This window comes from Hevea brasiliensis, chromosome 3, assembly GCF_030052815.1.
Source record: "Hevea brasiliensis isolate MT/VB/25A 57/8 chromosome 3, ASM3005281v1, whole genome shotgun sequence".
In the NCBI taxonomy this organism is placed as follows: Eukaryota; Viridiplantae; Streptophyta; class Magnoliopsida; order Malpighiales; family Euphorbiaceae; genus Hevea; species Hevea brasiliensis.
Window position 1 is genome coordinate 112,754,356 of NC_079495.1, and position 60,948 is coordinate 112,815,303.

Below are 60,948 nucleotides of genomic sequence, written 5' to 3' on the forward strand. Positions count from 1 at the left end.
CCAAAACCTAAAAATTAAGAGAACTAGGTCAATTGGCTAGGTAAAATTAGCATACAAATCCTGAAAATTGTCTAAGTGACCACTTGACCCCAAAATAGTTTTTAGACCATGTCTTTCACTAGGAAATCACAAATGGGATGAGCCAAAATTTTCTAGAAACCTAAGAGATAGGGCTCCAACTTTGATTTAGGAACCTCCTTCAAATTATGAGTGTAAGGATCCTGAAATTGGAGTCAAAGCCACTGACCTGAGCTGGAATCCTGTTGGCACAGGGTATCTAAGTCCAAGCCAGTTAATTGGCTAGAATTAATTCTACAAACTTTAAAAAATTGTGATTCAAAATTCTGAGTGACCACAAGACATTGGGCAACAATTTGTATGAAGAACACTAGGCCTAAATGTGACTGAAACATATTCAATTAATTAGGTAAAATGTAACTCTAAAATCTGCCTACTTAAAGAACCAGAATTAGGAAATGAACCAGTTATGGTTATTTGACCATAACTTGAGTTCTAAAACTTCAAATGACATTATTCAAAAGGGAAAAAAAAGACAAGACATAGAAGAACAACTTCCATGAAGAAAGTGTAGCCAAATAAGGGCCACATCTTGGCCAAATTGCTAGGTGAATCTAAGATACAAAAACTAGACCTTGAGAAAGGTTCCTAATATGATTTGGCATATGAGATGAAATAAATTACAATAACTTGCTAAGCATGAAAATGACATGAATCAATGAAACTATGAGTATTAAATAACATTATTTTGCCCAGAGTACACCTAGACTCATTTATATAGCTTGGATAGATTGGTATACCAATTAGGGACTACAGATTGTAGTACTGCCCACATGAATGATCATTGACAGGCAACATATGTCTAAGATGATTGTTCTATTGGCTTTATGCCTGCCCGTTAGCCATAGTGTCTATTATTATTACCGGCTTATGCCTGCCCGCTGGCTTTATGCCTGACATGACCATTGTATATTGGGGAGACATACAGATGTCTAACTAGTATGCTTCCGTGTATCCAGTCTCTATAGTCTGTCATAGGTTACTTGGGCACAGACATGAATAATAAATCTCAATCTTAAATAAATACATGAGACAACCGAATATAATATACATGCATAGAAAAGATCTTGATTAACTTAATTACTTCCAAAATTTTATAAACATGTAAAAGACTGAGATTTCATAATATTTTATATTTTATTATACTGTTATCCACAGAATAATTATTTTAATTATTTAGTTATTTTTTCTTTATTTTATGCACCACTAAGCATTATGCTTAGCGCGTTAGTTTTTCTATCGCGTAGGTACAGGAGACCCTCAGCAACAGCAGTAGAGCTTAGTCTGGACTTGATCAGATCTGCTACTGGATAGATTGTCACCTCAGCAATCTTTTTGGTAGGGCTTAAGTATATGTTAGATGTTGCATTTTGATCATTGTATATAAGTACATGTGTAAATTATTTTAAGACATGTAATTAAATTTTAGATTGTATATAAATTGTAAATATTGTACTTAATTTTGTATGAATGAAATGTAGTATTTTATTTACTTGAAATGAGTATAAGCATTATGATGACATGACATGATTTATGAAAAATGATATGGATGTGTATTTTTAACAGGTAAAATAAGTAAACCCGCCATGCACTAGTAAAATAGAAGAGACTCTATCCGAGTTTCCATCAAAATGAAATGGGATAAAAAAAAAATTTCTACACGTAAGATAATACGATTAAATAGAAAGTAAAATAATATTGTACCTGATAAGACAGGATAGGGTGCTCCAAAACCCAATGTAGCACACCTTGTTCGATTACACTGTAGACGGGTGAGGGGTGTTACAACTAAGACATCTATATGTTTTCCTAGGCCCATGCTAGGAAAAAACTTCATTCCTTTCTTCACAATAGTCACTTTTGAATCCATCCAGTTTTCATAGATCCCAGCAACTTAAAAACCAGACATTGGTGGAGCTAAACCATCTACTTGTAATACAACTACCTCCTCATCAAAGTCAGTCCAAACATCCAAAGGACCCTCATCATAGCTAGAATTATCACAAATGTCAACAACCATTATAGACTGAGATTCATTGGGCTTTTAAATCGATTGGATAAAGTCAATAATTCAGCCAAGGTTATTTAGGGTGGTGGAGATCATGTAGAAACCTAGTGAAGGTGGAAAATTTGATTAGGCATAGGGCTAGAGTAGGTGTTTAGTCAGTTTTCTGGGTTGATTATCTTTTTAGCATCAATTATATCTTAGATATCATGCTTAAGTTGGAAGCATCGGTCGGTGTTATGACTGTGGGTTTGATGGAACTGGCAATATTGGTTGATATCATGGCTAGGTGAGAGTGGATTTGGTGATGGTTTGAGTGCTAAGAGTTGTAGGAGGTTTTGAGATTTGAGACACTTGAAAACTTTGGATAAGGTTTGGTTAAATTGGGAAAATCTCTTTGGGGTGTGAGATACAATTTGAACCTCAATAACTTTAATGTCACTTAATTGGCCTACCTCAGGGCCTCTTTCTAAGGTTGACAATAATTTTCTCTTCCAATTCAAACATCTTGGCATTCAAGATTTTATTAAGCATGGCCATAGTTTCTTCCATCTTAAGTAGTATAGGTGAAATCCTTACTAGTCTCTTCCCTTCCCTAACCCAAGTGTCCTAATCGAAAGTCTTTTTAGTGTGTTTCAAGGCTATATTTGCTAAAATAAAAAAATAGGATTTAAGGGTTAACCTAAACATGCTATGTTTATGAATGAAATGCATGAATGGACTTTTTTTTTTTTTTTACCTTTACCTTTACAAAACCAAAATTGAACCATACCAATAGAACCAAAACCAAACCATATAAGCTGAACTAAAGTCAAAGCAAAGACTAAATCAAAATTGAAAAGAACATATCCAGAACTGAATCTTCGTCCCTTTATACCTACAACTCTCATGTGTAGTGCAGGGAAAAAAAAATCTATCCTAGGTTATGATACACTAGACACACCAATATGGGGTGGTCCAAGACAATCCTCCCCTCATAAACAAAGGACTTATATCCTTAAAGTTTAATCATAAGTGAGCATCCTCTTACTTAACATGGGTTTTGAAATGGACTTGGGCCTATATACACATTAAGTTTATGCATAAGCCTAGGTTCTTCTCAACTATCACTAGAACTTATGGTTTGAACAGTAAGGCTATAATCTAGCACAACAAAAATCTACGGGGTACCTAGGGCTAAAATCTATGGCCCATGGGCTTTATTGGGCAGAAAAACAGTTACTCATGTGAGAGCTTATCCATTTAGCACAACGGCCAGAGCTGTGGCTCTTTTATATACTTAAAGGTATGGGCATGGAGTGCTAACATTCACCAATTTATCACTATGGTCTCTTAGTGTAATGCAATGTACAAAGTTTAAAAGCGGAGTAATATTAGACTAACAGAAACATATTGAAGTTACTATTCATTTAGTCCCCAGTGGAGTTGCCAAACTATAGGGGGGTCGTAAGAAGACGTGAAGCAAAATATCATCTACTAGAATTACATAAAATGAGCCAAGAAATGCCCAGGAAAGATGGTGGAGTCAAAGTGGTCTCACTTAAGTACCATCTCCTTAAATAGTATTTCCTAGACATGCACTTCATACAATCCTTGTAGAATTGAACCACTGGCAAGTACCGTCTTCCCATAACACTACCATGGTACTAAGAATTTATGCCATGAAGGCAAAGATAGACAGGAGTTCTGTTTATTGGTTTTACTACCACCGCAAGTACACTGATCTCTAATAAGTAATAAAGTAGTGAGTGAAGTATTGTCCCACAAGGAATTTAGTTAGCAAGTACCAAGCTACACAACAATTCTAACTATTTAGGCTACCGAATATGGGTGAAGAGTGAATTAAATCTAATTTGGATACTGAAAATAAACTTTGAATAAAACTATCTATTAAAGCAATTCCAGAATTAAGATTTCACACTATAACCTTATTATGGATTTTAATCTTGTCTATTCATTGGATTGAGATCGTCACTTTAATGGAAATTAATCTTAAGATATCCTAGATCCTCTCTCAAGGTACCTAAGGTGTGTTTCGATTAGAGCAAAACCCTACTTTCGTTGGTGATTAGTCCTAATAAAAACCCTTTAAGATCTTTGATTAATTATAGAACTTCACAAAGGTCATCAGCCTATCTCTAGGTTAGATTACCTAAGTTCAAAATCCTGATTTTCTAATATTAATCTTCACCTTTCAGTCCTTTAATTAATATCAGTAATCAATACTAAGTGGGTACCAACACATAGCATGCATTAAGATCGTAAGAAACTGAATCAAAGAAAAAAACTCAAATCCAATAAATAAAACTCAATATTTGTCCATAATAACAATCACAAGTGTTACTCTCCTAATTTCATAATAAAGAGATTACTCACTCATGGTGAGTTTAACAAACACAATAAAAGCAAAATGAAAAAAGATGAATAGTCCACTTAAAGAAATAGAACAAAAGAACCGATGAGGATTTTCTATAGCCTTGAACTTGTGGAACTTTATGAAGAATATCCACGTGAAAATGAGATTACGTCTAGATTGAGATTTTTTTCGAACTCCCTTCTTGCTTTTTGCTGCCTCTATTTATATTTAAAGTCTAGGGTTAGGTTTTTAGAGTCCCAAAAGCATTATAAGTCTTTCCTCCATGTGTCACCCATGTAACTTACTAGTGCTTAAATGATTGCCTCAGAAATCTTTCTTCATAGTTTAGTTTCTTCCTTGGCTCTTTGGCTTTCACATGACCCAACATTTCTCTATCCTTTGGTCTTTCCAAGCTTTCTTCTTTGCTCTTATTCCTTGAAACTTCTTCAAAACACCTGGAAACATACAAAAAACATAGAATTCAGAGCTTGACAATGGAATTTACAAAAGTTGATGAAATTGATGATTATGTATGGTTTTACTTATCTAAATGCTATGAAATATTATACAAATGTACTTAAGAATATTTATATAATACAAGTATATCAAATACCCCCAAATTCAAACTTTTGCTTGTCCTCAAGCAAATTGAAAAGAATACATTTCATAACCATAAATTCAATATGCATATAATTGAACTCCTTCAACCTTCATACCAATTCCCTTCCTTCAAGGCATAAAGGTTTTAAAAGCTACCTGCTTAAAACCTCACCCCCTTTTGTGGTGTTTCAACTAATTGCTCCTCTATATAAGGCTATTAACAAGTCATAAATAACTTGTTTTATCATGATAGACTTATAAAATACTTACTCCTCTCAAATTTAGCCTCTAATATGGAAATTGTTGATATTGATTTAATTTCAACTCCATAGGCACATCTCAATTTTCTATCTCATATTTTCAAGATCAAAAGTTTAGAAAGGTTTGTATGGGGTTAAGGGAAGGGATGATAATTTGGTTACCAAAGAAGGGTTTAAAGGAATGTAAATTTGAGGTTAGCTTTCATGCACAAGGTTCTAAGTATACCAAGTTTATCATGATGTTTAATTTTGGGACCCCTTTTTTTTATGTCCCTTTTAGCGTCTCCCCCAAACTCATTGCTTTTGTTGAGCTGGAAAGACAAATTTTTCCTTGATTTTAATTGTACACTTGCACTCTCCTTGGTATTCTCATTTTCTCCTCATGTTTTCTTTTACATTTGATATACTTATCCTTTATACACTAGACTTCTTCAAAAGGGTGAGGTGAGTGTTTAAGCTAGGGGTTAGGTAAATATGTGTGGGTAAATAAGGAAAATTATACGGGTGAAAATATAGGCTTAAGTTGGCTACAAGGGATATATTGTAACTAAGGGTGGCTTAAGACTTAATGGGGCTAAATGAAAGAATACCTTAATCATCTCTTTTTCAAACATATACTAGGATTTTGCCTCGATAGGTCCAAGAAATATGTTCTAGAGATGGTGAGGCATTTTTAGGTTTGTTTGTATTTCAAAGATTTTCTCCCAATTTTGCAAGTTCAATGTGACAAATTAATAGCTATGAAAGGGTTTAACTAGTCTAGCTTCACTAAGGTAATTAAGTCTTTCACAGATAACATATTAAAGCCTTTTTGCCTATTCAGATACATTCATTCCTCAATCCCATAGAGTTTAATTATTAGCTTATTAATATTTGTGGTTATAATTCTAAGTAAAAAAAAAAACAGTTCAAAAGTTCAAAGTTTGCAAAATTTCCTAGATTTTTGATACACAAGTATAATACGAATATAATTAAGCAATGTAATGAAATGCAATGATATATAGTGTATGAAATGCATCTGTACTCTCAAACTTAAAGCTGACATTGTCCTCAAAGGCAACACAATATGCAAAATTAAGGTATATCACACAAAATTATAAAAAAGCATATTATGTATTAAAAATTAAAAGTTTGGACAAAAAGCTAGTAATAGAGACCTATGAGCACTGAGTAGGACTAAGGCATATAAGTTTTTACATGAAGGAGCCAGTCCTATAGTCCTAACTCTAAAAAGCCTCTGATAGGGATGATGGTCCCTCTCCATCGAGTTTCTCCATGATTATGTCATGCTTGTTGTGGGCCTCCCGGAGACTGTCCTTAAGCGCTTGCATCCTATTGTTTATGGTGATCTCCATTCGTTGAAGGTATACAAGGACGGGGTCTATCGGTGGTGGAGTGTAGGGAGGCACTCGAGCTGGGGACTCATGGTGGAGTGGCTCTTGAGCTTCCTCCTGTGGCTGTGATGGTTCACCAGGCTCTACTTGTGCTTTGTCTCTCCTGGGGATGACATTCCCATGAGCGTCTATCGGGAAGCAGATGTTCCCAACCTTCTTATATATCCCCATGAATATGCAGATGGTTTAATCAATTTTGGCAATCCCAGGGATGGAGTGCAGCCTGTGATGCCCCAGGACAAATTCGAAGTGGCTATGGCGGTGATAAGCCTGCCAAGCACTATGTGGCCTATCGACTGGTGAGAGATGCGGTGAAGGTGGTTGCATAGGAAAAAACCCTGTGATGGTGTGGGCAGTGAGCCAGTGCGTGTACCTCAAACCAGGGCTAGTAATGCCAAGGGATTTGGATTTGTTGGAGTTATAAATATCGGTGTTCGATGCTATAGAGCACCAAAAGTCCACGCTGTTGTAGATCATCCTATTTTGTGGGATCTCTTAGAATCCAGCACTGTTAAAGCTGAAGATTGCATTGAACTCATCCATGTTTAGCACCCTGTCGACACTAAGTAGTTAAAATTCAACCCTCCCCCTGTCTTCTCAATCTGTGGGACATAAGGTGGCCTTGAATCTGTCAAGGAACTCTAGAGTGTGTCTTGGTTGGTGAAAAATTGGAGTTGGGTGAATCTGGTCCACTTAATGCTGTTAAGCAGCCCATCAATTTCCTCACGTAGGCCGAGTTGCTCCAACAACTCGAAATCCATATACTTGGTGGAGATAATCCTCCTGTTGTTAAGTCACGCACATAAGTCTTGATGAGTGGAATAGCAAAATGTCCAGGCAATGGAGAACTCGGGTTATGCTGGCTGTGGAGGTTGTGGTTGAGGTGCGGGTTGTGGTTAGGGTTGAGGTGGTGGAGGTGGGGCTAGCCTTGTTCGTGGGCACTAGGGCAATGGCTAAAGAGGTGAGGGTGAGGAGTCTCCTCCTTGCCTTGAGGAAGAGCTCGTTCTTCTTGCTGGTCTCTTAGGAGGTGCCATTGGTGATTATGGGAGGAGAGAAGGCTAGGGTTTTGTGAGGGAAGAGGAGATTCGAGAGGTTTTTAAGGAGGAGGCTTGGAGAGGAAGAGTCTGAGTGGGAGGGAGTTTAAGGGTGTTACGAGCATTTAAAGGGCCATTGTAACCTTTCGTTTCGCGCATTTCTCGCCCTAAGTATCGCGTCTGCGATATGATACACAGAGCATGTATCACTATATGGGTCTCGACCTGCGGACCCGTGTAACTTTCTATTTTGAATTTTCCTTTTTTCTGCTAAATTACACGGCCCGTGTAAATTTGTTACGAAACCCGTGTAACATTGTGCCGCTAAGTTACTTTGCTAGCCAAGTTACACGACCCATGTAAATTGGATTTGGGACTCGTGTAACTTCCTGTCTCTCTCAAACTTAAAATTTCTCTCTCCATTATCGAAGCATGCACCATGTAATATTGCACGGGGTTAACCCATGTAAGTTTCTGGAGGTTATGCAAGTGTGATTCCGGGGTTCCAGAAGGTTACACGAGGTGTGCAAAACTTTTACACGACCCGTGTAATTTTCTAGCTATCCAATTCTCCCTGTATTAAAATTTTATGCTACCACTATAAATGAAATAAATGTAAAAATTAGCAACAGAGCTACTTCCCCGGTTTTATACAATCTCCTCTTGCATGGTTTTAACTTGATGTCCCCTTTTGTCCCTTGCCTTCGGCTCCTTGCTTTTGCAGAATTATGATTTGGGGTACCTACGAAACACAAACAAACATAAAACAAGAATAAAATAAGAAATAAAATAAAGGAAATTTAGAAATTTTGGGTTGCCTCTTAAAGAGCGCTTGTTTATAGTCTTTAGCTAGACTTTGCCTTCGTTTTTCACTGTCTGTCTGGAGGTTTATCGAAGGTGTAGTCGGCTCCCTTCTCTATGGGTTCTCCCTGAAAGTATGACTTCAGCCTTTGCCCGTTCACTTTGAATGCTCTTGAGGTTTCACTCCAAATCTCTACAGCTCCATGCGGGAAAACTTGCATAACCTTAAAGGGCCGGGACCATCTTGACCTCAGCTTCCCTAGAAAAAGTTTTAACCTAGATTTGAAGAACAGAACAAGGTCTCCTTCTTTTATTTCTTTTCTTGCTATGCATCTGTCATGCCATCTTTTGGTTTTGTCATTAAAGATTTTGGCATTCTTATACGCATCCTGCTTGATTTCATCTAACTCATTGAGCTGTAGGAGTCTTTTTTCACCAGCAGCTTTGAGGTCAAAATTCAGGGTCTGAATTGCCCAGTAGGCCTTGTGCTCAAGTTCGACAGGGAGGTGGCATGATTTCCCATGGATCAGCCGAAAGGGTGTGGTTCCAATTGGAGTTTTATATGCAGTGCGGTATGCCCACAGTGTATTATCTAATTTCATAGACTAATCCTTTCTTGAGCGGTTTACTATTTTCTCTAGTATACGTTTCAGCTCCCTGTTTGAAATTTCTACTTGACCACTGGTTTGAGGATGATAAGGTGTGGCCACCTTGTGAGTGACTCCATACTTCTTCAATAGTATTTCAAATTGTAGATTGCAGAAGTGACTTCCGCCATCACTGATTATTGCTCGTGGTGTGCCAAATCTCATGAAAATGTTCTTCTTAAGGAATTTTGCGACCACCCTGGCACCGTTGGTTGGTGTGACTATTACTTCTACCCATTTTGACACATAATCAACAGCAACCAGAATATACTTGTTTCCTAAGGAAGAGGGGAATGTTCCCATGAAGTCTATCCCCCACACTTCAAACAGCTCTATTTCAAGTATACTGTGTAGTGGCATTTCATTCCTTTTGGAAATGTTACTTATTCTTTGGCATTGATCACAAGCTAGCACGAAGGATCCCACATCCTTAAATAGATTAGGCCAGTAGAATCCCACTTACAAAATCTTGGCTGCTGTTTTTGTGTTGCCAACGTGTCCTCCATATGGCGATGAATGGCAATGCTGAAGAATGCTCTTTATATCCTCCTCTGGTATGCATCATCTTATCAGCCCGTCATTATATCTCTTATACAGCAGAGGTTCCTCCCATGTGTAGTATCACACATCATGCAGGAATTTCTTCCTTTGCTGGTAAGACACGTTGGGTGACAATACCCTGCATATAAGAAAATTCGCAAAATCAGCATACCATGGGGTTTGGGATAAGGCTAATAGGTGTTCATCTGAGAATGAGTCATTTATTGGCAACTCTTCAGGTTCTTCTAAGTCCTCTTGTCTCACTCTTGAAAGGTGATCAGTTATCACATTCTCGATCCCCCTCTTATCTTTGATTTCAAGGTCAAACTCTTGTAGGAGTGTAATCCTTCAAATCAACCTTGGCTTTGCCTCCTTCTTGTTCAAAAGGTACCTGATAGCAATATGGTCTGTGTATATAATGACTTTTGATCCAAGAAGATAGGATCTGAATTTTTCAATTTGCAAACACTACTGCTAGGAATTTCTTTTCTGTGATAGCATAGTTGATTTGCATATCATCAAGTATTCTGTTGGCGTAGTAAATGGCATGGAGCTTCTTATCCTTCGTTTGTCCGAGTACTGCTCCAACAGTGTAGTCACTTGCATCGCACATGATTTCAAATGGTAGCTCCCAATCAGGTGGTTGCATAAGAGGTGCTAAGATTAAGGCCTCTTTTATCTTATTGAAAGAAGCAAAGCAATTTTCATCAAAATCAAAGGAAGCATCTTGAGTTAATAAATTAGTCAATAGCTTAGCTATTTTGGAAAAATCTTTGATGAATCTTTTGTAAAAGCCTATATGTCCCAAAAAGCTTCACACTTCTTTGACTAATGTTAGTGGTGGTATTTTTTCGATGATCTCAACTTTCGCTTTGCCAAATTCAATCCCTCTTTCTGATATTAGATGGCCAAGAGCTATGCCCTCCCTTAACATGAAGTGACATTTTTCCCAATTCAGAACTAGGTTTGATTCTTTACATCTTTGCAACACCTTGGATAAGTTCGCTAGGTAATCATCAAAAGTAGTTCCACAGACAGAAAAATCATTCATAAAAACTTTCATGATATTTTCAATATAATAGGAAAAAATGGCCATCATGCATCTTTGAAAAGTAGCAGGGGCATTACAAAGACCAAAAGACATTCTTCTATATGCAAAGATTCCATAAGGGCATATGAATGTGGTCTTTTCTTGGTCTTTCGGGTGAATAGGAATTTGAAAAAATCCTGAATATCCATCTAGATAACAAAAGCGGGAATATTTTACTAGCCTTTCTAGCATTTGGTCTATGAAAGAGAGAGAAAAATAGTCTTTTCTAGTGGCACTATTCAATTTCCTATAATCCATGCACATGCTCCAACCAGTGACTACTCTAGTAGGGATCAGTTCATTATTTACATTTTGAACGATAGTTGTCCCACCCTTCTTAGGTACTACATGTACTGGACTAACCCATTTACTATCAGAAATTGGGTATATAATACTAGCATTTAATAGTTTCAGAATTTCTTTTTTAACTACTTCTTTCATATTTGGGTTAAGCCTTCTTTAGTGTTCTTTCTAGCATTTGGTCTATGAAAAGGGAGAGGAAAATAGTCTTTTCTAGTGGCACTATTCAATTTTCTATAATCTATGCACATGCACCAATTAGTGATTACTCTAGTAGGGATCAGTTCATTATTTGTATTTTGAACGACAGTTGTCCCACCTTATTAGGTACTACATGTACTGGACTAACCCATTTACTATCAGAAATTGGGTATATAATACTGGCATCTAATAGTTTCAGAATTTCTTTCTTAACTACTTCTTTCATATTTGGGTTAAGCCTTCTTTAGTGTTCAATAGTGGGTTTACTATTTTCCTCCATAGGTATCTTATGCATGCAAATCGAGGGATTAATCCCTTTCAAGTCTTCTATTTTATACCCTATAACCTTGCTATGAGTCCTAAGCACCTTTAACAATTTTTCCTCTTATATTTCAGATAGGCTAGCATTGATAATAACATGATATTTAGAGTTTGAGTCTAAAAATGCATACCTTAGTGAGGAGGGTAGAGGTTTAAGTTCTACCTGATTAGTGTTGTCCTCTGGCTTGAGCTAAGGGTAGGGGTGGATTAGTTGCTAAAGATTGTGCACAAGCTGCAATTTCTGTGTTTTCATTATTAGCTGTGTAGCTGTGCACTACACTATGCATGCTTCAAGAGGATCTTTAGGATGAGCTTTATGAAATTCCTCTTCCACTTGCTTGTCAACTATATCAATCTTAAAGCATTCATCGGGTTCAAGTTTGTACTTCATCGTGCTGAACAGGTTGAATTTCACCTCTTTATCTCCCACTTTAAGAGTTAACCGCCCATTCTTAGCTCCGGCAGTTGCCAAGAAAGGTCTTTCTAAGATGATAGGGATTTGGACATCCTCTTCCATCTCCAAGATAACAAAGTCAACAGGGATGAAGAACTTGCCCACCTTAATAGGGATATTCTCTAGGATGCCCACAGGATATTTAATAGATTCATCAGCCAATTATAGCGATATTTTTGTGGGTTTCAGTTCTCCGACTTCCAGCTTTTGACATATTAATAGAGGCATTAAACTTACACTTGTCCCAAGATCACAGAGGGCCTTATCTATTTTCATATCGCCGATGAGACAAGGTATGGAAAAGCTTCCTAGATCTTTCAGCTTTAGTGGCAGTTTATTTTGTAGTATGGCACTGCATTCCTCTGTGAGAGCAACAGTCTTATAGTTTTCGTGTTTTTTTTCTTTAAATTTCCTTAAGAAATTTGGTGTAGGATGGCATCTGAGAAAGTGCTTTAGTAAAGGGAATGTTGATGTAGAGTTCTGTAAAACTTCTAAAAACTTCCCAAACTGCTTGTCCAATTTGACTTTCTGGAATCTCTGAGGAAAAGGTAAAGGAGGCTGATATGGCTCTGGTAGCTTCTTTTTCTTCATTGCTTCCTCTTCCTGGTCCTTTTTGGCTTTTTTTCTCTTTCTCCTTTGCTTGGCTTTCAGATTTATCAGAGGTTTTCTTGATTGGTTCTTCCTCTGATTGTCGCAAAACTCTTCCACTCCTCAATGTAATTGCCTTACAATGCTCCTTTGAGTTCATCTCTGGTTGACTAGGTAGTTTACCGGTAGCCTTGCTTGAAAAACTTGCCTGCTGATCAATTTAATTTTCAAGCATCTTATTGTGGATGGCAAGTTGGTTCATTTTGGAAGCTAGCTGCTTGATCATTTCATTCTGCTGTTGTTGAGCTACTAAGAAACCTTCCATCATGGATTCCATGGTCAACTTTGGTTTAGGCTGTTGAGGTTGAGGAGGTGGTGGTGGCTGTGTAAAGTTTTATCTTCTGTTCTGAAATTCAGGCGGTGCTGGTGGTCTGTACCCTTGCTGTTTGTTTATTGGCTAATTCTATGAATTTGACCATGAGAAATTTAGGTGGTTCCTCCATCCAGGGTTATAAGTATTTGAGTATGGATTGTTGAGTTGCCTCTGGTTGAAGTTTCCTCCGTTATTCACATAGTTCATCTGTTATGTGGAGGGTTCATTGAAGTTGTTGCATTCTCTAGTCATATAACCTCCTCCACAGCTGTCGTAGTGCTGGTTGCTCATTCCCACAGCGTTGGCTTGCATTCTGTCGAGCCTCTTCATGAGTTGGTCAAATTGAGCATTTATCATGCTTAAGGCATCCACTTTCAGGATCCCTACTGTCCTCTTTGTATTTCTCCTTTCATTTGACCATTTGTAGTTGTGATACGTGACCCTTTCCAGAAGTTCAAGTGCTTGTGTTATCGTTTTCTCCATTAGATCACCTTCTACAGCTGAATCTACTGTACTCTTTATGGAGGGCAGTAGCCCATTATAAAAATTCTGAACTAGGAGCCAATCCTCTATGCTATGGTGTGGACATTCCCTCGGCAGGTCTTTATACCTCTCCCTTGCGTTATAGAGTGATTCACCTTCCTTCTGTCTGAAGGTGTTGAGTTCAACCCTTAATTTTATAGTCTTTGCAAGTAGGAAATACCTTGCTAGAAAAGCTTGTGAGAGGTCTTCCCAAGTGGTGAATGTTCCAGCTGGTTGAGAAAGTAATCATTTCCTTGCTTTGTCTTGAAGGGAGAATGGAAATGCTCAGAGTTTTATAGCTTAATTAGAGACTCCATTCATCTTGAATGTGTCACATAGGGCAAGAAGGCATTGGAAGTGGTAGTATGGATCTTCTGTAGGTGAACCTCTAAACTGGGTCTATTGAATCATTTGGAGCCATGCTGGTTTTAATTCAAAATTATTGGCCTCCACTGTGGGTCTTATAACACTGGGCTGGAATCCTTGTATAGATGGAGCTCCATAGTCTCTCAAGAGTCTTGGCCTGTTATTATTGTCGACCATGATTAGAGTTTCTAGATTTCCTTGATCTTGTTCTTGGTGTCTCCTTTCTCTCTTGATGGCTCTTAGAGTCCTATCTATCTCGGGATCCAAGTCCAAAACTTCTTTTTCTGGTTTTGCTCTGATCATGCACCAGACCAAATACCTAAGAGAAAATAAGAGAAATAAAACAAATTAAATAAAACCAAATAGTAAATAGAAATGCCTAAATCAGCTAAATTGCCTATTGCTTAATATTACTAAAACTAAACTCTCTGGCAATGGCGCCAAAAACTTGTTTAACGGTTTTACAACCACCAAAAGTGCATGGATCGCTAACAAGTAATAAAGTAATGAGTGAAGTATCGTCCCATGAGGAATTTAGTTAGCAAATACTAAGCTACACAACAATTCTGACTGTTTAGGCTACCGAATATGGGTGAAGAGTGAATTAAATCTAATTTGGATACTGAAAATAAACTTTGAATAAAATTATCTATTAAAGCAATTTTAGAATTAAGATTTCACACTGCAACCTTATTATGTATTTTAATCTTGTTTATTCATTGGATTGAGGATCGTCACTTTGATAGACATTAATCCTAAGATATCCTAGGTCCTCTCTCAAGGTACCTAAGGTGTGTTTTGATTAGAGCTAAACCCTACTTTTATTGGTGATTAGTCCTAATAAAAACCCTTTAAGATCTTTGATTAATTACAGAACTCCACAGAGGTCTTCAGCCTATCTTTAAGTTAGATTTCCTAGGTTCAAAATTCTGATTTTCTAACATTAATCTTTACCTTTCAATCCTTCAATTAATATCTGTAATCAATACTAAGTAGATACCAACACATAGCATGCATTAAGATCGCAAGAAACTGAATCAAAGAACAAAACTCAAATCCAATAAATAAAAATCAATATTTGTCCATAATAACAATTACAAGTGTTACTCTCCTAATTTTAGAATAAAGGGATTACTCTTTCATAGTGAGTTTAACAAACACAATAAAAGTAAAAGGAAAGAACATGAATAGTCCACTTAAAATTTTCTGCAGCCTTGAACTTGTGAAACTTCAGCTGAAGGTTTCCTTTTGTGCTGATGCTCTCCTCGTTAAGACGACTATGAAGAATATCTATGTGAAAATGAGATTAGGTCTGGATTGAGATTTTTTTCGAACTCCCTTCTTACTTTCTGCTGCCTCTATTTATATTCCAAGTCTAGGGTTAGGTTTTTAGATTCCCAAAAGCATTAGAAGCCTCTCCTTTCTGTAGAAACTGGAGCTAGAATCAATTCAGGGAATTGGCTATCACGTGATACACGGCCCAAGGCCATGTAACTTACTGGAGCTTGAATGGTTGCCTTTTGTATCGGGACAGGAGTTTACACAGACCTCAGGAAGTTACACGGGCCTAAATACACGGTCCGTGTACTTTTGTTCTTCAGAGAAATCTTCAAGCCTGGCCCGGCAGAGACTTACACGGGTATTCATAGTTTACACGGGTCATGGTACACAGCCCGTGTACTTTATTTCTTCTTTGGCTCTTTGTCTTTCTCCTGGCAGTAGGTTACACGGGTCTGTAGCTTTGCTAACACGACCTGTGTAAGATGTATCAGCAACACTTCTCTATCATTTAGTCTTTCCAAGCTTTCTTCTTTGCTCCTATACCTTGGAACTTCTTCAAAACACTTGGAAACATACAAAAAACATAGAATTCAAAGCTTGGCAATGGAATTTATAAAGGTTGATGAAATTGATGATTATGCATGGTTTTACTTATCTAAATGCTATAAAATATTATACAAATGTACTTAAGAATATCTATATAATACAAGTGTATCAAGTCACTATCCAGGTAATAATCGAGACATATTCAGTATTTCTTCTGAGGGTCATAGATGGCAACTTACTCTTTGTAGAGTTTCCACAACTGTCATTACCATAGCCCAATATCTAGGTTCGTGTAACGCCCTCACTTTAGGTAGTCCGTACATTCTACTGTTCTGACGACTAACGTCTGTTCAGACAGCTAGGATGTTTGGAACTACACTCAAACTAGAGTGAGAAGTCATAAAATGACTGAATAAAGACCAAGAAAAATTAAGAAAAAATAAAAAAAATAAATTGCAAATGAGTTAAATGAGCCTGGGGTCACAAATGATGGTAATCAGGCAGGAAGCGATCGTGAAGACAGCCATAACCCTGCACGAGGAACCCTAGGGAAATAATTTTTGGGACTCCAATGAATAGTTATTGAGGTCTTAATAATATTAAAAATGTCAAAGAAAATCTAGGAGAATTTAATTAATCGGTACAAAAAATTTTAGCTCGGTAAGCGAAATGAAGGGCATTTTGGTCAATTCACCCTCAGTTATGAATTTTGACCTAAATGCTAAGTGAAATGAGAGAGAAAAAATATTAAAAATAAATTAAAACATGAATTATGATATGGAAAAAAATGAGAAAAGAAAAGGAAAAGAAAATGAAATAAAAAATACAATTATGAGGTGAGCATGACATAAGTAATGACATAATTAAAAAGTTTGACCAATAAAATGTTAACAAATAATTACTAAGGGATAAGAAACAAATAAAATGAAGACAAAATTGACTAAGTCTATCATCATCTTCCTTTCTTTTAGCCATGGCTGAAACTCCCATGTCCATTCTCCCTTCCATATATATTTTTTTTATCTTGATTTCCTTGCTTTCCTCACTCCAAAACCCTAGGTCACCTTCACAAAAATTCATCTTCCCATCTTGAAGAGTTCATTAGCAGCAAAAAGAAGTAGGAAATTTGAAGTTTTGAGAGCTTGGAATTTGCTTGATTAAGATTAGTGCACTAATCCATCTTTCTTTCTTCATTAAATATGAAAAGTATGTTTAGCTAAGTATAAATTTCATGAAATTAAAAAGAAAACCTTGAGGAAAGAAACCCTAGAATTTCGGTAGCCCTAGATGAAGTATGAAATTGATGTTGTTGAGACTATTGTTGCCTAATTGAAGTGCTATGAATGATAAATTGTAGTTTGGGAGTAAGGAAGAATGAATATTGGGAGTGCTTCTCTTATGCAGGAATTTGGACCTATGAGTCCAGTATACTATTTGAGCTATAACTGAAGTTGTGTGGCTCCAATTAGTATGAAGCCAATTGAAGGTGAAACTAGACTCAAAATGCCCCATTTTTCATGAGGAAACCCTGCTCAAATTCTATCAAAATCTTGGTCAATTTACTGTCTCAATCTGGATATCCAAATACTAAACCTAGAAAAATGACCAAATGAACAATATAATAACTCCCTCTAGACAGGTCCAAATGACCTCAATTTTATACCATTAGAAAGATTAGATATAGGACTACAACTTTCATTGAAAACACCAAGCTCAGAAATGCCTCTAACCAAATGAAATTACTGACCCAATTTAGGTCACCAAACTGACCAGAATCAATTCAACCTAGAATTTCCTGGACATAGACCACTCGACCAGTTTTGGCAAAATGACCATAACTTGGTCTATAAAAATCCAAATGAAATGAACCTAATGGAAAAATTTTTATAAGATATAGATCTACAATATTGGTCTTTTGACCAAAACCCAGAACCCAAAGGAACTAGGTCAAATGGTTAGAAGAAGTTAACACATCAAAATTTGGAGTTTGACCAAATTACACTTGACCCCAGAATAGTGTTTATAGTATATCTTCTACTAGGAAACTCCAATTAGGATGAGCCATACTGATCTATAACCCTAAGAAATAGGGCTCCAACTTTGTTTTAGACATGGTCTTCAAACTAGGAATATAAGAACCCTAAAATGAAGGTCAAAGTTACTGACCTAGACCTGAAGCTTGAGGACACAGGGTACCTGAGTCCAGGTCAGTGATTTGGCCATAACTAATTCTACAAAATTTGGAAAATTGTAATTAAAATTTTTGAGGGACCATAAGACATAGGGTAATAACTTTTATGAAGAATATTAGGCCTAAAAATGACTGTAACATGTCCAATTAATTAGACAAATATAAACTCAAGAATCTACCTAATTCTGGATCCAGAAAGAGACAGTGAGCTAGTTATGATTATTTAACCATAACTTGAGTTCTAAAACTCCAATTAATATGATTCAAAAAGGAAAACAAAGACAAGACATAGAGGAACAAATTCTATGAGGGGAGTGTGGACAAACAGTGGCCACATCCTGGTCAATTTGCCATGTAAAAATAATGCACCAAATCTGGACCTAAAGAAAGGTCTATAAAATAACTGGGCATATGAGATTAAATGAATTATAATAAATTTTTAAGCTTAAAAATAACATAAATTAATGAAATTATAAATACTTAATAATACTATTCTACCCAAAGTATGCCTAGACTCATTTATATAGTATGGATCGATTGGTATACTAATTAGGGACTACAGATTGCAGTACTGCTCACATGAATGATCATTGACAGACAACATATATCCAAGGTGATTGTTCTACTGGCTTTATACTTGTCCAATGGCCATAGTGCCTATTATTATTATTACTGGCTTACATCTGCCCGCTTGCCTAGTGCCTGACATGACCGTTGTATACTGGGTAGACATACGGATGTCTAACTAGTATACTTCCGTGTATCCAGTCTTTATAGTCTGTCATAGGTTACTTTGGCACAGATAAAAGCAATAAGCCTTAAATATAAATAAGTACATGAGAAAATCATTAATATGAATTTTATAAGACTGAATATAAGGTATATGCACAGAAAAGATCCCTATTATCTTATTAACTTCCAAAGTTCTAAAAAATATGTAAAAGATTTTAAATAGATGAAAATTGATATTTATTTATAAGGTTATATGTGAAATAATTATTTTAAATTATTTAATTATTTTTCCTTATTTATGCACCACTAAGCATTATGCTTAGCGCGTTGGTTCTTACCACGCGTAGGTACTGGAGAGCAGCAGCAGCAGTAGGGCCTAGACCAGACTTGGACCAGATCTGCTACAGTGTGGGTTGTCACCTCATCAGTTATTTGTGGTAGGGCTCATGTACATATTAGATTTTGCATTTTGGTATTGTATGTAATTAAATGATGTAAATAATTTTGGATTGTATATAAATTATAAATATTGTACTTTTCACACCTTACCCCTTTGTAAGGCATAACATGATCCCGTAGAATACCTAATGAACTACCGCATTTCACCTACCGATAACTCATTAAGTACCCTACAAGGGATTTTAAAGCAATTTTCTTACTTTTGTTAAGTGGTGAACATTTTCTAATAGGTATTTAAAACATATGATTAAAAGTAAATCTAGTTAATATTTTTAGTCCATTTTATTTTTTCGCAAATTTTATAAAAATTTGGACAGAGTTCCCTCTGTATTTTGAGAAAACAGTTCTTCAAATACCTGTAAAAAGCACTTCTAAAAATTTTTCTCAACAACTGCTTCAATTCCATATTCAATTTCAATCAATTTCTCAACACATTTATCAACTTTCAAATTTCAAATCCACTATCCAATTATCATCAAAATACTAGCAATCTATTTCATTCAAATTAAATAAAATAGTTCCATTCATATTTCATTAGAAACAAAACAATTTAGATACATTATTACAAAATTTACATTAAGAGAATTTCAAACTACAATATATATTACAACTTTATACAATTTTTATACAAACTGCTCAAGACCCATTTTTACATGTCCATACATTTATGTGCAATATATATACATCAAAAGAAATATTTACAGTTAGGGTATAAATTATACCCGAAGACTTCAAGCTGAATGATCCTCAATCTTCAGCAGCTCAGTCTGCTGCTCCTCTAGTCTCTAAATCTGCGACAGCAATAAAAGCTATCGCTGAGTACTAGGACTCAGTGGTGCACAACATACTAAAATAATCTTTATGCAAAATATAAATCACATTTATTCAAAAATTTGACTAAACATGAACATTAAACACAAAACATGAATTATGAGGTTTTAATGCAAACCAAGTTCATTTCGAAGTATCAAAACACATTTCATAAAACCCACAGTTAGATCATGCCATTCGAAACAAATAGAATCTCAATAGCCAGAGGCTAAAGAGAAATCACATCACAAGGCTAGCTAGCTCAAATATATGGATATCCATTCACATCCTCTTCTACTGGCACACCTCAACACTTCTCCAGAGAAGGAATCAAAATTCGAAACTAATTACCCCCACTAGTCGTGCTAGTGAGGTGTTCAAATATATGGTCATGACACTGTGGTTTCAAAACTTATCTTAACAATTTGCTAAACATTGTCATTTCAATATACATAATAAATTTCAACAATTTAAATCAAAACATTATAAGAATGCCATAATCCAATATTTCACATTATTCAAAACAGTATGCAAAAGATGATTACAAAAAGTATACGTTGTGCACAAACCTCAAACGAGTCGCCTCTTGGCCTTGACTCGGTTCCTCGGGTTCTTTCTCGGTATTCCATTCAATTGAAACACACAATTTTACAGTGTTTCAGTACCATAATTTAACATAAATACAAAAATAAATTTAAATTCACTTTTACCTAGCTCTAACGTGCTAAATTCAACGTTCTCGAAATTTTTGTGTTTCGGGTTACTATTCACTACACTATTCAAGTCAAATAGTTGACTTTCTAAGGCTTAATAGGTATGGGAACTCCAACTTCACCCACATACCACATTTTGGTCACTAAACTTGTTGGTTTTGGTTGTTTACTCAAATCCTAAGTCTTTTAGGCAAATTTGGTAAATTTCAGTTTTGGAGTCCTAAGTTGCACTGTTCCATTGGTCACTTTATTGTTGGAATTTGGCAAAACTTTCTTCATAGAAAATGTTCCCCATTGTCTTGAGTTTATTCTCCTTTTTGAATCACCCCAATTAGAGTTTTGTAGCTCAAGTTATAGCCAAAATACAGTTACTGTTTACGTGCACTGTTCATGCTGCAAATTTTGGTTCTGACAGATTTTTGATCCAATTTCGTTCAATAATTTGATCAAGTTAAGTCCATAATTTGGTCTAATTTCCTTCATACGAAATGTTCTACTATGTCTTAGGTTTCCATCGGTTCAAGATTCACCTAAATCGGAGTTTTCTAGAGAGAGTTATAGCCATTGAAACTTTACTGTTCAAATGGCAATTCTGCAGTTTTGCAGGTTCAGTAACTCAACTTTGCTCAATAATTTGATTAGGTTAATGGCATAATTTGGGTTGGTGTTCTTCATAAAAGTTTTAGATTTATATCTTATCTAATTACTAGTAAAATTTCAGGTCATTTTGACCTTCCTAGCTCGAGTTATGACCAAATGAACAAATACTGTTCATTTGGTCAGTTTGTGCAGTAGCAGCCTGCACTTATCCAACTTTGGTCAATTTGTTCACTAAGTTTTGGTCACTTTTTGGGCATGGTTCCTAAATGAAAATTGTGTCATTTTATGTCTATTTTCATCCCCAATTGGTACCATATCAATTGGACTTGTAAAATTTCAGTTTTAGTCCTTCAAAGTTGACTTGGTCATGCTGCCAGCAGCATGACCACACTCCCTCCGAATTTAACTTTAATTCCAATCACTCCAACACAACTCATTTGGTCATAAATGACCATTTTTCACTTCACAATAAGTCCAAGACACCATTTACTCATTTCTTACATTTTTGGTTCATAAACCCTAAGTCCCAAAACCCTAACTTTGTCCAATCTTCACAATTCATGTAATCTAATTATACAATCACATATATAACATCTATTCACCAATATTTCATGTTTAACCTAACTAAATACCATTAAAACCTTAGGGTTCTATGGCTGACACATTCTTTCTTCTCTTATTTAAGCATGATTTCCTTTATTTCAAATGTACTTTCATCACACATAAACTCAAATTCATGAATTCCATAAGAATCCAAACTTGAAATTGCACTTACCTCAATTTGTAGATTTCCTAATTCTTCACTTCTCCAAGTTTTCTTTTCCTTCTTGCACCCAAAGTGTTAATCTAGATCTAGGAATAAGATTTTATGTTGGGATTTAGAGGATTTATGGAAAGAAACCAAAGAATTCCAAGCTTTTCTTGCTTAAAAATGGTGGAACAAAATAAGAAGAGAGGGAGAGGAGAGAGCTACGGGAATAAGCAAAAGAAAAAGTGAAAAAAAATCTTTTTGAATTTTTGTTTTTATGCCCATAATTGACTTGGTCAAAAAAGGTTGGAAAGTTAAAATTAATTTTGACATCTTATATGATGTCATCATCATGATGTAATAAGTATCATTTTTATTCTTTTTCTTTTTCTTTTTCTTTAATTCTTCAATAGTTCTTTAATTTAATTCTTGATCCCAAAATTTTCTTTTCTCCGATTTTATTTGACAGTTAGGTCAGGAGTCAGCTCTCGGGGTCCATTGACCAAATTGCCCCTCGCCGGTTCATCCCGGTTTGCAATTAATTCCATATTTCTTCCGGCTCCCTGACCTAATTATTTGACTGGCTTAACAGTTTTTTTTCGTGATTTTCTCTTTTCCACTGTGTTCATAAGGGTCCTAAGGACCGCAGCGTCACTTTTTACGGTTCGAAATTTGAGTTTAAAATGACTTCGCAGTCGTTCCCGAGAAGGTCACCCATCGCTGTGACTCTCGGCTCGTTTAACCTCTTATGTTCTGTTTTTCTTATTTATACTTAACTAATTGAACATTACTAATTATTTGTGTTTATGGCTTCTCTAATTGACTTAAGTGTGGTTCTAATCCCCTTAATTGTCCGGACCGACACCGGTCACCGGAACAGTGAAATATACCAGGCTATGCAATTAGGGGTGTTACAGTACTTGACTCTATATGAATGAAATGAGTTATTCTATTTTCTTTAAAAATTGATATGAGCATGAGGAATAATATAATGAATGAATAGATGTAAAAGATATGAATTGTTTTAATAGGTAACATGAAACCCACCATGCACTAATAGAACAGAGGAGACTCTATCTGGGTCTCCATAAAAATGAAATGGGAGAAAAAAAAAAGGTTATACATGAAATATTATAAATAAAAGAGACATTAAAATTAATATTATATACGACAAGACAGGATAGGGTGCTCCGACACCGAATGTAGCACACCTTGCTCGACTACACTGTAGATCGGGTAATGGATACGTAAGGGGAACCAGTCCTTTACTAATGTTTCTAGAAGTCTTTTTTATTATTCCTCTATTAAACTTTATCCTAAAAGTGTAATTCTAATCCTACACATGCTAGTAATTCACAAAATGGTTATTGTTTACAAACAGTTTTCATGTACAAGTAATTCCAATCTATGGGGTTGCTAATTATTTAAATGATATTAACCAGATGACTAAAATTAATTTATTATTGAGAATTTAATTTATAAACAAATTAAATTTCAAACAATCATAAGTTTTTATTTAACCTAATTAATTAATTTACACCAAGTTACCCTAAGGATAATTAAACTAAATTAATTATGTACATGTGTAATTTATTCTAATATCACATAAGGCTCAAACAATCACAACCTAATAAAGATTTCTAACATACTAATTCATTTTACAATTACCAAGTATTAAATTAAATTTATTTTATATGCCAAGATTAGTTTAATTTACAAATAAGATTAATTTTAATTTGCCAAGTATTTATTTAAATTAATTACGTGCAAAAGTCGGTTAAATTAAAAACAAAGTTAATTTTAATTTACTAAATAAAAATACTATTATTACTACAATTTCATGCTAATAGTTATTCTAGAAATTTAGGGCTACTTACTTGTCAGTAATTGCAATTGCCATTGGGGCAAGCTACCCCTTAAAAAATGGCATTCTCTTTTAGTATGGCAATGATATCCCTGGCTTACACCTTGTTTAGTTCCACGTAAGCTCCATGCAAATTTTCTCTTTGGTACTTACCTTAGGGCTATTTACCAATTTTGTTTGTAATAAAAAAAATAAAGAAAACTAAAGAAAATAAAGGAAGTAAAAAAAAAAAAGAAAATACTAATAACAATTCATATTGAATTCTAACTCTAGTCACCTAAGGGGTTAAAATTCCTAATTAGTTACAACTACCTAAGGGTCCATGTCTTATAACATAATCCAAACACTTCATAACACTTCTTATTAAAAGAACACAAAAAAAAAAAAAAAGATCAAATATCAATTGGAACCCAAGAACACACAAGAACATGCATTAACATATAATTTCCAGATTTTGGCAGATTGATAGTTATAAGAAATTTGATTTTTGAAAAATAGTTAGACATGCCTAAAAATCATAAAAAAAATTACATAAGACAGCAGAAACATCATATAAGATCATAAAATTTATAGACCAAGCAAAACCCTAGCCAAATGGTTTACACAAATCGTAACTTTTTCCAGTGATAAAATCTCACTACTTTTTGGTAAATTTTATAACTCACAGACCACAACACATATGAATGAGAAACTAATTGAAAAAGATTCACAAGATTCTAAACTTAATTTTAGACACTAGATTCGCATAAGAATATTAAGAAAAAAGGGAGATATAGGCTTCATAAATCGAGTATCCTGCAAATCAGATTTTGTAGGAACCCTAAATTTCAAATAGACATAGCTTATAAAATACAAAAGCTTTTCCAGTGATTCATTGAGCTTGAAATTAATAAAATTTCGTGTAGAATATAAATATAATTTTTCTAAAATTTTTACAGGTTTAAAGAATAATGAAAAGTTATAAAAACATGAGAGACATAAAACTAAATATGTGCAAAGTTATTATCATTCTCAAATTTTTCACATATCCATGAATGTTATGAACATATAAGACCATCTAAAAGCACATAAACATGAAAGCATAGATGTATGGTATATTTCTTGAATATTTATAATTTAGAACACATACTTTAAAGAAATTTTAAAGGTTCTTTGAAGAAAAAGGAAGACAAAAAGAAGAAGAAAGAAAGATAGAGATAGGGAAAGCTTACTGAATTGGAGAGATGGAGTGAGAGTTTTTTATGTGTTATGTTGTTCTCTCCTCCCCTCCCTCTCTCTTCCTTTTTTTTTCTTCTTTTCTGTGAGGTATTTATAGGGTTTAGGTCAAAATACTATATAGAAAGTTTATGTAATCCCTAAATAAGAAGATTTAAGGAGCCTTAAATAGGAAACCTTCTATTTAATTTTTTTTATTTTCCTCTAAAAAAAATTGTGAGCCTTTATTTATTTAATCAAAATGTCACACCTTACTCCCCCGTAAGATGTAACATGATCCCATAGTAAACCGAATGAATTACCATACTTCGCCTATCGATAACCCATTAGATATACTACAAGGGATTTTAAAACCATTTTCGTGAAATTTAAATCATCGATTAAAATCTGGTGTTATAAAAAAAATTTTCAAAATTTCAGTAAAGTACCGACTGTGTTTTGAGAAAACAGTTCTTCAAACCTGAAAAGGAAAACACTCCCAATATGTTTTCTCAAATAAAACTCTAATAACTTTATTTCAACTCACAATTCAAATCTCAATAATCAAATCAATTCATTTTCAAACCAATCTCATCATAAAGAACATTTCATTGATTACAAGACTCAACATTTATATCACAATAATTTACATTTAATTACATACCAAAATATTTTACAAGAGTTTTTATACAACTGCTCAAATAATTTACATACATATTATTACATGCATACATCAAAACCTGTGTACATGGGTATACTTGGAGCTGATCTGAATGTCTCTTCAAAGAAGCTTACTCAATTGCTCTATGCTCTTTTCACCTGCGACAGCATACAAACCTATCGCTGAGTGGTGAACTGAGTGGTGCACAACTATAATTTAAAACATAGTACAATATACCTTAATAAAAATTATAGCAAATAATTTGGAAATCCGGATACTCATCAAATTCCGAAACTCAAAATATTCATTACCAATAATATAAATCATTTGTATAAAATGACTTTGATCACGAAATTCAATTTATCAAATCATAACTAACCATTTAAGGTAATTCCAACAATTTATTAGAAATAAAGATTAATTCCTATAAAATCAATTATACATAAATCCCATTTGAAATCGAAATTCTTTACTATTCAATAACCATTCTTTATCTCGAAAATCATTCTTTTTCTCGAAAACCATTCTTTATCTCAAAAGCCATTCTTTATCTAAAAACCATTATTTATCTCAAAAACCATTCTTTATCTCACTAACTATACAAGACTAATCCGAAAGGGTCATCTTCGGGGTGATTCTAACTCCCTATGGTCGGGGAGGTCGAATCAGATTCTAACTCCCTATGGTCGGGGAGGTCGAATCATCGTGCACAGTACACATTACAATAATGAATCTTCTGAAAGGGCCATCACATAAAACTTAGATCTAACCTCTAATAAGAGGAGAATCTAAGTCTATGCACGTACCATGGTAATCAAAACACAACTAACTCCATTGTCTTCTCAACAAATGAGAGAGATAGGCAATAACCTAGTCAAGCATCTATAGTGAGATATAAAACAATATCACAATCCTTTTAGTGAGCATAAATCACAATACAATTCGATTTAAAGTCAATTCCAATATCCAATAATTTTTATGCTCATCACAATTCAAATCATAAATTTACATTTTTCCATGCAAATTGCCCATCACAATTCAAAACATGTTCTATCATAATTTTTCAAAATATAATTTATTCAATCCACAACAATGCTTAATACTTGTGGAAATACCATTTCACAAAGCTAAATTCATACATACTATAACAATTTCAATAATCATTGAATTAAATCCAATGCTTGTTAAACATAATACACAAAAAAATATGTCATTTAATCATATGAAATATTCAGAACAAAATCAGTTAAAAACTAGTTGTGCACAAACCTGATTTGAGTCGCCCCTAGGCCTTGACTCAATGTTCCTTATGCTTCCCAATATCATTTTCAACTGAAACACACAATTTAAAGTGTTTCAGTACTCAGTTAAATTGTTTCTAACAATAAAATCCAATATCTAAATTTTCTTGATACTATTCCCTTCAATTCATTTCATTAGTCAACCTATAATGTTGACCTTTAATGCACTCTAGGTGAATTAATTTTAATGTTCCAAATATGTCACATTTTAGAGCCCTTTAGTGTTGGTATATGTTACCAATTTCATTTTCAAGTGTATTTCATTTTATTGCAATTTACCGGATTTCAGTGTACTATTTTGACCTAGCCGGACGACCTAGTTTCCTCGGTTTTCAGGTTTCGGTCCAAACTACAAACTTGTTGGTCTATGTCTTATTACACGCGGGGTAAAATTTCAGGTCATTCTGAGTTGTGTAGTCCAAGATATGGTCAATTTACCAATGCTGGACAGAATGCACTAAAATGTAAGCTTAGGTCATTTTTAGGTCATTTTCACTTCGGCCAGTTTTGGTACCTGAACTTTTGCAAGCTATTTGGCTTAGTTCTGGCCATTTCTGGACTTTAGTGTCTTCATAAGAATTGTATATCTATGTCTAACTAGTCATGGTAAAAATTTCAGGTCAATTGGACCTGTTTTGAGTGAGTTATGGTCATGCTAATGACTACTGTTTATATGGTCAAAAATTCTGGCCTGCACTTACCTATTCCGGATTTGGTCAATTCTCATGTCACTTTGTGGACAGAATTTAGGTAAGCTTCCTTCATGAAAGTTGACACTTTTTGTGCCTAGTTTCACCTCCAATTGGTTTCATACCAATTGGAGTCACACACTTAAGGTTCTAAGCTAAAGTGTACACTGCCCTGTTACACATTATTCAACACTTACCAATTACACATTCAATACTTACCAAGTTTACCTTTCATGCCAATTTTGATTTGGTACCATAACATTAACACACTTTACATCACATTTTGGTCATTTTGGGCAGCTTGTAACTATTCTCAACATACACATTATAACTCAGAATTTTCAAAGTCCAATTACAACAATTTAACCACATGAACATACCTCATTTACATGTCCAAATCCAAACAATTATTCACATACACATGCTGCCACCATAAGCAACATAATTCAACAACCCATACCATGAAACAATACATTTCTAACCACACTTTAAAGTTGCCGATTCACCTCATGGAAAATATCTCCTTCAAATTGCTTTCAAGCTTCCAAAACCAAGTGCACCATTACACATACTCTTAATATACATTATCTAAATCATTTCTATACACATAAACACTTACATCAACATCTTAAACAACCATTTACAAGTGAAAACAAGCTACAAATGGTGAGTTCCCATGGCTGCCGAAATGGTGTACCACCATTAAAACATCAAACTTCAAAACTTCTTCCACAAAACCACTCACCACAACATCCACTCAAAGTTTAATGAAACAAGAATGGAGAATACTCACTTAGCACTTTTGAAACTTGACCAAAACCTCACCAAACCTCCTTAAAATTGCTACCAAAATCTTCCTTGCAAGGTGAGGATTAACTTTAAAGAAAGAACTTAGGGGAAAGGATGGCTCCAAAGGGTTTGCATGGAGCTCAACCAAAATGGCAATGGAGTTTCTCTCCCAAATGATTTTCGACTGGTTTGCCAAATGAAGATGATGGAATATTCTGCCCAAAATCTGCTTAATGGTGCACTTTTAAAATGTTAGTGGAGCACTAAAATCATTTATAATATTTGTTTAATCAAATTTCCCATAATTCCCACATTTAACCCCTTTTCTTTCACTATTTAAATTATGGACCACCATTTTAATTTTCATGGTATTTCAAAATTTTAATATCATTTATTTTTAATGTACATTTAGGTCAAAAGGCAACTCGGGGTGTCAATTGACCACAATGCCCATATTCGGGTTGCTTTTCGGCTTTTTCGGTAACACCGATTTTTATCGGTTTCTCGATTTTTTGCTTTTCTCTGTACTAATTTATTAATTTTTCTTGGACATTTCTAATATTATTTATTTTTCAATAGATGTTTATTTAAGTCCCAAAAATATTTTCTAGGGTTCCCCGCTGTCCAAGGCTAGTCTACGGCCCACACTGTAACTTCCCGGTACGGTCACCCATCGGTACGGTTTTGTCCGTTTAGCTTAGTTCCATTTTCTGTCTTTTATTTTTTTTTTCTTTATTTTTTTTCTTATATTTTCCTCTATTGTATTTCACTATCTTATATCTCCACACTAATATTTAAATATAATTCCAAGCATCCTAGCTGTCCAGACAGACACTGTCATCGGAACAGTAGAACGCACTACCGAACATAGAGGTGTTACACAAAATTCCCAAATGGGCTTTATTGGCCTTAGAAAGTCCAATTAAGTCTAATTAGATTTTTTCTTAATAAAATAAATTTTCAAAATTAAATTTAAACAAAAAATAAATTTTATTTAAATTTAATTAAACACTTTTTTTTTTACTCTTCAAAATTATTTTCTTCAAAAAACATGCCATACATATTATTATCCATTTTAATGCCTCTAAATATATCTCATAGTCATACAATTTTTTCATCATCGAGTTCCTCACGGCCTCAATGCACATACCCACAAGGTTACCAAAATAGGGTCTACAATGATGAAAAAGAAAATAGATGAGAAAGAAAAAGATAATGAAGAAAAAAATATATAAGAAAGAAAATGATGAAGAAGAAAATAGATGAGAAAAAATGATAAGGAAAAGAGATAAGAAAAAATGATCAGGAAAAGAGATAAGAAAGAAAATATGATGAAGAGAATTGTAATGACCAAAGCTAGGGACCGTTATCGGCGCTATGGATCTAAACAACTCAAGGCTGTCGGAATTCTTAGCAAGCCTAAAACCTGCAAAATATACATATATTCCTACATCACCATCTTAACATAAATCAAACCATTACACCTTAGTCTTTTCATCCATACATAAACATTCACAACATAATAATAGTTCATAATTTGAACCTTAACATACATAAGATCCAAAATGTAATAGTTTAACATGTGTACCCTGACAAGGGTTAACACAACATATACATCATCATACTTAAGTAATTATTACATTTTTTTCCAGTTTTCTTTTAATCACCAACACAGTACTATCCATTCATAAATTATATGTCCATCTACCCATACATCATACATAGAGAAAAGCTAAGACGACTCTTGATGCTCTCTCTTTCAGGAACTCTTCTAGTCCTGTAACCCTGCACTTGAGGGTTAGGGGAATGAGGTAAGCTTACACAAGCTCAGTGAGTAAAGTAACCATCATTAATTGCATCATTCATTCATACATGTGCAATGCATCATTCACATGGATTTTCACATCACAAACATTTCACGTAAGATGGACATTATCACTAATAACTTTATAAACTTTCCTTTTAAATATGACCTGTTTCATGTACCTAGGGGCAACTATTAGATCTCTCTTGAAGGGCAACATCAAGATCTCCCCTTAGGATTTACTAATAGATCCATAACATATATACATTACATAAACATAACATGGGGGAGTAATGGGTCATCCAATATCCATTAATGCACTAACAGCAATTTATGAAATTATGCAACATCTTCGTATTCTAAACACATACATCTTAAATAAATATAACATGATGTATGAGGATACTCATTAATTACCTGTAATAGTTTTCATTTTATTAAGGTTAGAGTTACTCACCTCTTGTAGTCTATTAACCTCCTTACTCGAACGGGAGCTATTCTTGGATCTTTACCTTTTTGAGTCCCTCAAGCCCGATTCTATAAAATTGGACCCTAGAGTGTTATACAAGGCTCTAAAACTCTGTACATAACATAAACATCCAATTCTAGGTCCTTAGGAACTATGAAATTGGGTTTTGAAATCTTGAAATTAAAGGAAAAAATAAATGGACAGAACCAAGTTTGGTTGCAGAACCTTAGAATATTAGGTGTCCAAGTTTGGGCAATAGCCACTGTGGCTGACAAAGTCTGGGACTTCAGCTACCGAACCTGAAAAATTTCTAGATTTTTTGAGAAAATACAAGCTTTGGCTATTGAACCTTTGGCTTTCGGCAATTGAACTTAGAAATTTTCAGAATTTTCAAGTCGAAAACCTGCAAATCCCTTCTCCTATTAACACCTAGGGTCATTTTAAAGTTTCAAAACACAACCTCATCACATATACACATCTCTAGGGCCTATAACAACTAGAAAACATGCTTAATACCCACATACATTCACCAAAACTTAAATTCTAGGTTTTCCCTAAACTCAACATAGCATAAACTTTCAAAAACTTAACTTGAAATAACTTTTCATAAAATTAAAGCTTTAGAAACCTAATTCCTTATCAACTCTCTTATATTAAAAAAAAAAAAGAATGTTATCTCTTTTCTTGGAGCTTAGAGGCAAGAGAACCAAAACTTGAATCTACTCTTCCACACTTCTAAATGGAAGAATCCACCTCCAAATCTTCAAAAACTCAAAGGAATCTCTTTAAAGAGTTCTATGTATGCCCCAGTAGTTGAGAGAGAGAGAGAAAAGAAGGAAAACCCAAGTGTTTTGGGCAGGAAATGAGCTGAGGTCCCTTTTATACCCTCTTTGTCGAAGGACTTTCATCTGTCACAAAATTCAACTTTCGGTTGTCGGAGTCGATTCTTCCCAAATAGGCATTTGAACTATAAAAAGGACTTCAACTGCTAAAAGTCTGTCCTTCGACTGTCGAAACTCCTTCTGCCCAAAACCACCACTTTAAAACTTTTAAAAAATAAAACAATTACAACATTTTTCATTTTTTAAATATATTTTGAATATTTTAAGCACACATACATGAATATATTTTCACATCTTACCGCCACTCTCTTGTCAGTGAAGTCTTAGTCTTCACCAGAATATTCTATAAAGGACAAATAGTCTGACATCAAAAAATGGCGAGTATTACAAAAATATATTAGAAAAGAAAAAATGATGAATAAAATAGATGAGAATGAAAAAGTTGATGAATAAAATGAGAAAAAAAAAAGAAGAAAGAGAGAAAAAATGGTTAGTATGAAAAGAAAATGAGTAGTAGTTTATATAAGTGAATTAGCAGTCGATTTTAGCAACTGATTGTCAGTTGTTAATTTCTTTTAAAAATTGGGCATGAATTTTTGGGGAAAAAATTTTATAACCGATTCGTAGTTGGTTGTAAAATCGTTAACTAATAGCAATCGATTTGCAAATCGGTTACAAATTAAAATAAAAAAATAAAATAAAAATAGGTAAAAATTTTTGAGGGAGAAAAAAAATCAATTGCTAATAGTAATTGATTTTAATCAGTTTCAAAAATTGATTACTGTTAGCAACCGATTTCCAAATTTGTTACAAATAAAAAAAAGAAAAGAAAAAATTGGATGGGAATTTTTAGAGGAAAAAAATCAGTTGCTATTAGCAACTGATTTTAATCTGTTGCAAAAATCGATTGTTGCTAGCAACCGATTCGCAAATCCGAGGCTAATAAAAAACAATTAGATGAGAGTTTTTGGGGCAAAAAATATGTTACAAAATTGGTTGTAAAAGTTGATTGCTATTAATAACCAATTCGCAAATCGATTGCAAAAAAAAAAAAAAGGTGAAAATTTTTGGGGGAAGTATTTGGCAATCGATTTACAATTGATTGCAAAAATCAGTTGCTATTAACAACCGACAAGGAATCGGTCGTAAATAACAACCGATTTTAGCAACTTTTGCAAATCAAATGCTAATTTTTGCAACAGATTACAAATCTGTTACTAATTGAAATAATTCTTTAATTTAACAACCGATTCCCTAAATCGATTGCTTTTAGCAACCTATTTTAAAATCGATTGCTATTAGCAACAGATTTTAACAACTGATTTCTTAATTGATTGCTAATAGCAACCAATTTTAAAATCGATTGCTAATCGTATATTTAAGATTTTTCTAATATCAATTAGCAATCGATTTTAACAGCTAATTATAGATCAGTTGCTATTAGCAACCGATTTTGGCAATCAATTATGAATCGGTTGCTAATAACAACCGATTCTTAAATCAGTTGTTAAATTTTTTTAAAATTAATCATTTTACTAAAAAAAATCGAAATCACAAATTGATTACAAAATTAGTTGCTAATAACAACCAATTTTTAGTCAGTTGCAATAATCAGTTGCAAAAATAAATTTTTTTTTGTAGTGGTTTGGGTAATATATAATTGGATTTGAGTTTGAGTAATAATACCCATGATGGGTATGGGTCGATTCAAGTTTTATATATTGAGTACCCGTTACCCGAATCCGTTTACATAAAATAACAAATTAAATATAAAATTTATGTTTTTTATAATAATTTTTATACATTTTATTTTAAAAAATAGAATTTAATTATTTTATGGAATTATTAAATTTTAAAATATAAATTATTAATAACAAAATATTTTTTATATAGATTATTAATTAAAATATGTAAAATTAAATGGGTTCGGTATTTTTTAGGTAATAATAATCAAATTTGGGATGGGTAATGATTTAGAATAAATTTTAATCTAGTTTGGGATAGGTTTGAATTTTGAAAATATTAATTGGGTTCGGGTTTAGATAGGATGATTTTTGTCGATATCATATCCTTTGCCATCCTTATTAATTATCTTATTAATACGATATTAAATTTTGCACTTGATAAATTATATACTTACAAAATATTGTACAAACCTTATATATATATATATATATATATATATATATATATATATATATATATATATATATATATATATATATAGTTTAAAAGTTAAAATTATGTATAATTATATTATTTAATGTATAAATTAATCAATATTACACTTAAATTTTTATATATAATTGAAGCATGAAAACTGATGTTGTTATTTTATTCGTCAGGTAATAGATGTTGGATAGGATCTGTAAGAAAGGAGAGCATTAGGTGGGTTAGATAATCACCGCTCCAGTGCCTAAGTCAATAATGAGAAATAAAAAATAAGATAAATAGAAAATTGGATATTATGCATCCCTGATGACCCTTATATAGGTTTTTTAGATAGTCTTCTATTAGGATTAGGAATTTTGTAGTTGAGTGGAATTAGAAGTCTACTTTACCAGTTGAATTCTTTAACGAGTACAATTCTGATTATGGTGAATATCTCAGGATCCTTATATTTGAAAGTGGTCCGAGTATCACTGAAATAGTTGGGCGAGTAACTTATTGAGAGTATTTGGCTATCAGGGTCACTCGCCCTTTATGACTATTTTAGTTACTGTAATATTAAGAATATATTATTCCCTTGGCTACTCTAGCAGATCCAAGTTTCCACTTATAAAAAGATGGAGAAAGCAGTCTTTAGATATTTTAGGAGAAAACGGATGAATATTTTTGTTTAAGGTGTGTTCTCTTCAATATATACAAGAAAATAAAAATGTGTTAAAAAAAGTTGGAAATGAAAATATGATAATGATGTTGTTTGCTCTAAAACCTGATCTCAGGTCAATTTTGGAGAACACAGCTGCACCCCTCAACTGATCAAACAAGTCATCAATACAGGGCAATGGATATCTGTTCTTTATTGTCACCTTATTCAACTACCGATAATCAATACACAAGCGGAGAGTGCCATCCTTCTTCTTTACAAACAATACTGGCGCTCCCCAAGGTGACACACTAGGGTGAATAAAGCCCTTGTCAAGCAACTCTTGTAATTGTATTTTCAACTCTTTCAATTCTGCAGGTGCCATTCTATATGGCGTTATGGAAATTGGGTCCACACCAGGCATAACATCAATCTCAAACTGCACCTCTCTTTCTGGAGGTAATCCTGGTAATTCATCAGGAAACACATCCGGAAAATCACATACAGTAGGGATGTCCCTTAGTGCTGAACTCCCCACTTGGTTATCTATAACATGTGCTAAGTATGCTTCACACCCCTTTCTGATCATTCTTCTGGCTAGTGCAGCCGAAATGATGTTTGATGGCAGTAAATGCCTCTCCCCATGTATTACCACATCACCGTATAAAGGGAGACCAAAAGTGACTGTCTTCAGTCTACAGTCAATCATGGCATGATGCCTGGCTAACCAATCCATGCCCAAGATGATATCATACTCTCTGAAGGGCATTTCAATCAAGTCTGACGGGAAAACATGTCCTTGGATCACCAAAGGACAGTCTCTATAAATTCTGTTGACCCGAACTTCTTGTCCTAACGGACTAGTTACTAGCACTTCAAAATCCATTTGCACACATGGAACAGCAAGTGAACTAACTATGCTAGCACTAACATATGAATGGGTTGAACCCGGATCAAATAACACAAACACATCTTGATCAGAGATAGAGAATGTACAAGCTACCACATCAGAAGTCTCAGCCTCTTCCCGCTGTCTCATAGTGTAGATTCTGGTCGAAGCACTTCCTTGTCCTGACCAACCAACTGTGCCTTGACTGCCTGAAGCAGTGCTTCTACCTCTGCCTCTTCCTCTGCCAACTGACTGTGAACCTCTGAGAGCAGGACTCTGAATAGATCCCTCGGCAGGAGTAGGAACTGGACTATATCTCGGAGCACTAGTACAGTCTTTAGCTATATGGCCCTTGCCTCCGCAGTTAAAGCAGGCTCCAGTGGCCCAGTAGCACTCCCCCCCATGAATCATGCCACAAGTCTCACAGGGGCGGGCAGAATGTGAACCCGCTGATCGGCGACTGACTCCTAGGGGTCTCTGTCTGGAGAATCTGCCCCTACCAATTCTTCCACCTCGACCCCTGCTGGGTCCGCTAAATTTCTTCTTTTTTCCAGAAGTCCCACCAGAACTCGGCTCTACAGACTTTTCACCCTTGTCTTTCTCTGATTTCTCAGCTTTTTCTGATTTTTCTTTCACTAGGGTTGCTTTCGATTCTATTCTTTCCAACTCAAGTGCTTGAGACATGAGCCACAACTTGCATCCTTATCTGGGCTTCAAACCCGTCTTAAATCTCTTGCATCTTGCCTTTGGTAGTAAGGAGACTCATAGTGACTGGAGAACTCCTCTCATACCGGTTCCCTTGTTTCAGCTCAAAAATTCTTGCAACTTCGATCAACATATGGGATGTATTAACTCTCGATGAAGTCATCGTGGTTGTGGGGATGGTCCTCCACCATACGCATCCAGTACTCAAACTTCACTCATCTTGGGCAACTTCTTAAATACTCATTCTTTCAAGCCATTGGCCTCTAAAGGGTCCCATACTTTAATAACTTGTCATGTGGTTGTGGTGGAGTTTGACCATTTGCTAAAACATCGCGCGGCATTTGGACCCACTAACATTGGGCTTCTTGTGCCTGCGATCCTTTCTTCCATAGTAGGGTATCTCTTGAACAAGTAACACATGGAGATTTCTCCGTTAGTTCATATTCATGATGTAATGCATCAGTATGTAACAATTATGGACATTTGTACTTAACAAGAAAGACACAAATTTATAGGTTAAAACATACTTCAAAAATTTGCTCTGATACCACTAAAACATGTCACACCTTACCCTTCTGTAAGGCATAACATGATCCCATAGAATACCTAATGAACTAACGAACTTCACCTACCGATAACTCATTAAGTACCCTACAAGGGATTTTAAAACAATTTTCTTATTTTTGACAAGTGGTGAGCATTTTCTAGTAAGTACTTAAAACATTTAGTTGAAATTAAAACTAGTTAATATTTTGGTCCATTTTAGTTTTCCGCAAATTCTATAAAAATTTTGAGAGAGTTTCATCTGTATTTTGAGAAAACCATTTTTCAAATACCTGTAAAAAGCACTTCTAAAAGTTTTCTCAACCACTACTTCAATTTTCACAATCAAACTCAATAAATTTCTCAAGTTCAAAATTCAATAATTCTCAGCATACTAGCAATACATTTCATTAGTGACAACACAATTTATATACATTCTTACAAAATTTACATAAAAAAAAAATACAACTAAACTTTATTACAAACTTCATACAAATTTTTGTACAAGCTGCTCAAGACCCATTTTTACATGTCCATACATTTATGTGCAGTATATACATCAAAAGAAATATTTACAATTGGGGTATAAATTATACTCGAAAACTTTAAGCTAATGCTCCTCACACTCCTCTAGTCTAGTACTAGGACTCAGTGGTGCACAACATACTAAAATAATCTTTATGCAAAACTTAAATCATATTTATTCAAAAATTTGACTAAACATGAGCATTAAACACAAAACATAAATTATGAGATTTTAATGCAAACCATGTTCATTTCAAAGTATCAAAACACATTTCATAAAACCCACAGTTAGATCATGCCATTTGAAACAAATAGAATCTCTAAAGAGAAATCACATCACAAGGCTAGCTAGCTCAAATATATGGATATCCATTCACATCCTCTTCGCACACCTCAACACTTCTCCAGAGAAGGAATCAAAATTCGAAACTAATTACCCTCACTAGTCGTGCTAGTGAGGTGTTCAAATATATGGTCATGACACTGTGGTTTCAAAACTTATCTTAACAATTTGCTAAACATTGTCATTTAAAATATACACAATAACTTCCAACAATTTAAGTCAAAACATCATAACTATTGTCACAAATAAATTCTCAATAAGTCAAAGCAAATGTAAAATACATATTTCATTCACTTTATCAACACATTTTAAAGCATAGTGATATTGTGCACAAACCTCAAACGAGTCGTCCCTTAGCCTCGACTCGGCTCATCGGGTTCCTTCCCGATATTCTTTTCAACTGAAATACATATTTTTACAATGTTTCAGTACTAGAACTTAACACAGATCCAAAATAAATTTAGCTTCACAATTACCTAGCTCTAACGTGCTAAATTCGATGTTCTTTATATTTTGTGTTTCGGGTTACTATTCACTGCACTATTCAAGTCAAATAGTTGACTCTCTAAGACTTAATAGGTATGGGAACTCCAACTTCACCCACATACCACATTTTGGTCACTAAACTTGTTGGTTTTGGTCATTTTCTCAAAGCTTAGGTCATTTTGGCAAAATTGCCAATTTTCGGTTTCGGTGCTCTGAAGTTGCACTGTTTGATTGGTCGGTCTACTGTTGGAATTTGACAAAATTTCCTTCATAGAAAATGTTCCTTATTGTCTTAAGTGTATTCTCATTTTTTGATCACCTCAATCGGAGTTTTGTAGCTCAAGTTATGGCCAAAATAATTTTACTGTTTACGTATACTGTTCATACTGGTATTTTGGGTTCTGGCAGATTTTGATCCAACTTTGGTCAGTAATTTGATTAAGTTAAGTTCATAATTTGATCTGACTTTCTTCATATGAAATGTTCTACTATGTCTTAGGTTTCCATCAGTTCAAGAATCGCCTAAATCCGAATTTTCTAGAGAAAGTTATAGCCATCCAAACATTACTGTTCAACTGAAAATCTACGGAGTTGCAGGTTTGGTAACTCAACTTTGCTCAATTATTTGAATGGGTTAATGGCATAATTTGGGGTGATGTTATTCATGAAAGTTTTAGGTCTATATGCTCTCTAACCCCTGGCCAAATTTCAGGTCAATTTGACCTGTCTAACTCGAGTTATGACCAAATGAACAGTTACTGTTCATTTGGTCGATTTAATCTTGATGGCAGCCTGCTATCATGTCACTTTGGACAATAGTTTCACCAAGTTTTGGTCAGTTTTTGGGCATGGTTCCTTAATGAAAATTGTGATCTTTTATGTATATTTTCATCTCCAATTGGTGGCATATCAATTGGACTTGTAAAATTTGAGTTTTGGTCCTTCAGTGGGTTTGGTCATCTGCCGCAGCATGACCATTAACCTACGAATTTGGTTTAATTTCCTAACATTCCCACACAATCCATTTGGTCATAATTGACCATTATTTCACTTCACAATAAGTCAAACATGCCATTTATGCATTTCTCCAAATTTTGGTTCACTAACCCTAACATTCAAACCCTAATCTCACTAATTCATTGTGTTTAACTACTTTCAAAGCCTTAAACCATAATAACTCAACTACTTAAGGTTCATATACTCATTTAAGTCAATCAAACCATGAAACAATACCCTCATACCCATGTTGGCTGAAATCTTTATGATCCCTTATCTTAACATTTTGTTTTAACTTTCATCAAATTCCAACTTAATACAAATAGTTAATCATTAATATAAAGAAAAATTTAAGGGATAAACACTAACCTTGCTTGGAGGGTTTCTAGGCTTTACTTCCTTCAAGTGTTTCTTCTTCTTTTTACTCTCTAATGCTTCCTCAACATGTAAAGAGAATTTTTTAATGTTGGGACTTTGTGAATTTATGGAAGTAAGTAAGGAAATTCAAGCTTTCTAGTCCTTAAAAATGGTGGAACAAGTGAGTGAGAATGAAAGGGAGAGATGGGGCGGCACAAGGGTGAGGAAGATGACTTTTTCTCTTTTTTTTTTCTTTTCCTTTATCTAATTTAATTTATGGAATACCACAAAAAAATCCCAATTAAATAATTCAATTTATTAATTTAGTTATGGCATCATCCATGATGTCATAACTTTTGACTTTTTCATTTTCATCTCTTTTTCTTTTTTTTTTTTTTTTAGTTCTTTAATTTAATTCTCAATTTTGAAATTTTTTTTTCTCCGATTTTATTTGACAGTTAGGTCAGGAGTCAGCTCTCGGGGTCAATTGACCAAATTGCCCCTCGCCGGTTCATCCCGGTTTGCAAATAATTCCATTTTTCTTCTGGCTCCCTGACCTAATTATTTGGTAACTTGATTCTTTTCGTGATTTTCTCTTTTCCACTGTGTTCATAATGGTCCTAAGGACAGCGTCACTTTTACGGTTGAAATTTGAGTTTAAAATGACTTCAGATCGTTCAGAAAGGTCACTCATCGCTGTGACTCTCGGCTTGTTTAACTTCTTATGTTCTGTTTTTATTATTTATAGTTAACTAATTAAACATTACTAATTATTTGTGTTTATGGCTTCTCAAGTTGTCTTAAATGTGAATCTAATCTCCTTAATTGTCCGGACCGACACCGGTCACTGGAACAGTGAAATCTACCAGGCTATGCAACGGGGTGTTACAATTCTCCCCCTCTTAAAATAAATTTCGTCTCGAAATTTTACCTGGTATCAATCTCTGAACAGCTGTTGGTGCTGTCTCCTCATGTCCTCCTCTCGTTCCCAAGTAGCTTCTTGGCCCGAATGATGGTTCTACAGCACTTTTACCAATGGTATCTACTTGTTCCGTAGCTGCTTCACCTCATAAGCCAGAATCTCTATGGGTTCTTCTTCATATGTGAGGTCTGGATTTACTTCAATTTCCTCTACTGGTAGTACATGAGATGGGTCTGATCGATACCTTCTCAACATGGATACATGGAAGACATTATGTATCTTTTCCAACTCTGGAGGTAGTGCCAACCAATATGCCAAAGGACCCACTCTTTCCAGAACCTCATATGGCCCAATGAAACGAGGACTCAGTTTCCCCTTTCTGCCGAATCTCATAATTCTCTTCCAAGGAGAAACCTTGAGGAATACCTTCTCACCCACTGCATACTCAATATCCCTTCTTTTCAAATCAATGTAGGACTTCTGACGGTCCGATGCAGTCTTAAGTCGATCTCGGATCACCCTGATTTTCTCTTCAGTTTGCTGAACGATTTTGGGTCCAATCATCTTTCTTTCACCCACGTCATCCCAACACAATGGGGTTCTACATTTTCTGCCATACAAAGCTTCATATGGAGGCATTCCAATGCTTGATTGGTAGCTGTTGTTGTAAGCAAACTCAATCAGAGGCAAGTGTGTATCCCAACTACCCTCAAACTCAATCACACAAGCCCATAGCATATCCTCCAAGATCTGAATTACCCTCTCAGACTAGCCATCTGTCTGTGGGTGGAATGCCGTACTGAAGTTCAATCTAGTTCCAAGGGCTCTCTGAAGACTACCCCAGAATCTAGAAGTGAACCTAGGATCTCTGTCTAACACGATAGATACTGGCACTCCATGCAGTCTCACAATCTCATCAATGTACAACCTGGCCAATCTGTCTAAACTATAGTCCATCCGGACTGGCAGAAAATGAGCAGACTTAGTCAGTCTGTCAACAATAACCCATACCGCATCATGACTCTTATGTGTTCTCGGAAGTCCCATCACAAAATCCATTGTTATTCTTTCCCATTTCCATTCAGACACTGGTAGTGGATGTAACAACCCAGTTGGCAATTGATGCTCTACCTTTACTTGCTGACAAGTTAGGCATTTGGACACAAACTCTGCCACATCTCTCTTCATACCCATCCACCAGTAATGCTCCTTTAGCCCTCTATACATTTTTGTACCACCAGGGTGCATGGCAAAAGGAGACTCATGTGCTTCCTTCAAAATGATTTGCCTCAAATCCACATCATTAGGAACACATATTCTATCTTGGTGTAGCAGTAGACCATCATCTCTGATTGAGAATTCTGGTTTCTTGCCCTGCCGGACTTCTTCTAACGACCGATACCTTTCATCATTACGAGCGACCATTCTGATCTGATCAATTAACACTGGCTGTACATGCCATGCAACTGTTGTCTGCCCCTCATCATTAATCTCTAAACTGGCATATAATGATCTCAACTCATGTACCAAAGACAAAGGAGTAACTCGTAGACTTGCCATAGTCTTGCGACTTAAGGCGTCAGCCACAACATTAGCTTTCCCTGGCTGATAGTCTATCAGACAATCATAGTCTTTTATCAACTCTAACCATCTCCTCTGTCTCAAATTCAACTCTTTTTGGGTGCCCAAATACTTCAAACTCTTATGATCTGTATAGATGTAGCACTTCTCCCCATACAAGTAATGCCTCCAGATCTTAAGAGCAAACACAATAGCTGCAAGCTCCAAATCATGTGTTGGATAGTTCCTCTCATGCGGTTTCAGCTGGCGTGATGCATAGGCAATGACATTTCGATCTTGCATCAACACACAACCTAACCCATTGTGAGAAGCATCACTGTAAACTATATATTCTTTACCCGGTGTAGGTAAAGTCAGGACTGGAGCTTCAGTCAAACATCTCTTCAATTCATCAAAACTTTGTTGGCATTTGCCCGTCCACTGAAATTTCACATCCTTTCTAAGCAACTTGGTCAATGGAGATGCCAATATGGAGAATCCCTTCACAAATCTACGGTAGTATCCAGCTAAACTCAGAAAACTACGAATTTCTGTGACACTTCTGGGTGGCCTCCAATTAAGGACAGCTTCAATCTTACTTGGATCTACCTTAATGCCCTCTTCTGATACTACATGCCCCAAAAAGGATATCTCCTTCAGCCAAAATTCACACTTCGAAAATTTGGCATATAGCTGTTTCTCCCTCAAAATCTGCAGTACAATCCGTAGATGTCTATCATGCTCTTCTGCATTCCTCGAGTAGACCAATATATCATCAATGAATACCACAACAAACTGGTCGAGGTATGGTCTGAAGATAGTGTTCATCAGATCCATAAAAGCAGCCGGAGCATTAGTTAACCCGAATGGCATGACTAGAAATTCATAATGGCCATATTGGGTTCTGAAGGCAGTTTTAGGAATACTCTGCTCTTGTACTTTCAGCTGATAATAACCTGATCTCAGGTCAATTTTGGAGAACACAACTGCACCCCTCAACTGATCAAACAAGTCATCAATACGGGGCAATGGATATCTGTTCTTTATTGTCACCTTATTCAACTGCCGATAATCAATACACAAGCGGAGAGTGCCATCCTTCTTCTTTACAAACAATACTGGCGCTCCCCAAGGTGACACACTAGGGCGAATAAAGCCCTTGTCAAGCAACTCTTGTAATTGTTTTTTCAACTCTTTCAATTCTGCAGGTGCCATTCTATATGGCGTTATGGAAATTGGGTCCACACCAGGCATAACATCAATCTCAAACTGCACCTCTCTTTCTGGAGGTAATCCTGGTAATTCATCAGGAAACACATCCAGAAAATCACATACAGTAGGGATGTCCCTTAGTGCTGAACTCCCCACTTGGTTGTCTATAACATGTGCTAAGTATGCTTCACACCCCTTTCTGATCATTCTTCTGGCTAGTGCAGCCGAAATGATGTTTGATGGCAGTAAATGCCTCTCCCCGTGTATTACCACATCACCGTACAAAGGGAGACCAAAAGTGATCTTGATCTGATCAATCATGGCATGATGCTTGGCTAACCAATCCATGCCCAAGATGATATCATACTCTCTGAAGGGCATTTCAATCAAGTCTGATGGGAAAACATGTCCTTGGATCACCAAAGGACAGTCTCTATAAATTCTGTTGACCCGGACTTCTTGTCCTAACAGACTAGTTACTAGCACTTCAAAATCCATTTGCACACATGGAACAGCAAGTGAACTAACTATGCTAGCACTAACATATGAATGGGTTGAACCCGGATCAAACAACACAAACACATCTTGATCAAAGATAGAGAATGTACTAGCTACAACATCAGAAGTCTCAGCCTCTTCTCGCTGTCTCATAGTGTAGATTCTGGTCGAAGCACTTCCTTGTCCTGACTGACCAACTGTGCCTTGACTGCCTGAAGCAGTGCTTCGACCTCTGCCTCTTCTTACGCCAGCGTGAACCTCGAGAGCGGGACTCGAATAGATCCTCGGCGTGAGGAGGAACTGAACTATATCTCGGAGCACTAGTACAGTCTTTAGCTATATGGCCTTTGCCTCCGCAGTTAAAGCAGGCTCCAGTGGCCCAGTAGCACTCCCCCCCATGAATCTTGTCACAAGTCTCACAGGGGCGGGCAGAATGTGAACCCTTGCTCGATGCGGCCGGACCTAGGGGTCTCATGCGGAGAATCTGCCCCTACCAATTCTTCCACCTCGACCCCTGCTGGGTCCGCTAAATTTCTTTTTTTTCCCAGAAGTCCCACCAGAACTCGGCTCTACAGACTTTTCCCCCTTGTCTTTCTCTGATTTCTCAGCTTTTTCTGATTTTTTTTTCATTGGGGTTGCTTCCGATTCTATTCTTTCCAACTCAAGTGCTTGAGACATGAGCTCTGAAAAGTTACTGTGTCGGAATCCCACAACTTGCATCCTTATACTGGGCTTCAAACCCGTCTCAAATCTCTTGCATCTTACCTTGCTGGTAGTAAGGAGACTCCCCGCATAGTGACTCAGGCGGGAGAACTCCCTCTCATACTCTGCCACTGATCGGTTCCCTTGTTTCAGGCTCAAAAATTCTTGCAACTTCTGATCAACATATGCGTCTGGGATGTATTTCTGTCTGAACTCTCTGATGAAGTCATCCTGTGTCAAGATCGGTGGTTCACCAAGGCGTGGGGATGGTCTTCCACCAGTCATACGCATCCCCTTGCAGTAGCGACACAGAGTACTCAAACTTCAGCTCATCTTGGCAGTGCAACTTCTTAAATACTCTGTCCATTCTTTCAAGCCATTGCTCTGCCTCTAAAGGGTCCACTGTACCCTTAAATTCTGCAGCTCCATACTTTAATAACTTGTCATACTGTCTGGCTGGAGGCAATGGTTGTGCCATAGGTGGATGTGGTAGAGTTTGAACAGGCATACCCCGACCATTTCTTTGAAACATCGCGACCATCTGGCATGCGGTGTGCGAGGAATCTGCGGCATTTGTGAATGGTGTTCTTGACCCACTAACATTCGTTAAAGCTAGGGCTTACCCTTGTGCCTCAGCTTCAGCATCGCTCAACCGAGCGATCCCTTTCTTCCATAACGATGCAGGTAGGGTATCTCCTGAACAAGTAACACATGGAGATTTCCCTCCGTTAGTTCATATTCATGATGTAATGCACTGTATGTAACAATTATGGACATTGAGCAGTTGTACTTAACAAGAAAAACACAAATTTATAGGTTAAAACATACTTCAAAAATTTGCTCTGATACCACTAAAACATGTCACACCTTACCCTTCTGTAAGGCATAACATGATCCCGTAGAATACCTAATGAACTACCGAACTTCACCTACCGATAACTCATTAAGTACCCTACAAGGGATTTTAAAACAATTTTCTTATTTTTGACAAGTGGTGAGCATTTTCTAGTAAGTACTTAAAACATTTAGTTGAAATTAAAACTAGTTAATATTTTGGTCCATTTTAGTTTTTCGCAAATTCTATAAAAATTTTGACAGAGTTTCCTCTGTATTTTGAGAAAACCGTTCTTCAAATACCTGTAAAAAACACTTCTAAAAATTTTCTCAACCACTACTTCAATTTTCACAATCAAACTCAATAAATTTCTCAAGTTCAAAATTCAATAATTCTCAGCATACTAGCAATACATTTCATTAGTGACAACACAATTTATATACATTCTTACAAAATTTACATCAAAAAAAAAATACAACTAAACTTTATTACAAACTTCATACAAATTTTTGTATAAGCTGCTCAAGACCCATTTTTACATGTCCATACATTTATGTGCAATATATACATCAAAAGAAATATTTACAATTGGGGTATAAATTATACCCGAAAACTTTAAGCTGATGCTCCTCACACCTCAGCAGCTCAGTCTGCTGCTCCTCTAGTCTCTGTATCTGCGACAGCAATAGAAGCTATCGCTGAGTACTAGGACTCAGTGGTGCACAACATACTAAAATAATCTTTATGCAAAACTTAAATCATATTTATTCAAAAATTTGACTAAACATGAGCATTAAACACAAAACATAAATTATGAGATTTTAATGCAAACCAAGTTCATTTCAAAGTATCAAAACACATTTCATAAAACCCACAGTTAGATCATGCCATTCGAAACAAATAGAATCTCGATAGCCAGAGGCTAAAGAGAAATCACATCACAAGGCTAGCTAGCTCAAATATATGGATATCCATTCACATCCTCTTCTACTGGCACACCTCAACACTTCTCCAGAGAAGGAATCAAAATTCGAAACTAATTACCCCCACTAGTCGTGCTAGTGAGGTGTTCAAATATATGGTCATGACACTGTGGTTTCAAAACTTATCTTAACAATTTGCTAAACATTTTCATTTCAAATATACACAATAACTTCCAATAATTTAAGTCAAAACATCATAACTATTGTCACAAATAAATTCTCAATAAGTCAAAGCAAATGTAAAATACATATTTCATTCACTTTATCAACACATTTTAAAGCATAGTGATGTTGTGCACAAACCTCAAACGAGTCATCCCTTAGCCTTGACTCGGTTCCTCGGGTTCCTTCCCGATATTCTTTTCAACTGAAATACACAATTTTACAATGTTTCAGTACTAGAACTTAACACAGATCCAAAATAAATTTAGCTTCACAATTACCTAGCTCTAACGTGCTAAATTCGACGTTCTTTAAATTTTGTGTTTCGGGTTACTATTCACTGCACTATTCAAGTCAAATAGTTGACTTTCTAAGACTTAATAGGTATGGGAACTCCAACTTCACCCACATACCACATTTTGGTCACTAAACTTGTTGGTTTTGGTCATTTTCTCAAAGCTTAGGTCATTTTGGCAAAATTGCCAATTTTTTATTTTGGTGCTCTGAAGTTGCACTGTTTCATTGGTCGGTCTACTGTTGGAATTTGACAAAACTTCCTTCATAGAAAATATTCCTTATTGTCTTAAGTGTATTCTCATTTTTGGATCACCTCAATCGGAGTTTTGTAGCTCAAGTTATGGCCAAAATAAGTTTACTGTTTACGTATACTGTTCATACTGGTATTTTGGGTTCTGGCAGATTTTGATCCAATTTTGGTCAGTAATTTGATTAAGTTAAGTTCATAATTTGGTCTGACTTTCTTCATATGAAATGTTCTACTATGTCTTAGGTTTCCATCGGTTCAAGAATCGCCTAAATCCGAATTTTCTAGAGAAAGTTATAGCCATCCAAACATTACTGTTCAACTGAAAATCTGCAGAGTTGCAGGTTTGGTAACTCAACTTTGCTCAATTATTTGAATGGGTTAATGGCATAATTTGGGGTGATGTTATTCATGAAAGTTTTAGGTCTATATGCCCTCTAACCCCTGGCCAAATTTCAGGTCAATTTGACCTGTCTAACTCGAGTTATGACCAAATGAACAGTTACTGTTCATTTGGTCAGTTTGGTGCAGTGGCAGCCTGCTATCATTTCACTTTGGTCAATTGTTTCACCAAGTTTTGGTCAGTTTTTGGCCATGGTTCCTTAATGAAAATTGTGCTCTTTTATGTCTATTTTCATCTCCAATTGGTGGCATATCAATTGGACTTGTAAAATTTGAGTTTTGGTCCTTCAAAGTGGGTTTGGTCATGCTGCCAGCAGCATGACCATTAACCTACGAATTTGGTTTAATTTCCTAACATTCCCACACAATCCATTTGGTCATAATTGACCATTATTTCACTTCACAATAAGTCAAACATGCCATTTATGCATTTCTCCAAATTTTGGTTCACTAACCCTAACATTCAAACCCTAATCTCACTAATTCATTGTGTTTAACTACTTTCAAAGCCTTAAACCATAATAACTCAACTACTTAAGGTTCATATACTCATTTAAGTCAATCAAACCATGAAACAATACCCTCATACCCATGTTGGCTGAAATCTTTATGATCCCTTATCTTAACATTTTGTTTTAACTTTCATCAAATTCCAACTTAATACAAATAGTTAATCATTAATATAAAGAAAAATTTAAGGGATAAACACTAACCTTGCTTGGAGGGTTTCTAGGCTTTACTTCCTTCAAGTGTTTCTTCTTCTTTTTACTCTCTAATGCTTCCTCAACATGTAAAGAGAATTTTTTAATGTTGGGACTTTGTGAATTTATGGAAGTAAGTAAGGAAATTCAAGCTTTCTAGTCCTTAAAAATGGTGGAACAAGTGAGTGAGAATGAAAGGGAGAGATGGGGCGGCACAAGGGTGAGGAAGATGACTTTTTCTCTTTTTTTTTCTTTTCCTTTATCTAATTTAATTTATGGAAGACCACAAAAAAAATCCCAATTAAATAATTCAATTTATTAATTTAGTTATGGCATCATCCATGATGTCATAACTTTTGACTTTTTCATTTTCATCTCTTTTTCTTTTTTTTTATTTTTTTTTTAGTTCTTTAATTTAATTCTCAATTCCGAAATTTTCTTTTCTCCGATTTTATTTGTGATTAGGTCGAGTCACTTTCGGGGTCAATTGACCAAATTGCCCCTCGCCGGTTCATCCCGGTTTGCAAATAATTTCATTTTTCTTCCGGCTCCCTGACCTAATTATTTGACTGGCTTAACAGTTCTTTTTCGTGATTTTCTCTTTTCCACTGTGTTCATAATGGTCCTAAGGACCGCAGCGTCACTTTTTACGGTTCGAAATTTGAGTTTAAAATGACTTGTGATCATTCGAGAAGGTCACTCATCGCTGTGACTCTCGGCTCGTTTAACTTCTTATGTTCTATTTTTCTTATTTATAGTTAACTAATTAAACATTACTAATTATTTGTGTTTATGGCTTCTCAAGTTGTCTTAAATGTGAATCTAATCTCCTTAATTGTCCGGACCGACACCGGTCACCGGAACAGTGAAATCTACCAGGCTATGCAACGGGGTGTTACAAACAGCCGTACGACTAGCCATGTTATATGGTAGTGAGTATTGGGCACTGAAAGAGTCGTATGTGTCTAAGATAAGAGTTGCGGAGATGAGAATGTTAAGGTGAATGAGTGGTCATACTAGACTAGATAAAGTCCGTAATGAGAGTATTAGAGAAAAGGTAGGAGTAGTGCCAATTGAGGATAAATAGAGAGAAGGAAGATTGAGGTAGTTTAGTCATGTGAAGCGTAGACATACGAAGGCTCCAGTTAGACAAGTAGAGCACATTAGGTTAGAAGATAGAAAGAAAAGAAAGAGTAAACCTAAATTGACTTAGAAAAGAGTAGTACAATATGACCTAGAAGCATTACACATTTTCGAGAATTTAATCCAAAATCATTTAAAATGGAAAAAAAGAATCCATATAGCCGACCCCAAATTATTGGGATAAAGGCTTAGTTGAGTTGAGTTGAGTTCTCTAAAAACCACAAATAATAAAAGAGAATGAAGGGAAAGTGTAAAAGAGAGGAATAAAGTGCAATGGAGGAAAAAAACCTCTCACTTTGCCTCCAAAACTAATTGAGGGCATTAAAGGTATTTCATATTATTAGAAACTTTTTGATCCATATTAATTACGGATCAACTTGATCCAAGAATCTTTTTTGAATTGAAAATTAACTTAATCTCCTAAGATTAACATTTAACTTCTCAAAAAGGTTATAAATCTATATAGATAAAGCATGAAGATATTCTCAAAAGTCCCACACGTTGCTAATATGTGACATTCTTTATAATAAATAGCCATAATTATAAGATAATTTATAATATATTAACATATATTAATTACATATTTTTATATTTATATTATATATAGATAGATTTTAATTAATTCTATTATGAAATTTTTATTAAAAAGTTAGAGAAATAAAAATAATAAAAATATAATTTGAAATAATTAATAAAAAATTTAAATATTATATTATTTTTATATATTAAAATTAAAATAAAATATATAAATTAAAATTATTAATAACTACATGCATTACCTTGAGCAATTACCTAGTATTATTAACGAGGAGATAAAATTTATAAAGTAATAATCATCCCTTATTAATTTCGTACCAAACCTCATATCAAATGCCCTCTAAAAGATAATTAGAAGTGTGCAATTCCAGTTTGGTTCAAGGTTTACCTAGGAACCGAAACCGAAACCGAACTGAAATTTCGATATGATTCTAATTCGATTCTTTATTATTTCAGTTCCGGCTCAATATAATTCTCGGTTCTTTGATTTCAGCTCGATTCAATATGATTCGATTCAATTCTCAATTCTTAAAATAATTTTATATAATTATTTCCTTAAAAAGTCATACTTATATTAACATTAAAGTTTTAAATTAGATTATTAATACTTAATATATTATATAATATATCTTTTGACCATTTTTAAATTATATAATATTTAATTATAAAGTGCATATATAATTTATGATTAAATATATGATATAATATAATAATATATTATATAATATACATTTTAACTATTTATTAATTATAAATATAACATTTAAGTATAATATATAAATATAGTTAAAAATTAACATATATATAATATAATAATACATTTATAATTAAAAATTATAAGGTAATTTAATATATTTATAATTAAAATTATTAAGAAAATATAGAAAAATAAAATATAGGAAACATATTTATAAATTTGGTTCTTGATTCAGTTTTGGTTTGGTATGATTTCAATTTGATTTCAGTATAATTTCGGTTTAGTTCTTGGTAAAGAACCAGAACCGAATCAAAGTATAAAAAAAAAAATTTCCGTTTGGCATGGTTTATGTCGGTTCGGTATGGTTCTTCGATTCAATTCGATTCCCCAAGAACTATGCACAGCTCTAATGATAATAGTGAGTATCCAACTCTCAAAGAATACATAGCAAAACACAGGACAAACTTTAACATGAAGATCCTCCCAAAGTATCAATTTATTTCATTCTATACAGTTAAACAACATTGGCATCAAGCTTTAAGCGATGGCCCCAACTTTTGCAAGGTCTTCAAGGGCCTTAAAGATCTGTGCCTCAGTTTAACCTTCCAATCAAATGCACCTCTCAACGCCCATATCTGCATGGAGTCCAAAGATTCATGATGATGTTACAAACATAAAGCTCAAAAACTAAAACATAGTAAAAAAAAAATGAGAAATTGCTGTCCTAAAATGCAATAATATAATTACCAGCGAAAATGGGAATTCACCATGCAGCAAAAAATTCAAGCCCATAGTTGTAAATACATCACCATTAATTCATCATCAATCAAACAACTACCAGAATCATGCTTCTTTATCAAAAGAGGGATTAGATAATATCTTTCCAGGATGTGGGGGTAAAAAGGAAAAGCATTTCATCATTAACAGAGGCTGTGCAATTGCTAACATTCCTTTTGAAGATTTTCCCTATAGAGGTGTATTAGAAATGGTGGTTAAGGGGATGAAATGTCACATGAAAGGAATACAGCATTTCACACTTTTTAAATTGCGTTTGGCATATAGGGTAGCATGACAGGGAATATTAACAGTTCACGCCTAATGTGGTATAAAAACGTTAACATAGAAGAGTTGGTTAACAAAGTGAAAAGGAGGGTTAAAATTTTGCCCCAAATGCATTCCTGTAGGGGATGAAGGGATGCGTAGGAGCCTAGGTGAAGAATTAAATAAGGAGCTGACAAAGAAATAAGTAATCAGCAGATAACAATCTCATTTCCAGGGCACTGACACTAACAGGCCAAAATAGAAGATCTCCTATTTGCTTGGAAACAAAAATAAAGTGGATAAAACACCTTTTTTGCTTTAAGAGAATAATGCTTGAAAAACCAAAATATAGCTTCATCCAATTTAAAGGAGACATTACAACCCTGATGAGGATATTATTAAAGAAACATCTCCTGGATGCTCTAATTACAACCTCTACCTTCTAGTTAGACAGGGATGGCAATGAGTAAAGCATATTGGTGTACCTTAGCCTATTCAATCTGATTATAGAAGTTACGAATATTTATAAATGGGTTTAGAAATGTTATAAGTTTAAAAATAATTATCTATTACTGGTTTGAAAAGCATTCTAGTATTAATTAGATTTGGGACAGGTAAAAAAACAGGTTTGAGATGGGTTCAAATAGTATAATTATTAAATGGGTTCAGGTAGGGGTAAAGCACTACCTGTTGTCATTCCTAAGCTGAGCCCCACCACAGTCCAAGGCCATGATAAAAACATGGCTGGTCTTTTAGAGTGTTTAAGCTCTAAAATGCCAAGCTCTTAACTGAAGCAGTCCTGAGATTAAATTCGGACAAATTCCAGGATCCATGACTCTAAAGCAACAATCACACATGAATTTCAATGTAGCTTTACTCACCAGCTAACACCCATAGAAGAATACTCAACTGGATCCATAATGATAACAAACAGGCTATAAGGAATTTTTTATAGAAAAAAAAACCTCAAAACTTTAGTGCTACAACTCAATCAGATAGCAAGTCTTATCCATCAACAATTACATTAGAAGCCTACATCTCATTCTATTAATCATGGTAACTTGCATGTAATCACTAACCTGTTCTCTGTTGCCTCAAACTTGTTTAGTTTCAGGCAAAGATATGCAGAATATACACTTGAGCAACACATTTACATGAGCTTAGATACTTGGACGGCATTCACCCGAAAAACTTGCAACAAATGTGTGCAAAACTGAAATGAGCTATACCAGGCTATAATTTGTCCTTGGGAAGATGGTATCTATGTAAACTACTAACCTATCTAGATTATTGTTGAACTGCAAATGTGCTTGGAATTACAAAACAAGTTGTTTGAATTCTGAATTACTTGTTACAAAGATTTGCAGCTACAGATGTGCACAAACTCCATTACCAGAAAGTCATATGCAAAGACAAGAAAAAGTGGCCTGCATTATTTCATGGCTTCATAAAAATATGAAGTCTATGGGGACAAAGGATTCATGTTTCACATAGCATATAACAATCAAATAGAAAACAGATGCCTGCTAATTAATTTATAAAAATTTTAGACTGGAAAGTAGAGGCTCCACGATATTTTCTAAAATCCATTAACTAATAAGTGAGTGTTGGTATGCTGCTGCATTTTAAATTACTGGAAGAATGTACTTTCCAAAGAATTTCATTTGAGTTAGACAAAAACTTTATTAAAACAAAATTGAACTACACTATCCCAATCCAAATTAAGTTCTTCTATATATGTCTTCCCCACGTAGCATCAAGGCATGTTGGCATAGGAATGTTAGATACACTGGAAGCTAAAACCCTAAAACAAAATGATAAATTCGACCAAACACATGCATTGGCACGCAAACAGAGGGAGAGAGATACCTCAATAATCAAATGGAATAAAGCAAACAGATAGGGGGACTTCACATACCATATCTAGCCCATAATTGAGGCTCGATTCCACTAGACTCACGGATCAGGATCGGAAGCTTAGGGTTCAGAGTCTTGAGATCCTTGTAATTTTTCTTCACGAATGCTCTGACAACAATAAATAAAGTCAAATGACTCGAAAGGAAATTAGTGAAAAGCTGTAACCAATTGGGGATTGTTAATACCTAGTCGATGATCTTGAAGGTGAAGATTGGCACAGCAGAATACGAAACTCCTTAAGATTCCGAGAAAGTTGCCCTCTCCATGCCATTTTCTATTCTCCCGATTTTTCAATATGCTCAAATGCTTCTCAGCTTCGTTCTCACGCTGATCACGCAAATGCTCTCCCTTCCGGGTTTTGTAATGCGGGTCTCCATTGGAATTTTATTCGGTTTTGAGTAAGGGACTAGGTGAAAAAGGGGTAAACAAAAATAAAGAGACATATATGAGGGGCAAATTTTACTTGTGGTGAATTTTAGGATTGGTAATAATACAGTACATATGAATTTTAAAATTTCACTTAAAATCTCATAAACTATTATAAAGATCACTTCAAACTTTATACAACCTGCAACAATCGGTTTAAAAGTTAAAACGATGACAGTTCAAACAATATTAAAAATCATTTTTTCCTCTTTTCTCTCTCCTCTATGTAATATATAATTCTTACTTTCTCAACTTTATTTATCCTAAATACCTTGCCCTTCTCATCCCTCATTTTCTGATGAAATCAAATTTTCTTTTACTCTCTCTTTTTTCTTCAAGTTTGTAGTTGAATGATATTTTTGTGCTTTTATTTTTCTTTCTTTCATTAATGATGTCTCAGTTTAATGGAAGAAGTTTATCACCAAATGGTATTCTTCTTTGCCAATGTGAAGAATAAGCGAAATTAACAATATCATGGACCAATGCACACCCTGAAAGAAGGTTTTATGGCTGCATAAACTATTGGGTAAGTAGAAATGAATTTTTCATCTAGATCTACACTTGGGTAAAATTTTTTCTATGATAGCATGATATGGGTAGTCATGATTTGGGTAAATTTTTTTAATATGGGTTTTAGGCTAAGAGAAGATATTTATAATGATATGGGTTATGGGTTTTTTTATATGAATAATACTAAGATATGTTTTTTTTTTTAAATTTTTTGTAGAGAAGCAATTGTTGTTATTATTTTGAATGGGTTGATCCACATTAAAACTTTCCAACAAAATCTAAATAAAATAATATTGAATCAAACATACCCATCGAAAAAAGTTATAACAAATAATGTACCTTAACTGAATCTGAAGAAAACAGTAAGGAATATCTCAAACAGTGGACTTGATAGTAATTTATAAGGTAATAGCAAATTTGTAAGAAAAATAATGACCAAACTCACAATCCTTCAAGGGAATAACAAGCAAACTGACAAATCGATAAACCAAGAGTGAACTTATGAATTGAGGGAACTACAAGAGAGAGAATAAAGATGAGAAAAATAGCATTCAAGCGAATAGTGACAAAAGAACCTACGTTCTACGCGTTAGTTAAAATTATTGGTTGACAATGAAGAATGAGTCATGCAAAGAAATAAAAGATAGATTTCAAGTGATGATTTGCGATAAAGAATGAGCCTGATGATGAAGAAATTGAAGGGACACAACCTACTGTATCAAAAAAGAGAGAAAATGTAGACGAAAGAGTGAGAGAGTGAAGTAATACAAGTTGAAGGAGAGACAAAAAGGAATAAGTGATTCTTAATCTTACCTAGACATGCCAAATTATCTTTTTACCTTCAAACCGGTTACTGTAGGTTGTATGAGGTTTAAAGTGACATTTACTATAGTTTATGAGGTTTTAAGTAAAATTTTAAAATTCATGTACCGTGGTGTTACTAATCATAAAATTCATATTCCATGGATGAAATTTACCCTATATATGAGTTAGCATTATTTGATTATAATGAAATAATTGAATAAATAAAATTTAATTATTTTAGTAAAATAAATTTATTTTAATTTGATTTTTAGTTAATAATTTTAAATTTTCTATTATTAATTTAATTAATTTTAATTTAGTAATCAAACTAATAAAAATAATTTAATTTACATAATTATTATTTATAATTATTATTTTTATAATTTTGTTTTTAATATTTAATTGATAGTTATTCCTTTATTATTAATAAATTATATTTATTATTTTTATAAATAAAAATAATTAAAAATGTATTATTATTATTAACTAATTAATTAGCAATATAAAATATAAATTACATTTTTTTATTAATGTGATTATAATTTAAAATGATTGAATATTTTAACTTTTAATTAGATTTAATTCTCTTTATTTTAGTCTGATTCAATTAATATAGTTAGAATTTGTTAAATTTTTGATTAATTTAAAATTTAATTTGATTTGATTAATTGAATATTTACTTTATATATCTTTATTTAAAAAAATAAATTAACGGATAGTAATTTTTATCCTCATAATTCAATTTTTCTTATATCTAAATTGTTTTATTTCTTTTGCCACTCAAATTTAACTTCCTTTTACATTTTTTTAAACATAAAAAATGTATAATATTTTCTCATTTCCTTTCTATTAATTTACATTTTCTTAAAAAAAAAAATTCCTTCCATATATATATATATATATATATATATTATAATCTTACTTATTTTTTTCACTTCTTACCCTTTTCATTTTTCCATTAATTATCCTTTCTTCACCCACCAAACAGCATTCTGTCTTTAGCCTCAATATCCAAATCGAAACCATTAACCAACTCAGGTTCTCTAATTTGATCATGGTTAGAATTCCTTGGTTAGGGTTATTGCGTGGTGTCAGATAAAAGGGAAGCTGGAGCTCTTTGAAATACATGTGACTTGCCTATAAGAAATTAGAACCTCTTCTTCTCCTAGGAGGCGATCAGCCATATTGTTTCCAACGCACGCTCCGTCAGGTCCACTACCTCTATTTTATTATTGTAAAAGGATTATTATATCGTATTTTTTTTATGCCTCTGTGTTCATTTCTGTTTTTAATTTTTTCACAATGCTTATTTTAATACTATCTATCGCACATGTTTTCTGTGCTTGCCTTCTGGAATCTCTGTCCTTTGTCTCTTTATCTACATCTCCTTTATAATTACTTAAGAATTCTATATGGTTTCTGTTGTTGCTTTCTCTGCTTTTGCTTGTAATCGTCTTTTGCTTTCACTAAGCTGTTTGATTTTCCTCTTAGCGCTTGTATATTTTGAAGGGATTTTGATTTTTGGATTTAACGTCGTCTTGATTAGCAGTTATTTGTGAAGGTATGACTGGTAATAACTTGCAAATCACGGTTGAGATTTGAGTTGAGACGAATCCAAACTATATTATTCGGGATTCCCGTATTTTGTCCAAACTTCACAGAAAAATCTGAAGCTTTTTCTGTGATGTTTGGGTTATGCTCTTTGCCTTGAGAAACTCGAATTTAAGCAATTAAATTACTTTGATAATATCAAGTTATCAAAGTTTTGATGTGGGGGTTTTTACTTTGACACTATATATGTCGTTGTGTTCATAAATGTAGAAAAAATTATAATTTTAAATCGACCTCAGGTACCTTAATAAATGTGGATTTAAAATATGTATGAAAATTATAATTTGACATCCACCCTGTGCAAGCTCTCAACAGTATCCATAAATAAAGTATTCATTGGCAAATCAAATTTTGATTAAAACAATTTTAACGAAATTAAATTGTTTAGTTCAAAGTATATCATTCGTTCTTCATCTTGTGCGTTATGTTGCGTCTCCTTGCTGCTTTTTTTAATGATTTTACATTCTGATAGAGCTTTTTAGGACAGAAAACCTTTTTCCCCCTTTTGCTAAGCTCTAATAATCATAATATCTTAATGATTTTCATGGATTTCGAATAACAAAACGATCACGTTTACACTATCCAGTAGTAAACAAATCCCATAAAATCTTGTTAAAATGGCTTTCTTATTCAGATTGGAACATTATATGCTTGTAGAATTTTTGAAGCTTTACTCTCTCTGCATCTTGTGGTTTGTCTCACTTAATAAATTCAAGGTTTTACGTAGCTATTGTGTTAATTCTTGCTGCAGTGATATGAAAACCCTATTCCAAAGTTAAGATTGTTGTGTCCGATATGGAACTTTCAAATGCATATTGGTTGACAAATCCCATTAATCCATGTAGGGAAGGCTTTGTGATTTAGGTTGCTAGACTATATGTTTGTTGAGTTTGGATTCTTCACTTAGTTCACTTGTTATTTATATCCAACGCTGAATTTTCAAATGCATAAATCATTTGATAGTTGGATATTAGTGGTCTTTTTATACTGTTTTGCAGGTAAACTACTTTCTGCTTCATAAGTAGCTACAAAATGGCAGATGGCCATGAGATTGATAAAAACATCGAGATATGGAAGATTAAAAAGCTTATAAAAGCTCTGGAAGCTGCTCGAGGCAATGGCACAAGCATGATTTCTCTCATCATGCCTCCTCGCGATCAGATATCCCGTGTTACTAAGATGCTTGGTGATGAGTTTGGAACTGCTTCAAACATTAAAAGCAGGGTCAATCGTCAGTCTGTGTTAGGTGCAATTACTTCTGCTCAGCAAAGGCTCAAACTTTACAACAAGGTTCCTCCAAATGGTCTTGTGCTTTACACGGGAACAATTGTTACTGAAGATGGAAAGGAAAAGAAGGTGACAATCGACTTTGAGCCTTTTAGGCCCATAAATGCATCTCTGTACCTGTGTGACAACAAGTTCCATACGGAAGCTCTAAATGAGCTTTTGGAATCTGATGACAAGTTTGGCTTTATTGTGATGGATGGTAATGGAACCCTTTTTGGGACTCTAAGTGGTAACACGCGAGAGGTTCTCCATAAATTTACTGTTGACCTGCCAAAGAAGCATGGGAGAGGAGGGCAGTCAGCTCTTCGATTTGCTCGACTTCGAATGGAGAAGCGCCACAACTATGTGAGGAAGACAGCAGAACTTGCCACACAGTTTTTTATTAATCCTGCCACCAGCCAGCCTAATGTTGCAGGATTAATTCTTGCTGGATCTGCTGACTTCAAGACTGAGCTGAGTCAGTCTGATATGTTTGATCCTCGACTTCAGGCAAAAATTCTGAATGTGGTTGATGTTTCATATGGGGGTGAAAATGGTTTTAATCAGGCAATTGAGCTGTCATCAGAAATTCTATCCAACGTGAAGTTTGTACAGGAAAAACGCTTGATTGGTAAGTACTTTGAGGAGATTAGCCAGGATACTGGGAAATATGTTTTCGGTGTGGATGACACGCTGAAAGCTCTAGAGATGGGTGCTGTTGAGACTCTCATTGTGTGGGAAAATTTGGACATCAGTAGGTATGTGTTGAAAAACAGCGTCACTGGTGAGATTGTCATAAAACATTTGAATAAGGAGCAGGAGGCTAATCAGGACAACTTTAAGGATTCATCAAGTTCTGTTGAACTGGAAGTTCAGGAAAAGATGCCGCTGCTTGAGTGGTTTGCTAATGAGTACAAGCGTTTTGGTTGCACTCTTGAGTTTGTTACCAATAAATCCCAAGAAGGATCCCAGTTTTGCAGAGGGTTCGGTGGGATTGGCGGGATTCTTCGTTACCAGCTTGATATGAGAGATTTTGATGAGCTTTCTGATGATGAAGTTTATGATGATTCTGAATAGCAATCAGCCAACTCTACCCCATTGCTGGTGCAGGAGAATGGGGTAAAAGAGCCTGCCCCAGTACACAGCACACGACATGTCGTTCGGTGCTGCTTGATACTAGAAAGATTTGACACAGTGCTAATTGAGGTTTCATCCTTAAACACAATTTATGCTACATGTCATTATCTTCTGAATTTAGCCACCTCAAATTATCTTTCAAATATTTATGATGGGCTAATTATTAGATGCACCCGGTGCACTAAAAAAATAGTGCTCACTCTCTCACAGAAAGTGGGTCCTTCCTATTATATAGGAAATGGGTCTCACATGACTGTGAGAGAAGGTGAATGTGCATCGGGTGCATCTAATAATTCCTCTTTATGATGTGCATTTTATGTTTTTTTTTTTTTTTTTTTAAAGGGGATCATGATATTTCTGTGTCAAAGCAAGCTTAATGTGGCGAGGCTCCTTGGTTTTCATGATGTAGCAGCTGGATATTCTATGCAAGTGAAAATTACCCTTGTATCATTACATCTACAGTTTGGCCTGAGTGTAAGAAGCTGCTGGATCAGCATGGTCGATGTCTAGATGAAGACTGCAGATTTTTTGCATCAGCATAAGACCTTAATATAGTTATGGTTGGTGAAAGCTCCTAGTTACTCTTGAATGAGTATTGTTATAATTGTGGTATTGTCTCTACAATAAGTTGATACTCGTGGAGGTTGTGTTGATAAATCCATGACTTTCAGAGCTCAGTTTGACATGTTTCTAGTTTATTTGATGTTAGTTGCCCCATGCTAAGTTAGAAAACGTGTCTGCTTGAGGTTAGTTTTTTTAATTATTTTTGTGCTGTATCTTTTGGTTGGAATGAACATCTTAGGTTTGACCTTGAGGTCCTGATTCATTTACTGAGCTTGGCCTAATTGCATATCACAACATTTTAGTATGATTACAAGCGCTAAAGATATATATTTCAAAACCAACACGTTGAGGAGGGACGCCATTATTCGGTTTAGCGGGCAAGGGTTTGGGACTATATTTTCGGTCTGTGCTTCGCCTTGTTGAGGATTTGTGGGAGCCTTGGCCCGCTTGTTGTAGCGAAAAGCCTTTGTTGGTTAAATTATGTTGTGTTTTCCAGAGTGAAGGTTGCGAAGGAGGTTACTGTTAGGAGAATTGATCCATCAAAGTGTTCGCCAACAGCTGGGAAAGGTGTTATTTCTTTTTCTACTTCTGTGTATTTGAATTCTAGGAAACGGTTTTTCTCTTATCAAAATCTGCCTGGCAAATTTGACAGAAAATAAAAACAAAAACAAAATATTTGGACAATAATGATAGTAATGACCCAATCAATTTTGGTTTTGATTTGAGTTTTTCAAAGTCAAACTTGAGCCCGCAGTTCGGTGAACCGAAGCTTGCTCGAAGTGGAAGAAAGGCGGCAATGGAAAAATCCAAATTCGCCCAGTCTAATTTCTTAGATTACTGCCAATTACAACACTCATGAAGCCTCTTAAGATATCAACAAACCTTTCAATATATATATATATATATATAGTAAAATTAGAACTTAAAAAAAATTCATGAGCGATAATAAGTATATTTAAAAAATTTTTATGTGACACTTTTTATTTTTATATTTAAATTAAAAAAATATTTTTAAAATATAGCATAATTAATACATGTCACTTTATTTTTTAAAAAATAATAGTTTAATCAATGAAATTTTGATTAATTCAACCCTTTAATCCCTCCAGCTAAATTTATGTGAAGTTTCTGTTATGTAAATGCGAAATGACCAAGGTATCCTTAATAATATTTTTTCAACCAAATTTTCATTTCTCCCATCCATTTTCCTGGTAACCAAACAGAAAATGTAATTCAGTATATTTACGCCAAACTCACTCTCAAATCAAAATCCTCCTACATATTCGCTGGAGAATAATAAAACTGCATTCACTTGAGATCCAAAGCCTCAAATTTCCATCATCCCTGATTCGCTTCTACAAGATGCATCTGAAAAAGTGGAGTCACCGCCACCAGCATGGTCACGATGCTTGGCCAATCGAACAGCGTCGAAGAAGGGATTTCTTTTGGTTTCGTTTGGCGGTTCATTTACGCTGGCATCTCCTGCATTACTCAAATC

General features: G+C 34.7%; 2 protein-coding genes across 2 annotated transcripts; one reads left to right on the top strand and one right to left on the bottom strand.

The window, feature by feature from the left end:
- Positions 1-50,615: 50,615 nt before the first annotated feature.
- LOC110633129 (NADH dehydrogenase [ubiquinone] 1 alpha subcomplex subunit 2-like) lies at positions 50,616-53,538 on the bottom strand. The gene is given in 3 exon segments (XM_021781607.2): positions 50,616-50,809; positions 53,134-53,240; positions 53,318-53,538. Coding segments are annotated over 3 exon segments (291 nt in total). The 5' UTR covers positions 53,404-53,538; the 3' UTR covers positions 50,616-50,711.
- Positions 53,539-55,825: 2,287 nt separating this feature from the next.
- On the top strand, positions 55,826-59,716 carry LOC110633140 (eukaryotic peptide chain release factor subunit 1-3). Its single transcript, XM_021781640.2, has 3 exons — positions 55,826-56,082; positions 57,482-58,955; positions 59,229-59,716. The coding sequence occupies exon 2, from the start codon at positions 57,516-57,518 to the stop codon at positions 58,824-58,826; it is 1,311 nt and encodes a 436-aa protein (XP_021637332.2). The 5' UTR covers positions 55,826-56,082; positions 57,482-57,515; the 3' UTR covers positions 58,827-58,955; positions 59,229-59,716.
- The last annotated feature ends 1,232 nt before the right edge of the window (positions 59,717-60,948 follow it).

Bases quoted from the DNA above. Each gene is read 5' to 3' on its own strand.
- LOC110633140 (XM_021781640.2), top strand. From the start codon at position 57,516: ATGGCAGATGGCCATGAGATTGATAAAAACATCGAGATATGGAAGATT.